Here is a 72,089-nt window from a genome sequence, read left to right as displayed (position 1 = left end):
CTAAGGCAGAGGAGGAGGAACTGATATGGACCTGTGACTTTTCAGGCAACATGTTCAGGAAGTGGGACACAGAAAAATGTTGTGCAAAATAGACTTGATTCAAAACTGGATTTCCGTGGGTCGCTGTGTTGTTTACAGACAATGTTACATTATCGCTGTCACAGGGCTTCTCAATCGGTCGGCTTCAATTTGGCGCAGAATTCGATCCAACAACTCTTCACTAACTTCCTTCTTCAAGTTCCTACAGACAACATGAAACATACTGCACTTATCATCAATCTTCATCATGACTACATCCAAGGACATGTTGCACAGTTTTCATGAATACTGAAGATAAAAGAATGTTATGCAAGAGTAAATTGAATTTCAGTCTAAATTGTAAAGTGATAAGAAGCCAGAGAAATATACTGAATTTCCCAAATTCATGTTTATTATCGTGGCCAGAACTCTAGCCAGGGAAAGGGGAAATCTGTCCCTGAATCCCCAATATCCACACTACCGTTTGCTTCATGTGCCCAGCTGGAAACCTGTGTGAAGGAGCATGCAGTCTGATAGAGCGCCTTGGAGAATCCTCCACTGTCTGATCTAAAGCTACAACAGGAGCTGTGTATTCCAGCTGTGAGAGCAGTGGGATAAAGGGGAGGTCCTTGGTATTCCGTGGTGTAGTTTCACATTGTCCTTATCATGTTCTTGTTTAAAACCCTCTATCAGAAACAGCACAGACAGAGAGGAATAGGAGGGGGCCATTTCTCTCGCCAGTGCTACCCCGCGCATTTGATGTCATCATGGCTAAGTCTTTTCCCAGCCCATCCACATCAACCTGTCGCCCAAAGGCAAAGAGACACTGAATAAACCGAAAAGCTCTGCAACTGTGGAAGGGAAATGCGATTAGAGACACTGGGCTTCTACAGTGCGTTTTGTGAATGAGAGGCCGATTTTGGGCTGATCAAGTTTAAAGTGATATGATTCCCTCAAAACTCACCACCCAGAAAGTGAGGAATCTTCTCTGGTCAGTTGCAGGGCGGAGAAGTCCAGACGGTGGGAACTGATGATGAATCAGCAGAACGATCCTTCATTCAGCTGAAATCCAAACTAAAGTTCTTTTGGGACTCAAAATCACAAACTTTGAATCGCAATCTTAACAATGCAGTAGAAGTCCAACACGTCTTTCATTGTGCCACAGCGCTGTACTAGCATCCATTTTACTGCACCCAAAGTTACTGTGTTCAAGTCTTTCATCAAACATCTGTCGATCCTTGCCCCAGTTTACAGTACTTGGTCCTCATCCGGGCATGCTCTAGCTCCTCAAGTGTTTGGCTAAGCACTCCTGAAGCATTTTAATGACTCTTAGCTTCACCACATGTTCAAATAGTGAGTTCCAGACAAACGACACTCTCAGGATGTAAACTTTCTTCCTAAACCTATATTGAACATTTTCTCTCTCGCGTTTTATCTATATCCCTGGTTCTTAATCCCTCCCATAAGAAGTTTATTCCTGTCACACATATCTATCCCCTTTCTGTGCACGTTAATCAATTCCTTTCTCAGCTTTCTCCGCTCTCAGATCAAGAGCCCACGTAGAGCTCATCTATCTTTGCAGTGGCGTGAGTGTAGTGCTTTCAAAGCACAGCAGGTCAGGAAGCATCCCAGCAGCAGGACAATTGATGTGTTGGGCATAATCCCTTCATCAGGAATGAGACTTTTGAGTCGGGGTTGAGGGAGGGGAATGGGAGTGGTGGTCAGGTAGCTGGGAAAGTGATAGGTGGATGAAGGTGAGGGAGATGGTGGTAGTTCAGAGGGGGGATTGTTGGCCGGGTCCAGAGAGCAATGCCTCGTTGGAGACTTTGCACTGGGGTAATGTGGTGGGAGGTGAAATGAGGAAGCTATTAAAATACACATTTGGCCCGTGTGGTTGCACGGTCCTAAGGTGGAATATGGGACGTTCTTCCTTCAGACATCGGCTGGGAATACAATGGCGGTGGCTTGTGCCAGAAGCAGCGATTTTCTTCTCCTCAGATGCTGTCTCACGTACTGTGCTTTTCCAACTCTACACTCTCGACACTGAGCTCCAACACCTGCAGCCCTCACTTTCGGTTAACTTTTCAGGGGAAATGGTCGAGCTCAGGCACCATCTTGGTAAATCTCCTTTGACCACGCTCCTGTGCAAACACACGCTTCCTGAAGGCTGGTGATCAGAACAGAATATAGTTATCCAAAGAAAAGCAGAAATATCAGAACCAAATCAGCAGGTCTTGTGCATCTGGGGAGAGATTTTCGAGCCAAACGATCCGCCTTTGGAACGAATGGTATGTGTAGGTGGGGCAGGAACGTGAAAGAAGGTGGACAGGGTCTAAAATGATTGAACTCGATACTAGGTATTGAAGATTGCACGGTGTCTCAGCAGGAAATGACTTACCGCTCTTCCCACTTGCTCTGTGATATGCGGGAGCTCTGCAGCAGACCAAACTGAAAGGGAGGCTTGGGGACACAGTGGGATGTTGCAGTGACAGGAACCTGGAAGCTCAGGGTCTTTTTTTTGCTTGCAGACAAAAATGTAGGTGTACTCACGTTTGTCACCCGTTCTGTTTTTCTCTCCCCAGTCTAGATGAGATCAGATTGTCACTCTGTCTCCCCGATAACAGCAGTACTCCCCCATGTTGATTCAGACAGAACAGCTCTTCGTCTGACATGTCCCTTCGAGAATGGAAGGACAGGTGTTAATAACCCGTCCTTGGAACGGAGTATCTGTATTGCTCAATAACAATCACTGAACTGTCCAAACTCCATTTCAAATAACTTTACCCATAGCCTTGAATGTCTTGGCATCACTAATTCCAATCTGAATATTTTGGAAGGTTATGGGGATTTCTGCCTCTCTGATCCTTACATACACTGGATTCCAGATTTCAACCACCCACTGTTTGAAAACGTTTTTCCACGTCACTCTAATCTTTCCGCCTCTGACATTAAATCGATGGCCAACCGTAGTCGAAGACTCCATCAAAGTGTAACACATACTTCAGTATATTCTATCCATAACCCTCAGTACTTTTTACATCTTAATCATGCCCCCATCAATTTCCTCTGCTCTAAGAAAAACAACTCTAGTTTGTCCAATCTCACTTCTTCAGCCCAGACAAGACCTTATCAAATCTCCCCTGCATCGATTCCAGTTCAATTACATCCCTGCTGTAATGTAAAATGCATAATTACACACATTGGACTCGCTTGAGCCGAATGAACAAGTGAAATAAACGATGCGCAATTCGACAAAAAACTGGTGTTTTTTTGCAAACACTTTCTTTTCCTCACTGCTGCCCTGTGCCCTTTTCCTGAGCCTGATGTTTCAATAATCGCTGGTCCATGTCAGTAACAGCTGCTACATGAGGATTGATCTGACAACCGCGGTATCCAAATGGATCAACTGGTTTGAAGGTGCCGATGGTGAGACTTGGGCATGGTCACACAGCAACAGTGAGCACAGCAACACCAACTGAACGGGGTCAATGTGAAAGTGATTGGAGGGAAATGGGCGGGGGAACTAAAAGGAGGTATGTGATTGCAGGAGGGAGGGAAGACTCCGAGAAGGGGTGAGTCTGAATCCTGATATATGACTCGCAGACATGTATGTGAGAGAGAGGGGTTTGGTGGCAAAGTAATCGTAATCTCTAAGAATGTTTTCATGTAAAATCAACTAATTTCTTTCTGTGTGTTCTCTGCATGAGTCTCAAGGAATAAAATGCACTGACGCGGATTCGTACGAGCTTACAGCGGCCACAATGCAGAATATTTTATCAATGAAACCATGACTGAGTTATGCAGAGACATGCGTTTAAAAACAACAATAATTACAGTGACAGAGGATATGTTGGGAAGAGTAGCAGATGCACAACAGGAATATTAGGCGAGGAATAGCAGACATGTGGGAATTCAGAATTGGCTGAATTTTAAATTGGATACCCTCAGATGGCTTTCGAGAAACAGAAAGTTTCAGGGGTGAGTGCTAGATATTAGTGCACTGTATGTTTCAATAACAATGAGTTTTAAAACTTTTACTTCACTAACTTACCCACACAAGGAGGTACCTATTGCTGCAGTCAGTAACATAAACCCTGTTCCGAGAACCAGAATCAGGCAAACTTTGTGGCACAGCCGCTAATATCAACACGGAAGTGGGGCGGAAATGAGCACGTGAAGCTATTCTGTGGCACCAGTGACATGATTGGTAAAGGTGTGGATATTGAGTCATAGAGATGTACAGCATGGAAACAAACTCTTTGGTCCAACCTGTTCATGCCGACCAAACATCCCAACCTAATATAGTCCCACCTGCCAACAGTCTGCCGATATCTCTCCAAACCCTTCCTATTCTTATACTCATCCAAATGCCTTCGAAATGTTGCAATTGTACCAGCTTCCACCACTTCCTCTGGCAGCTTATTCCATACACGCACCACCCTCTGTATGAAAAGGTTACCCCTTAGGTCTCTTTTATATCTTTCCCTTCTCAACGTAAATCTATGCCCTCTAGAACTGGACTCCCCGCCACCAGTGAAAAGACATTGTCTATCTATTCAAGCGTGTGAAATGCTGAGGATTGGAGTGTTTCTGGTCAAAGGCGAGGTGGAAGGGCATCTTGGTCTCAATTTATTATATTATTAAGATTCACCAGCAGCATTAACCAGCACTGACGATTAGCTCAGAGGAAGTTTACTGAAGCCTTAAGTGCGAGGTCTGTGTATTGAAAGCATTCTAAGAGATTTTCCTTAACAAAACGGTATTTTGTTACTTTGACGGTAAGAACTCATTTTACTAACATCGTCTCCACATCAGTCTCTTGCTCCAGGAATCACTCCAATCCAGCGTACATTGCTTCCATTCCAACACAGGAACGCGTAGTATTTGTTCTCCATCTGGGATAATCTAAACTGACAATGTCATTCTTTGAATGGAGAAATGCAGCAGGGAGTTGTCAGTATGGTGGCGATCTATTGAGCTAGTAATCTTTGAAGACTGGAACGTGGCAGCTGCTGTTATTTAAATTCGATGAATAAAATCTGGAAAATGAACCTAACCTCAGGAACAGAGACAATAACATTACATTGCTGAAAACTCATTCATTCATGTACCTTCGAAAGGGAAATCTGCCGACCATAACGAGTCCTGTCAACATGTGACTCCAGGCCCACAACAATGTGGTTCACCCATAAATACCCTCTGACTCAGTTCAAGGTGAATTACGAATGAAGAACTAATGGTCTTCAGACGAATGATAAAAACTTTTCGTGGGAGAATAACGAAGCAAAAAATATATGGACAACGGGGGAAATGGGAATCGTGTCTCTGTGGACTCGAATTCAACTGTTCATCAAGCTAAATAGACAAAAGGATACCCGCAAAGCCAAGAAGTCAGGGCCATGGGGAGACTGCAGGAAGGGATTCAATTACCCGCTGAGGTGTAAACTCACTTGCTCAGTAACAATGCGCACAGGTCACTCACCACAACCATATGTGAGAGGTGATCACTCTGGAGACTAACTGACAGAGTGAACAGCAAGTTTACAAATAACAGCAGGAGGTCGATCCTGCTGTTATCCCAGCTGTTAACCTCAACCAGCAATGAACCATGTTTGGATGTGTGTTTCCAGTGGAGTTCCACTGTTTTTTGATGTCGACCAATGATTTAGACTTAGTTGTAGGAACCATGATTCAGAGCTTTGCTGATGATTCAACAATTGGTCATGTAGTTGACTATGATGAAGAATGTCAGAGACTGCAGGGATGTTTCAATAAGATGGAAAGTAAAAATGGCGAATTACATTGAATTCAGACCAATGAGTGTTAACGAAATTGGGGAGAAGAAACAATAGCAATGAGTATTTTGTGTGGTGTAGACAGACAAAGCGATCTTGGAGTGGACATTCATGATCGCTGAAGATCAATGGACAGGGGAATCAGTTGAACGGAAGTGCGTACTGTCGATGCTGGAGATTCGAGTCAAGAGTTGAGTGGTGCTGAAGAAGCACAGCAGGGCAGGCAGCATCTGAGTTGCAGACAAAAAATGACGTTTTGGGCAAAAGGCCTTCATCAGGAATAAGGCTTGGAGCCTCGAGGTTGGGGAGATAAATGGGTTGGGTGAGGTTTGGGAGAATTTAGCTGAGACAGCAATAGGTGGATGGAGGTGGGGATAAGAGTGTTAGTTCGGAGAAGAGGTTGGAGTGGATAGGTGGGAAGGAAGATAAACAGATGGGACAGGTCAGTAGGACGGTGCCAAGCTGGAAGGTTGTAACTAGGGTAAGACGGGAAGTGAGGGGAAATGAGGAAACTGGTAAAATCCACACTGATGCCATGGGGTTAAATGTCATGAGGCAGAAGATGAGACGTTCTTCCTCGAGGCGTCGGGTGGTGAGGGAGTGGCGGTGGAGGAGGCCCAGGACCTGCATGTCCTCGGGAGAGTGGCGGGTGGAGTTGAAGTGTTCGGTCACGGGGCATTGGGGTTGATTGTTGCCGGTGTCCTGGAGATGTTCTCTGAAGCGCTCTCCGAGAACTTGTCCGGTGGCCCCACTGTAGAGGAAACTGCATCAGGAGCAACGGATGCAATAAATGGCATGTGTGGAACTGCAGGTGAATCTTTGATGGATGTGGAAGGCTTCTTTGGGACAGTGGGTGGAGGTGGGGGTGTGTGGGCGAAGGTGTTACAATTCCTGTGGTGGCAGAAGAAGGTACTGGGACGGGAGCATGGGTCATTTGAGGTCGTGGACTTGACTAGGGAGTCATGGAGGGAATGGTCTTTGCGGAAAGTGGGGAGGGGTAGGGAGTGAAAAATATCCCTGGAGGTCAGCGTTACTGATATTTTTTAGAAACCCACTGACTCCAACAGCTGTCTGGATTTCAACTTCTCCCACCGCACCACCTGCACCAATGTTATCCTGTGTTCCCAACTCCTCCTCCTCTGCCGCGTCTGCTCCAAGAGGACCAGTTCCACAACAGAACACAGCAGATCGCCTTCTTCTGAAAAGAACGGAACTTTCCCTCCCATGTGGTTTAAGATGCCCGCTAATGCATTTCATTCATGTCCTGCACGTCCATCCATGAACCCCATATCTCCAAACACAACATATCTCCAAACAAGGACAGATCAAGGACAGAGGAAGGTCCTCAACTTCCATTCCACCAATCTCTGCAAAAATCACATCATCCACCGATATTTTCGCTACCTCTAAATTGGGCCCACCACCAGGGATATATTTTCCTCCCCAAACCCATTTTCCTCAAAGACCTTTCACTCCGTGACTACCTAGTCACGTCAATGCCCTCAAATGACCCACTATTCCCTCCCAGCAACTTCCTCTGCCACTGCAGGCATTCCAAAACCTGCACCCACATTGTACCACTCACATCTATCCAAGGCTCCAGCGGAGCCTTCTATATCCATCAAAGGTTCACCTATATTTCCACAGATGTCATTTGTTGTATCTGCTGTTCCAGCTGCTGTCACCTCTAAATTGGGGAGACCGGATATCTTCTGACAGAGCACTTCAGATAACATCTCCAGGATACCTGTAAGAATCAACTCCACTGCCCTATGGCCAAACATTTCAACTTCGCCTCCCACTCTCCTGAGGATATGCAGGTCCTGAGCCAACTCCGTCGCCACTCCCTCACTACCCAACGCCTGGAGGAAGAACACCTCATCTTCTTCCTCGGGATCCTTGAAACCCATGGCATCAATGTGGATTTCATCAGTTTCCTTATTCCCATTCCCTCATCTTACCCCAGTTCTAACCTTCCAGCTCAGCACCGTCCTCCTGACCTGTCCTCCTGGGTATTTTCATTCTCACCTATCCATTACACCTTCCTCTCAGACATATCACCGTCAACCCCCACCTCTATCCACCTATTGCACTCTCAGCGACATTCTCCCCAGACCCACGACCTCCCATTTATCTCTCCACCCTATAGGCTGCCTGTCTCATTCCTGATGAAGGGCTTTTTCCCGAAACGTTGATTTTTCCTCAGATGCTGACGGACTTGCTGTGCTTCTCCAGCACCACTTTCATCTTGAAGGGAATGAGTTGATTGAGAGGGATTTTGGACTTTTCTGTTGTTGACCACAGACCGTTGCAGCTAGTAGAACTTTAGCAAACACCAGTTTAGGGAATAGCTAGAGGTCTGAGTACAAGGCTGGTCACTGCATTAATCAACATTTATAAAGTTTTTAGATTAAAGATGGAGGGCTGCAGTATGCAACTTTGACTATTAAAACTGATTCACTGCTCAATGAGTTTATCATTGATTCCTCTCAAAGTCAGGCTGCTATTGGCCATGGAGGGAACTTGCAAATGGTGGCTTTTCGTTGCATGTTCCAACCTTGTCCTGTTCGTCAGTACAGCTGTTCAGATTTTGAGGTTCGGTCAAAAATTCTCGGATGACTTACTCCAGTGCATCGTGTAGTTGGTGCACTCTGCTGCTATTGTACCTTAATGGTGAAGGGAATAAATATTCAGGTATTGAATCGGGTACAATCACGTGACTGCATTGTCGTGGATGGTGTCCAGTTCCTTAAGTGTTGTTGAAGTCACACCCATCTCAGCAAATGGCGAGAGTTCTGTTCCACATCTCATTTATACCTTGCAAATGTTGTAGGATTCACGGAGCAATAAGTTGAGTTTGCAATCCAAAACTGTCTACCAACGGACATGTTTTTGGTATGAAAGTGTTTATATAGCCGATCTCAATCCGTTTTTCCCAAATTCAAGCTCCGTGGACGATTACACCGGCTGACTGGGTTACAGTATAACCATTGAATGTCAATGGAATATGATTAGGTTCTCATTTGTCAGATTTATAATTACTCTATTTCGTTGTCGTGTGGACCAATCTGATTCCAACTGCTAACTGATTTTAAGTTCCAATTCTCGTTTGTGCTTGAAATTTCAACCGTTGCCTCAGACGGGCAGACGGTTTGCTCTCTGTATGAGGAGAGCATCAGAGGACATGAACTCAGAATTAGATACTGCCTATTTAATTCAGAAAAGAGGAGGAATTTCTTTGCTCAGGGCCCAGTGATTCTGTGGAACTCATTCCTAAAACTGTTGTTGAGGATGATTTGTTGTGTATTTTCAAACTGTGCAAGACAGATATTTAACCAGAAAGTCGATGATGCATTATCGAGGTTAGGCAGGAGAATGGAGGTAAAGATTATCAGATCAGCCATGAGTTCGTTGAATGGCGGAGAAGACTCGATGGGCTGAATCGCCGACCCCCAATCCTATATCATTTGATGTAACGCCTTATTTTAATGATAATTTTAATTTTAATTTTAATTTTCTGAGTGGATGGGATGAGTGATAGAAAAGATTTCTCAAACTGATCAGACACATCAGGAACTAGGCTCATAAACTGATGAACAAGAAATGCGCTGTGGCTTGGAATCATAAATGGCACTGGGTACACCGCAGATGGGTATGTGCAGACGTTGTGATTACTAAAGAAAATTGGTGGATCTTATATTGTTGCCAACTTGGTGAACACGCTGGATGATGGATCGTGGTATGATTCACACAGCAAAAGGTTGTGAAAGAATGAAAGATTCGTTTCATTGGAAAAGTTTTCTGCGGTTCCAATTCAATTGACTGTTTAAAATACTGATCAGAACTTTGTGTGGAGTATTACATTAAAATTCACAATCCCACTGGATAAACTATTGCACCCGATCTCTCCTTATTTGTTTCACTTTCATTCGATGTAATTTCACAGAAAGTCAAGATGGAATGAAAGGAGGAAAGAAACGTTACACTCCTTTTCATTATCCCAATGTAACTTACAACAGAATCAAATTGCTTTATTTCCACCTTGATGTGGTATCGATTTATCACAAATCTCCAGTTCAATGAAGGACAAGAGCAAGATTCTCAATCCAATGTATATTAAAGATGCGAGGCACAAAGGAAATCTACAGCTGTGTTTGACGGGAATAACAGCCCGAGGAGGATTCAAATCCACACATGCGAAATGGAAGAGCAACCCGTCGCCTTCACCTCTGGGCTACTTCAGCCCATGGCAATGGGGCTAACATGGGACCACATCAAGATTACATACGGGGCACCGAGGGGATAAGAAATTTCCTGAGCGGAATCGAATCCACACTCTTATGTTTCTGCTTTCAGCGGAATAATACCAGCAAAATCCAAGGACTTGACCACGTCCTTGGAAGGAATACCTTGCCCTTGATTTATTCCGAGTCGGAACTGTCTCAGAATGAATCAGCAAACATGAAATTCCCGTCACATTCACACGCACATTTAGTCTTGATGCACAATTTCTTCAGACAGTTTCTCTCTCACGTGAAGAAGTATATACGGAGAGAGAAGTGAAGGTAATTGTTTAGCTCGATGGGCTTTCTCATATGGTTGAATCTGAAGTGGATAAAATTCCCAGAAATGCAGTGTTGTTCGTTTCATTTTGTTAATTTTGCTGCAACTTCAATCTGTTCATTGCAATGATCGGAAGTGAATTGGATTTATGTGATTGGAACGTTTAATGTTGCATTCAATTTTGATCCGAATTTATTTCAGCTTAAAGAAAATACCGATGAGAAAAACAGAACACTGAACTACAAAACAAGATGACAGTTTTGATGCTCAGTTACTTTGGCAGATTTCATTGGGTGTCAAATGAACCCAACATCATGGCGATTGGCCTCCCATCTTTAAGGCATGGGATTAAAGCAGGAAATCGAACTCGAAGAGATGGGTCACTTCCTGTTCATTATGGAATAGCTTTTCTTGACAATATACAAAATCTGCTCAGTTCCATTTATTATGCTTCATGTGGAATATTAATAGAAATCTTTCAAAATTCTGAGGTTGATTTGCTGAATCTTACTCAGCTGTATAAGTTTCCGATCTTTCTTTGCATCTGAAGTCATCCAAATTAGACATTGTTTCCTCGAACCTTCTACCCCCCACACCCCACTTCTACACTTTTACCTGGCCACAGGCTATCTCTCTCCTGGTGAAATTCACTGCTTGTTTGTCTCTAAATGTGCCTTTCCAAATATTTTGGAAACGGATTCTCTGAGTGACAGAAATTCTGCTCCCATCATTTCTTTGTCCTACGTCGATGGTTTTGAAAGCCTGACGTTCAGAAATATGCGAACTTGAATGAGTAAAGTTACCACCTATTTACTCTTTCCAAACCTCAAATACTCTGGAAAACTTCCATTCGGTTTTACTTGGTTCAGTGTCAAATTTTCCAACACACAAATAAATAAAATCCCATCCCCACTCAACGCTGTCAGCATCGTCTCTAATGTCTTAGCAGCCCAGTAAACACTGGCAGTGGCCTCTCTGAGAGAATCACAAATTCCCTACAATGCAGAAAGTACAGTTCAGCCAATCGAGTCTGTAGGGACATTCTGAACAACGTCTAAACCAGACCTAGCTCCCTTCTCTATACCTGCAGGCCGCTGGCTTGTGATTTCAAATAAACCTTTTGGAATAAAACATGGCATCATGTGACTGCTGACCTTATCACTGCGTTACCCATGGCTAATTCACTTAACTTACTGAATTCACTCCCTGGACACATCAGCGCAATTTAACATGGCTCATCCACCTAACCTACAGACTTACCAGCAGTGCGAACCACTGAGCAAATGTACCATCACATTGAACACTATCTGTATCATTTACATACTGGTAACTGCGCCGAGTGAAAGCAAGCCGCGCCCACCAACCCGAATTCAATGCATCCAAACACGGTTCTACGCTGTACAACCTCATTAGTGCTGCTGGAAATGTTTCTGCACTCAGATCTGAATGGGTTTACTTTATTTTCTTCCTCAGATTCCTGCTTTAAATAAACATATCAGTCAGGAACAACTCTATATAATGGTTTTCATTGCAACACAAACACAATGTGCAGTTTGCAGAAGTGACATGTTTGCATTTTCACTGACACTCTGTCTCACTGGGAGCTGCAGTCCTTCGCAACGCGGATTGAGATCTCACTGTCCTTCCTGTGACATGTCCAATCGAGAATGGAAGGCCAGGCATTAATAACCTTCACTGGGTAACAGCGCGACAGGTTTAAAACCTTTACGATGCCCTCAACAGAGAATTGAGCCCTGTCACAGGCGGGACACGAACCACGATACTGTGGAGGACAACCACATCACAGGAGGCCCTTCAGCCTGTTATAGCTGCACTTGTCCAACACAACTGCTTAACGACCTGAATCAAGTTTCGCATTGTTTAGCCCATAGTCTTATTTGTTTTGGCATCACAATTTAACATCTCAATTTTTTAAGGTTAGAACGATTCCCGCCTCTGTGACCCATTCTGCACATCTACTCAAACCTTTCTGCCTTTTTCCAAAGTCTCTTGACCCCAGTGTTCGATCTCTCCATCAATAAGAAACGCGTCTTTCAGTCTATCCTATCCATATCCACAAACACATGATGAAAGAGCAGCGCTCCGAAAGCTAGTGCTTCAATTAAAGCTGTAAGACCATAACCTGGTGTTGGGTGATATTTAACTTTGTACTCCATAGTCCAACGCCGGCATCTCCAAGTTAATGAAATGGCGGTATGGGATGGAAAGTTCACTTAGTGATCGTAAAAGGGAAGAAATCTCTTAGAACGGTTGGATTTGAATTCTGACATATGAAACACAGAGATGTGAGCGAGCAGAGCTTGCAGGAAAAAAAGAACATCACCTTGGAGAAAATCACCACATTAAAGCAACTGATTCCTTTGTGTTTCACAAAAGACTGTAAACATTAGAGCAATTACTACCGTGATTCGGATTCAAACTGAGGTTACTACGGCCACAACGCAGAGTACTAACCACTACACAATCACGACACCCGACCGACCAACGCACTAGAGAGCAGCAATAAGTAACGTATCATTAGAAATGTTAGAAAGAGCACCAAGTGCACAATATCAGTGCTTAGCGAACGGTGGCAGATATGTGGGAACTCAGAATGGGCTGACCGTTTAACATCAGTGCCCTCAGAGGCTGTGGTGATTCCATCGTTACTGTGCTGGAGGCTGAGATAAATAGATTCCTCCGAAACATCAAACACTCCGAGGATAGTGCAGCTTTTGTTACCTGCACATCCACCAATATCATTTATGGTATCCATTGCTCCTGGTGCGGTCTCCTCTACATTGGGGAGACTGCACACCTTCTAGCAGAGCGCTTTAGGGAACACCTCCAGGACACCCGCACCAATCAACCACACCGCCCTGTGGCCCAACATTTCAACTCTCTTTCCAACTTTGCCGAAGACATGGAGGTCCTGGGCCTCCTTCACCGCTGCTCCCTCACCACCAGACGTCTGGAGGAAGAATGTCTCATCTTCCGCCTCGGAACACTTCAACCCCAGTGCATCAATTTGGACTTCAACAGTTTCCTCATCTCCCCTTCCCCCACCCCACCACCGTTCCAAACCTCCAGCTCAGCACTGTCCCCATGGCTTGAACTGACTTCTCCTACCTGACTATCTTCTTTTCCACCTATCCACTCCACAATCCCCCCGATCTATCACCTTCATCCCCTCCCGCACTCACCTATTGTACTCTATGCTACTTTCTCCCCACCCCCACCCTCCTCTCACTTATCTCTCCAGCCTTCAGGCTCTCTGCCTGTATTGCTGATGAAGGGCTTTAGCCCGAAACGTCGATTTTACTGCTCCTCGGATGCTGCCTGAACTGCTGTGCCCTTCCAGCACCACTAATCCAGAATCTGGTTTCCAGCATCTGCAGTCATTGTTTTTACCAAGCTTTTATTGAAATGTATACTTCAATAGCAATGCAGTTTAACATCGGCTGCTTCACGAGTTTTCCACTCAAGTCAGTAACCACTGCTGACACATAGTCCCAGTTCCCAGCCCCAGAATCAGAGGAACTGAGTGGCGCAGTCGCGAAGATGCAACTTGAAATCGGGATGGGAATGAGGTTGCAGAGATACTCGATGGCTCAAGTGACACAACCGGAGATTGCACGGTATTTCTATGATGGTTTAGAGGAGCAAGCCATTCCGAGGTTGGGAGTGCTTCTGGTCAAAGTCGGGGCAGAAGGGAATATGTGTTCCCGTTTATAATAACAGCAATCTAAAGTGCATCTTGCTGAGACAGCTGAGTGCCACTACTGGAGCGTGAGCAGCTGGTTTGAAGTTTAATTTTGCTTCACTATCACCCACTTCCCTGGAATGAATTGCTTTCACCATTTTCATTTCCAATTGTTTAATATCTCCCTGTAGTCTGCGGCTTTGTTTTTCATGGTTAATTGCATGACTAACTGTTGTGTGATTTGCACACTGCTAAATCACGGCCACTACAAGTAAATATGAATCATTGATCTATATGAGAAAACAGTGGAACTCACAGCAGGCATGCTGCGTAGGTTTGCAGGCGACACCAGAATTGTAGACAGTGAGAAAGATGATCTAAATTTCAAAAGAATCTTCATTCAATGAGTGGTTGGACTTAAAAATGTAACATGGAGTTCAATCTGGATAGATGGCAGGTATTGCATTTTGGTACAGCAAAAAGAGTATGGCTTTGCATATGTTGGAGAACAGGGAAGCTCGGTATGCAGGTACATAATTCCTTGTAGTTTGCATCACCTACAGACAAGATGGTTCAAAGGCATTTAACATACTTCCCTTCATTGCTCAGTCCTTTGTGTATAGTAGTTGGGACTTTATGTTGAAGCTTTGCAGGACATTGATGAGGCCTCTTCTGGAATATTATGTCCAGTTCTGGTCGCCCAGTTGTAGGAATGATATTATTCAGCTGGAGCAGGTTCAGAAAAGGTATACACGCATGTTGTTGTGTGTTGAAGGTTTGAGTTATAATGAAAGGCTGGATAGGCTGAGAGTATTTTCAGATTCGAGATTGGGGTGCTGGAAAACCACATCAGGTAACACAGAATCCGAGGAGCAGGAGAAACATTTTTTTTCGCGCAATTGTCGTTCATCAGGCTCTTCCCCAAAACGTCGATTCTCCTGCTCTTCAGATGCTTCCTGAATTGTTGTGCTTTCCCAGCACAACACTCTCGACTCTGATCTCTCATCTGCAGTTCTCACTTTCAACGAGTGGAGACTGTTTTCACTCTGGTTAGGGGTTTGAGCGGCGACCTGACAGAAGTTTATGAATTATTGAGAGGCAAGTTAGTTAACGATAGCTGGCTTTTCCCAGGATGGGGATTTCAAGGCGATAGGGCATATGTTTCAGATGAAAAGACAGAGTTTTTTTTTTAAAAAAGGTCATGTGAGGCATTTTTTTTAGGGAAGGTATTTTACGTGTGCAATTAATTGCTGAGGAAGTGATGGATGAGGGTACGTTTGCAACATTTAATGAAAAATTGATTCCAAACATGAATGGGAAAGAGGGACTTTTAAAATAAATGTATTCATGCCTAGTACATGAGTTATTTCCCAGAGGGCATTTAAGAGTCAGTCACGGTATTATCCATCTGGAGTCTCCTGTGGGACAGAGCAGATGAATTTGACAGTTTGCTTCCCGAACTGGTATGAGTGAATCAGATGGAGATTCCACACAACTGATTCAGGTCATCACGAGACTCTTCAACTCCAGGTGCTTATTGAATTCAAACTCCACCATCTGTCATGCCAGGACCTGAACTCTTTGTCCCCAAAATATTACCTGGGTTTTTGGATTAACAACACAGTAATAAAACTACAAAGGCATTATAACCACTCAACGGCTGCAGCAGGAGGCAGATGGGACGAGATTAGTTTGGCAGGACGTTCAACATGGATTGGTTGGACTGACGGGCTTGTTTTCATGCTGTATGAATCTATGATTGACGCTATGGAACAAATAGCTGGTTGGGATTAACAGCAGCATTGACAGCATAATCGAACACCTGATGGGATATGTAATCCTGCTGGAGTCTCCGGAGGTTGTTTTGCTCAGTGATCCCTTCCCACACACGGGACTGGTGAACGGTCTCTCCCCAGTGTTACTGCTTTAAAAAGTTTCAATTTCTGTGGTTAATTGAATCTCTTCCTGCAGTTCCCACATTGCCCTGCTTTCTCTGTCACATCGGTGTCGTTTTTACAACACAGGGTGAACGATCCTTTCAAATTGCGTCCACACAGATACAAATTCCGTTTTCCATGTTGTGAATGTGTTTTCATTGTTTCTCATTCACCCACAGGGTGTGAGTATGACTGGTCAGGACAACATTTATTCTTCCCCCCTCGTTCGTTGCTGCCTGGCTGCACTTCACACCCAGGTGCGATCCCAGCCTCGCGTGTCTGTCTGTGGGCAGTCTGCACATTGTCTGTGTGTTTGCATTTTTATTTCTCCCACTGACCAAAGATGTGCCAGTTACAGGGATCAACAATGGGAAATGCAGGCTTATGGGACAGGGAATACCGTGGGATCTGGTGGGATGCGCTTCGGATGGACTGTGTGGACTGGAAGGGGTGACAAGCCTGCTTCCCCACACGATGGGGATTCCTGAATTAAGGGTCATCTCATGTTTTCCTGGTCCTGGAGTCTCTCGTAGGCAGGAGTGGGTGAAGATTGTCGACTCCCCTGCATAAGGGATATGAATGAATGGGATTTCAGGAAATTAAAGTAATTATCTTTGTTCCTGAGGTCAGGCTTGCATTCCAGGTTTTATTCATCGAACTTAAACATCACCGTTTCTGTGTCCCAGTCTCCAAAGATGACAAGTTTAAAATATCACCCCAACACCATCTTTTCCAGGTTGACGTGTTGACTGTGTGGAAGAAACTGATACTGAGCTGATGCAAGCAAATGCAGCTGCCACCGCCAGTGTCAGAAACACAGCTCCAAACAGCAAAATCATCTTTGAAACCCACCATTGCAAAGTTAAGGGCTCAACACGCTCCAATTGTGACACTCAGCTGTCTTAGAAAGATGCACCAGAAATCGCTATGATAGTATAAACGGGGACAACCATTCCCTTGAACAGGATCACACACAACCTAGGAATTCCTTGCGTCTCTATACCATCATAAAAGGACTGCACGCTCAACTGTTGCATCACTGGAGACAGAGAGTAACTCCGGGACTCATTCCTATCCCTATTTCCGTTTGTATCTGGGCGGCTGTGCTGCAGTTTCTCTGATTCCGAAAATGGGAACTGGGATTATGTGTGATTACCTGCAACACTGGTTACAACTTGAGGAAGCTGGTGAAGTCGCCGATGTTAAGCGAAAATGCTATTGAAGCATACATTTCAACAATATGCTGTACTGTCCCCCGAATTTTGATGGTTTGTCAAAGTATATCAATCTCAGTTTTGAACATTCTTATTCAAGGGATCTCCACAGCTTCTAAGGACATCGAACTTAAAGATTCAGCTCATTCTCAGTTACCACATATCTGTCACTGTTCGCTGGGTACTGATATTATACATTTGCTGTTCTTCCAAACATTTCCTCTGCTAGTATATTTATTGCTGCTTGCAAGTATCCTGTTCTGTGGTTACTGTGATCGTGGTTGTCGGTATTTTGCATAGTGACCACAGCAACCTCGATTTGAAACCAAATCACAGCACTAAGTTTTCTCTCGGTTGTCCTTTTTGTGAGACAAGCTAAGAAATTAGTTGTTTTACCTTCAAATTCCGCTATCTCACATCTCTGAGGTTCATATATCAGGATTCAAACACAGCCGTTGTCGGAGATTTCTCTCCTTCCCACGATCATTAAACCTCCTTTCCGTCCCTCCCCCCATTTCTCTGAGGCAATGCCCAATCTATCACTCTCTTTCACATTCATACTGATCTATCTGTGCTGCTGCTTCGGTCACTGTTGTTGGGTGAACGTGCCCCAATCCCACCATCGGGACCTTCAAACAAATTGATCCATTTGGTTACCGCGGTTGTGAAATCAATCCCCATGTAGCAGCATTTACTCACATAGGCCAGAGGCAATTGGAGCGTCAGGCTCATGGAAAAGACCCAGGGCAGTATTGGTGAAAAGACATTTTATTAGAAAAGATCAGCTTTGTGGCTTTCTGCGTTGGTCTTGTGATAATTTCATAGGACTGATAATCCAGAGACTGAGGTAATAGTCTGGGTACTCGAGCTTGAATCCCACCATGCCATGATTGTCAAATTTGGATTCAAAAAATACCAGCAAGGAAGAAATCTAATGACTCCTATAGATCCATTGACAATTGTTGAAAATAAATCTGTTTCACTGATGTCATTTCGGGATGGAATCTGCTATCCTTACTTGGTCTGGGTTGCATGTGACTTCAGACTCATAGCAATATGGTTGAGTCTCAACTGCCCTCTGGGCAATTAGGAATGGGTAATAAATTCTGCTTAGCCAGGATCGCCCTCATACTAATCCAGAAATTTTAAAACAATTGCTCATAAGGCTCACACAAGAGTGTTGTTGTGCAGTTTTGCAAGTCACATTATCGCAGGGAAGTGATCACACTGAGAAATTTGCAGGAGATTTTTACCGGGATATTGCTTGGGCTGAGGAGTTTCAGTTAGGAAGAAAGACAGGACAGAGTGGAGTGTTTGTCGCATGGCAAAAGAGATGTAGAGAAGACATGAATGAGTTAGGGTATGGACAGGGTTGACTGAACGAGTTTCCCATTGATGGAGGGAGCGATCAGCAGAGGCCAGAGATTTAAGGAGAAAGGGTGAATAGTTTGAGAAGATGTGCGGAAAAGATTTATCATCCAGCGCGGGGGGAGGGGGGGGGCGGTTGGAATTTGGAATACGTTGTCTGTATTGTTCAGTAAGGCAGAAACCCTATTGACATGAATAAATATTCAGATGTGAATTTGTGACGCCAAAACATATAAGGCTGTGCGATAAACATAGTGAAATGGGATTCAGTTCATTAAGCAGTTCTTTTTGACAAGTGTGGCCACAATTAGCTGGAGGACCTACTTTGATACTCCTGTCCTCGGTAGTATAATGGTTAGTGTCCCCATCTGTCCCAGGGCTCAATTCTCCGCTGGGGACAGTGTAAATGTTTTAAAACTGTTGCTCCATTCCGAAGTGCGGCTATTGATACTTTTCCTTCCATTCTCGATGGGGCATGTCACAGGAAGGAGACTGCTGCCTGAATCAAGGTGGGAAAGGGCTGCAGCTCTCAGGGAGGAGGTGTGTCAGTGAGCGTGCAAACATGTGACTTCTGTAAGCTGAATTGTGTGACTGGGTTGGAATGATAAACATTTGACAGACTTGCTCCGGATTGAAGTGTTTACCGGAAGCACGAAGATGAGGAATAAACAGGGTAAAAGCATTCAAATATGAGTGCAGAAACACTTCCCTCAGCACGAATGAAATCGTAAAGTAGAGGGTAGTGTTTCAATACATTGAATTTGGGTTGATTTGCATTGATGAGGCTGAGTTGCCAGGGTAAAAAGCCATTAAAAAACTGATACAGCATTTGCTCACTATGACGGTAGATTGTTTCAGTAATTTGCACTGGATTTCAGTCGAAGGGTTAGGTTGATTGGCAAAGTAAAATTGCCCTCTCGTGTCCAGGGAGTGAATGAAGCATATTAAGAGTGAATTAACCATGGGTTACATGGGGACAAGGTCAGAAGTCACAGAACGCCAGGTTATAGTCTTTCAGGTTTATTTGAAATCGTAAGGGGGAGGGCTGCCCTTCTTCAGGTGAAATATGCGGGAATAGGGAGGAGAACAAGGTCTTGGTGAGATGCTCTTCAGAAAGTCGACACTGGCTCGATTGACTGAAATGCCCTTTCTGCACTTTAGGATTCTGTGATTCTATCGGAGAGGGCAATGGCGGTGATTACTGGGGGGTAAAGCCATTAGAGACAATGCTGACGGGGTGTACTGAGGATAACATTTTATTCACTTGTTGCCTTGGAAAATTTACAAGAGTTATCCCTGTAATAAGGAAGACTTAATGGGGCTTTTTCAGGTTATGAAATGTTTGGACAGAGTAGATAGGTGGAAAATTCCCTCTTTCAAGTAAGGAAGTATCTCGACGTCAGGCATTCAAAGCATTTGATAAACCCTTTGAAGGACAAGGAAATGATGAGAACAGAATCGCTGTCACTCCGATAATCGGTTTTTCCAAATATTTGGAAAGGCACATTTGGTGACATACAAGGAATAAATTTTATAAGGAGAGAGAAACAGCGTGTGGCTAGATAAAGGTGGTGGGGTGGGATGTAGACAGTCGGAAGTTGCAGGGAAACAACTCCTAAGTTGGTTGACTTTAAATGTAAAGACATTTCATGAACGCGTGCAGCTGAATACGATGTGGTTCCAAAAACTCTGGATTTGAAAGGTTTGGCATAATATTCCACCTAAACCATTGTAAATGGAACTGAGTGGATTTTTCTTATTGCGAAGGGGAGATATTACATAATGAATAGGAAATGATCAGTTGCTTGGAGATCGACTTCCTGCTTTAATTATAAGCGTTAAGGATGTGAGGGCAAACACCATGATGTTTGGTCCATTTAATACTCGGTGAAATCTGACAAAGCAACGAGCATCAAAACTGGTGGGTTTTCTTTTGCACTTTAACCCTCTGTTTTTCTGAGCAGTATTTTCCTTCAGCTGAAATAAAGTCAGAGCAAATTTGAATACAACATTTATCATTCCAATGAGATAAATCTAATTCACTTCCGATTATTACAATGAACATAGTGAGGTTGCAGCAAAATTAAAATTAAACGAACAAAACAGCGTTTCTTGCGATTTAATTTAATTCAGGTTCAGACATATCAGAAAGGCCATTGAGCCACAACATCACCTTTATTGCCCGCTCCATGGCTGCTTCTTCAAGTGAGAGAGAAAGTGACTGAAGAAATTATTAGTCAAATGTAGGTGTGAATATGACGGAAAATTCTTGTTCTACGTTTCACTCTGACACAGTTCTGACTCAGAATGTACCAATGACAGCTATTCCTACTGTGCACATGGCTATATATTGGTATTTGTTCTTATTATAATTCTGGTGAAACCGGAACACAATGACGGTGATGGAGTAGGTGTGAGTGGGTCAGGGTGAAGATGATGGAGTAAGTGTGAGTTGCTCAGGGTGAGAGTGATGGAGTGAATGTGAGGGGGTCAGGGTGACGGTGATGAAGTGAGTGTGAGGGGGTCAGTGTGATTGTGATGTATTGAGTGTGAGGGGTTGAGGGTGAGGGTGATGGAGTGAGTGTGAGGGTTCAGGAGGACGGTGATGGAGTGAGTCTGGGGGTTCAGGGTGAATGTGATTAAGCGAGTGTGAGGGGTTCAGGGTGATGGTAATGGAGTGAGTGTGAATGGGTAAGGGTGATGGTAATGGAGTGAGTGTGAGGGGATCAGGGTGACGGTGATGGAGTGAGTGAGAGGGGATCAGGGTGACGGTGATAGTGTGTGCGAGGGGTTCAGGGTGAATGTGATTGAGCGAGTGTGAGGGGTTCAGGGTGACAGTGATGGAGTGAGTGTGAATGGGTCAGGGTGACGGTAATGGAGTGAATGTGAGTGGATCAGTGTGACTGTGATGAAGTGAGTGAGAGGGAGTCACTGTGACGGTGATGGAGTGAGTGTGAATGGATCAGTGTGACTGTGAGGGAGTGAGTGTGAGGGGGTCATGGAGAGGGTGATGGAGTGAGTGAGGGGGTTAGGATAACGGTGATGGAGTGAGTGTGACGTGTTCAGGGTGATAGTGATTTAGCGAGAGTGAGGTTGTCAGGAAGAGGGTGAGGGAGGGAGTGGGTGGGTGTCAGGTTGACGGTGATGGAGTGCGTGTGAGTGGGTCAGTGTGACGGTGAAGGAGTGACCATGAGTGAGTCAGTGTGACGGTGATGGAGTGAGATTGAGGGGATCAGGGTGAAAGTGATGGAGTGAGTGTGAGGTTGTCAGGGTGACCGTGATGGAGTGAGTGTGAGGGAGCCAGGGTGACAGTGAAGGAGTGAATGTGAGGGGTTCAGGGTGATGGTGATGGAGTGAGTGTGAGGGGGTCAGGTTGATTGTGATGGAGTGAATGTGAGGGTGGTCAGTGTGTCTGTGATGGAGTGAATGTGAGGGGGGTCAGTGTGTCTGTGATGAAGTGAGTGTGAGTGGATCAGGGTGATTGTGATGGAGTGAGAGTGAGGGGGTCAGGGTGACGGTGATGGAGTGAGTGTGAAGTGTTCAGTGTGACTGTGATAGAGAGAGTGGGAGTGGATCAGGGTGATTGTGATGGAGTGAGTGTAAGCGGGTCAGGGCGACAGTGATGGTGTGAGTGGGAGGCGGTCAGTGTGAATGTGACGGTTTGAGTGTGAGGGGGTAAGAGTGATAGTGATGGAGTGAGTGTGACGGGGTCTGCGTGACAGTAATGAAGTGAGAGCGAGGGGGTCAGTGTGATGGTGATGTTGTGAGTTGAAGGGGTTAGGATGGCAGTGATGGAGTCAGTGTTAGGGGTCAGCGTGACAGTGATGGTATGATTGTGAGGGGGTCAGGGTGACAGTGTTGGAGTGAGTGTGAGGGGGTCAGGGTGACAGTGATGGAGTGAGTGCGAGGGGGTCAGTGTGATGGTCACGGAGTGAGTGTGAATGGGTCAGTGTGATGGTGATGGAGTGTTTGTGAGGTGTTCAGTGTGACGATAAATGTGTGCGTGTGAGGGGTCAGTGTGACAGTGATGGAGTGAGTGCGAGGGGAGTAGGTTGAGGGCGTTGGAGTGAGTGTGTGGGCGTCAGGGTGACAGTGATGGAGTGAATGCGAGGGGCGCATGGTGCAGTGATGGAATGAGTGTGAGGGGGTCAGGGTGAACGTGATGGAGTGAATGTGAGTGGGTCACTGTGACAGTGATGGAGTGAGTGTGAGGGGGTCAGGGTGCCGGTGATGGAGTGACTGTGAGGGGTTCAGGGTGACAGTGATGGAGTTAGTGTGAGGCGGACAAGGTAACTGATGGAGTGAGTGTGAGGGGGTCAGGGTGATGGTGATGTAGTGTGTGAGGGGGTCAGTTTGACAGAGTTGTAGTGAGTGTGAGGGGGTCATCGTGAGTGTGAAGGAGTGAGTGTGAGGCGGTTAGTGTGAGTGTGAAGGAGTAAGTGTGAGGGGGTCAGGGCGATGCTGATGGAGTGAATTTAAGTGTGTTAAGGTGACAGTGATGGAGTGAGCGAGAGGGGGTCTGTGTGATGGTGATGGAGTCCATGCGAGGGGATCAGGGTGACGGTGATGGAGTAAGTGTGAGGGGGTTAAGGTGATGATGAAGGAGTAAGTGCGAGGGGGTCAGTGTCAAGGTGATGGAGTGAGTATAAGGGTGTCAGTGTGACGTTGATGGAGTGAGTGTGAGAGGGTCATCGTGAGTGTGAAGGAGTGAGTGTGAGGGGGTTAGTGTGAGTGTGAATGAGTAAGTGTGAGGGGGTCAGGGCGACGCTGATGGAGTGAATTTAAGTGTGTTATGGTGACAGTGATGGAGTGAGTGTGAGGGGGTCAGTGTGACGGTGATGGAGTGAGTGTGAGGGTCAGCGTGATGGTGATGGTGTGAGTGTAAGTGTGTTCGGGTGACGTGGATTTCGTGAGTGTGAGGGGGTCAGGGTGACGTTGATGGAGTGAGTGTGAGGGGGGTCACTGTGATAGTGATGGAGTGAGTGACAGGGAGTCAGGGTGATGGTGATGGAGAGAGTGTGAGGGGGTCAGTGTGATGGTGATGGAGTGAGTGTGAGGGGTTGAGTGTGACGGTGATGGAGTCAGTGAGAGGGGGTCAGTGTGACGGTGATGGAGTGAGTGTGAGGGTGGTGAGTGTGACGGTGATGGAGTAAGTGTGAGGGGGTCAGCGTAACCGTGATGGAGTGGGTGTGAATGGGTCAGGGTGATGGTGATGGAGAGCACGTGAGGGGTCAGGTTGAGAGTGATGGATTGAGTGTGAGGGGTTCAGGGTGATGGTTATGGGGTGAGTGTGTGGGGGTCAGGGTGCAGTGATGCAGTGAGTGTGAGGGGGCAGTGTGACCGTGATGAACTGAGTGTGAGGGGGTCAGTGTGACAGTGATGGAGTGATTGTGAGGGGTTCAGGATGACAGTGATGGAGTGAGTGTGATGGGGTCAGCGTGACGCTGATGGAGTGAGGGTGAGGGGTTCAAGCTGACAGTGATGGAGTTATTGTGAGGGGGTTAGGGTGATGATTATGGAGTGAGCGAGATGGGGTCAGTGTGATGGTGATGGAGTCCATGCGAGGGGGTCAGGGTGACGCTGATGGAGTGACTGTGAGGGGGTCAGGGTGACGGAGATGGAGTGAGTGTGAGGGGTCAGTGTGACGCTGATGGAGCGAGTGTGAGGGTGTTCAGGTGAGAGTGATTGAGTGAGTGTGAGGGGGTCAGTGCGATGGTGATCGAGTGAGTGTGAGGGGGTCAGTGTGATGGTGATGGAGTGAGTGTGAGCGGGTCTGTGTGATGGTGATGGAGTCCCTGCGAGGGGATCAGGGTGATGGTGATGGAGTAAGTGTGAGGGGGTCAGTATGATGGTGATGGAGTCGGCGTGAGGGGGGGTGAGTGTGAGTGTGATGGAGTGAGTGTGAGGCAGTCAGGGTGAGGGTGATAGTGTGAATGTGAGTGGTTAAGGGTGACGGTAATGGAGTGTGTGTGAGGGAGTTAGGCTGATGGTGATGGACTGAGTGTGAAGGGGTTATGGTGACATTGATGGAGTCAGTGTGAGGGATCAGGGTGAGGGTGATGGATTGAGCGTGAGGGGGTCAAGGTGACGTTGATGGAGTGAGTGTGAGGGGGACAAGGTGACAGTGATGCAGTGAGTGTGAGAAGGTCAAGGTGATGATGATGGACTGAGTGTGAGGGGGTCAAAGTGACGGTGATGGAGTCAGTGTGAGTGGGTCAGGGTAATGGTGATGGAGTGTGTGAGAGGCGGTCAATGTGATGATGATGGACTGAGTGTGAGGTGGTCAGTGTGACGGTTATGGAGTGAGTGTGAGAGTGTGAGTGTGACGGTGATGGTGTCAGTGTGAGGGGGTCAGACTGACAATGATGGAATTAGTGTGAGGGGGTCAGGATGAGAGAGATGGAGTGTTTGTGAGGGGTTCAGTGTGACGATGGTGGGTCGACTGTGAGAGTGTTCAGGTGACGGTGATGGAGTGAGTGTGAGGGGTTCAGTGTAACAGTGATGGAGATAGTGTGAGGGCGTCAGGGTGATGGAGATGGAGTGAGTGTGAGGGGGTCAGTGTGATGGTGATGGAGTGAGTGTGAGGAGATCAGGGTGATGTTGATGGAGAGAGTGTGAGCGGGTCAGTGAAACGGTAATGAAGTCGGTGAGAGGGGGTCAGTGAGAGTGTGATGGAGTGAGTGTGAAGGGGTCAGTGTGATGGTGATAGAGTGGGTATGAGGGGATCAGTGTGACAGTCATGGAGTGAATGTGAGGGGTTCAAAGGTACAGTGAAGGAGTGAGTGTGAGGCGGTCAGTTTGATGGTAATGGAGTGAGTGTGAAGGGGTTATTTTGGCAGGGATGGAGTGAGTGTGAGGGGGTCAGGGTGAAAGTGATGGAGTTAGTGTGAGCGGGTCAATGAAACGGTAATGAAGTCAGTGAGAGGGGGTCAGTGTGTCATTCATGGAGTTAGTGTGAGGGGACAGTGTGACAGTGATGGAGTGAATGTGAGGGGTCAGGGTGATGATGAAGGAGTAAGTGTGAGGTGGTCAGTGTCACAGTAATGGAGTGAGTTTGGGGGGTCAGTGTGACAGTGATGGAGTGAGTGTGAGGGGGTCAATGTGATGGTCATGGAGTGAGTGTAAGGGGGTCAGTGTTAGAGTGATGGAGTGAGTGTGAGGAGGTCAGTGTGACGGTGATGGAGTGAGTGTGAGGGGGTCAGGGTGATGTTGATGGAGAGAGTGTGAGCGGGTCAGTGAAACGGTAATGAAGTCGGTGAGAGGGGGTCAGTGAGAGTGTGATGGAGTGAGTGTGAAGGGGTCAGTGTGATGGTGATAGAGTGGGTATGAGGGGATCAGTGTGACAGTCATGGAGTGAATGTGAGGGGTTCAAAGGTACAGTGAAGGAGTGAGTGTGAGGAGGTCAGTTTGATGGTAATGGAGTGAGTGTGAAGGGGTTATTTTGGCAGGGATGGAGTGAGTGTGAGGGGGTCAGGGTGACGGTGATGGAGTGAGTGTGAGGGGGTCAGGGTGAAAGTGATGGAGTTAGTGTGAGCGGGTCAATGAAACGGTAATGAAGTCGGTGAGAGGGGGTCAGTGTGTCATTCATGGAGTTAGTGTGAGGGGACAGTGTGACAGTGATGGAGTGAATGTGAGGGGTCAGGGTGATGATGAAGGAGTAAGTGTGAGGTGGTCAGTGTCACAGTAATGGAGTGAGTTTGGGGGGTCAGTGTGACAGTGATGGAGTGAGTGTGAGGGGGTCAATGTGATGGTCATGGAGTGAGTGTAAGGGGGTCAGTGTTAGAGTGATGGAGTGAGTGTGAGGAGGTCAGTGTGACGGTGATGGAGTGAGTGTGAGGGGGTCAGGGTGATGATGATGGACTGAGTGTGAGGGAGACAGACTGAAGATGATGGGGTGAGTGTGAGGGGGTCAGGGTGACGACGATAGAGTGAGTGTGATGGAGTCAGGCTGACAGTGATGGAGTGAGTATGAATGGGACAGCGTGACAGTGATGGAGTGAGTGTGAGTGGCCAGATTGACGTTGATGGCATGAGTGTGAGGGCAGCAGTGTGACCATGATTGAGGGAGTCTGAGTGGCTCTGTGTGACGGTGATTGGGGCGAGTGTGATGGTGTCAGGATGATATTGAAGGAGTGAGTGTGAGGATGTTCGGTTGACGGTGATGGAGTTAGTGTGAGGGGGTCAGTGTAATGGTAATAGAATGAGTGTGAGGGGGTGAGTGTGACGGTGACGGTGTCAGTGCGAGGAGACCAGCGTAATAGTGATGGATAGAGTGTGAGGGGGTCACTGTGATGGTGATGGAGTGGGTGTGAGGGGGTCAGTGTGAGTGTGATGGAGTGAGTGTGAGGCGGTCAGGGTGACAGTGATGGAGTGAGTGTGACGGATCAGTGTGACAGTGATGGAGTGAGTGTGCGGGGGTCAGTGTGATGGTGATGGAGTGAGTGTGAGTTGGTCAGGGTGATGGTGTTGGAGTGAGTATGAGTGGATAAGTGTGACTGTGATGGAGTGAGTGTGAGGGGGTCAGGGTGAGGGTGATGGAGTGAGTGTGAGGGTGTTTGGGTGACGGTGATATAGTGAGTATGAGGGTGGTTGGGTGATGGTGATGTAGTGAGTGTGAGGGTGGTTGGGTGACGGTGATGTAGTATGTGAGGGAGTCAGAGTGACGGTGATGGAGTGAGTGTGAATGGGACAGCATGACAGTGATGGAGTGAGCATGAGGGGGGCAGGGAGACGATGATGGAGTAAGTGTGAGTGGGTCAGTGTAACAGAGATGGAGTGAGTGCGAGGGAGTCAGTGTCACGGTGATGGAGTGAGTGTGAGGGGGTCAGCGTGACCGTGATTGAGGGAGTGTGAGGAATTCAGTGTGACGGTGATTGGGGTGAGTGTGATGGTGTCAGGGTGATGCTGATGGAGTGTGTGAGGGTGTGAGAGTGACGGTGACGGAGTGAGTATGAGGGGGTCAGGGTGACAGTGATGGAGTTAATGTGAGGGCGTCAGGGTGATGGTGATGGAGTGAGTGTGAGGGGGTGAGTGTGACGGTGACAGAGTCATTGCGAGGGGATCAGCGTGATGGTGATTGAGTGAGTGTGAGGGAGTCTGTGTGATGATGATTGAGTGGGATCAGTGTGAGTGTGATGGAATGAGTGTAAGGTGGTCAGGGTGACGGTGATGGGGAGTGAGTGTGAGGGGTCAGTGTGACAGTGATGGAGTGAGTGTGAGGGGGTCAGTATGCTGGTGATGGGGTGAGTGTGAGGTGGTCAGGGTGACGGTGTTGGAGTGAGTATGAGTGGATAAGTGTGACAGTGATGGAGTGAGTGTGGGGGGTCAGGGTGAGGGGGATGGAGTGAATGCGATGGGGTCAGTGTGATGGTGATGTAGTGAGTGTGAGGGAATCAGTGTAAGTGTGATGGAGTGAGTGTCAGCGGGTCAATGTGACGGAGATGGAGTGAATGTGAGGGGTTCAGTTTTACAGTGATGGAGTGAGAGTGAGGGTGTCAGTGTAACGGTAATTGAGAGAGTGTGAAGGTGTTTGGGTGGCAGTGTTGGAGTGAGTGTGAGGAGTCAGGGTGAGGGTTATGGAGTGAGTGTGAGCGTGTCAGGGTGGTGGTGATGGAGTGAGTGTGAGGGTCAGCGTAAACGTGATGGAGTGCGTGTGAGGGTTTAACTGTGACGGTGATGGTGTGAGTGTGAGGTAGTCAGGGTGGTAGTGATTAAGTGTGATTGTGGTGGAGGGAGTGTGAGGGTGTCAGGGTGACTGATGGAGTGAGTGTGAGGGGGTCATGATGACAGTGATGAATTGAGAGTGAGGGGGATAGGGTGACAGTGACAGAGTGAGTGTGAGGGGGACAGTGTCACAGTGATGGAGTGAGCGTGAGGGGGTCAGTGTGAACGTGATTGAGGGAGTGTGAGGGGTCATGGTAACAGTGATTGGGGTGAGTGTGATGTCAGGATGTTGCTGATGGAGTGAGTGTGAGGGTGTTCGGGGGATGGAGAAGGAGTGAGTGGGAGGGTTCAGTGTGATGGTGATGGAGTGAGTGTGAGGGGGTGTATGACGGTGACAGAGTCAGTGTGAGGGGATCAGTGTAATAGTGATGGAGTGAGTGTGAGGGGGCCTGTGTGATGTTGATGGAGTGGGTGTGAGGGAGTCAGTGTGAGTGTGATGGAGTGAGTGTGAGGCGGTCAGTGTGGCTGTAATACAGTGAGTATGAGGGGGTCGCTGTGATGTAGTTAGAGTAGTGTGAGGGGGCCAGTATGAAGGTGATGGAGTGTGTGAGAGGTGGTCAGTATGAAGGTGATGGAGTGAGTGTAAGTGGATCAGTGCGACTATGATGGAGTGAGTGTGAGGTGGTCAGGCTGAAGGTGATAGAGTGAATGGGAGTGGATCAGGGTGACGGTAATGGAGTGAGTGTGAAGAGATTAGTGTGATAGTGATGGAGTGAGTGTGAGGTGGTCAGTGTGACCGTGATTGAGGGAGTGTGAGGAATTCAGTGTGATGGTAATTGGGGTCAGGATGATGCTGTGGAGTGAGTGTGAGGGTGTTTGGGTGACGGTGATGGAGTGAGGGTGAGGGGGTCAGGGTGACGATGATGGAGTATGTGTGATGGAGTCAGAGTGACAGTGATGGAGTGAGTGTGAATGGGACAGCGTGACAGTGATGGATTGAGCGTGAGGGGGTCAGGGTGACGATGATGCAGTAAGTGCAAGGGGGTCAGGGTGACAGTGATGGAGTGAGTGTGAGGGGGTCAATGTGACCGTGAAGGAGTGAGTGTGAGTGGTGAAGGTGACGGCGATGGAGTGAGTGTGAGGGGTCAGGATGACAGTGATGGAGTGAGTGTGAGTGGGTCAGGGTGACGGTGATGGAGTGAGTGTGAGGGGGTCAGTGTGACGGTGATGGAGTGCGTGTGAGGGAGTGAGACTGACGGTGATGCAGTGATTGTGAGGTGCTGAGGGTGACGCTGATGGAATGAGTGCGATGGGGTCAGTGTGATGGTGATTGAGTGAGTCTGGGGTGGTCAGTGTGACGGTGGTGGAGTGAGTGTGAGGGGGTCAGGTTGGCGGCGATAGTGTGAGTGTAAGGGGGTGAGGGTGTTGGTGATGGAGTGTGTGTGAGTAGTCAGCGTGACAGTGATGGAGAGTGTGTGAGGGTGTCAGGCTGACGGTGATGGAGTGAGTGTGAGGTGGTCGGGGTGATGGTGTTGGAGTGTGTGTGTGGGGGTCAGTGTGAAAATGATGGAATGAGTGTGAAGGTGTCAGGCTGATGGTGATGGAGTGAATGTGAGGGGGTCAGGGTGACAGTGATGTAGTGAGTGTGAGGGGGTCAGTGTGACTGTGAAGGAGTGAGTGTGAGTGGTGAAGGTGACGGTGATGGAGTGAGTGTGAGGAGGTCAGGTTGACAGTGATGGAGTGAGTGTGAGCGGGTCAGGGTGACGGTGATGGAGTGAGTGTGAGGGGAGTCAGTGTGACAGTGATGGAGTGAGTCTGAGGAGGTGAGAGTAATGATGATGTAGTGATTGTGAGGTGGTGAGGGTGATGCTGATGGAGTGAGTTCGATGGGGTCAGGGTGACGGTGATGGAGTGAGTGTGAGGGGTTCAGTGTGACGATGATAGAGTGATTGTGAGGGGGGTCAGTGTGACAGTGATGGAGTGAGTGTGAGGGGGTGAGGGTGACGATGATAGAGTGATTGTGAGGGCGTCACGGAGACCGTGATGGAGTGATTGTGAAGGGGTCAGAGTGACGGTGATGGAGAGAGTGTGAGAGGGTGACGGTGACGGTGATGGAGTGAGTGTGAGGGTATCATCGTGAAATGAATGGAGTGCGTGTGAGGTGGTCAGGATGACAGTTATGGAGTGAGTGTGAGGGGATCAGTTTAACGTTGATGGAGTGAGTGTGAGTTGGTCAAGGTTGCGCTGATGGAGTGATTGAGAGAGGGTCTGTGTGACGACGGATGGAGTGAGTATGAGGGGGTCAGGTGACTGTGATGGAGTGAGTGTTATGTGGTCAGTGTGACCCGTGATAGAGTGATTGTGAGGGTGCCAGTGTGACGGTGATGGAGTGAGTGTGAGGGTTTCAGGGTGACGGCGATGGTGTGAGTCTGAGGGGGTCAGGGTTACAGTGATGGTGTGAGTGTGATGGGGTCAGTGTGACGGTGATGGTGTGAGTGTGAGGGTGTAAGAGTGATGGTGATGGTGTGAGTGTGAGGGGGTGAGGGTGAAGGTGATGGAGTGTGTGTGAGGGGGTCAGGGTGACAGGGATGGAGTGAATGTGAGGGGGCAGGTTGATGGTGATATAGTGAGTGTGAGGCGGTCAGGGTGTCGGTGATGGAGTGAGTGTGAGGGGGTCAGTGTGACGGTGATGGTGTGAGTGTGAGGGGGGTCTGTGTGACAGTGATGGAGTGAGTGTGAGGGGGTGAGGGTGACTGTGATAGTGTGAGTGTGAGGGGGGGCAGGTTGACGGTGATATCGTGAGTGTGAGGGGGTCAGGGTGTTAGTAATGGAGTGAGTGTGAGGGGGTCAGTGTGAAGATGATGGAATGTGTGTGAGTGTGTCAGGGTGACGGTGATGGAGTGAGTGTGAGGGGTTGACAGTGACGGTGATGGAGTGTATGTTACGTGGTCAAGGTGACGCTGATGGAGTGATTGTGAGGGGGTCAGTGTGATATTGATAGAGATAGTGTGAGGGTGTCAGGGTTACAGTGATGAGTGTGTGTGTGAGTGGGTCAGATTGATGGTAATGGGTTGAGTGTGAGGGGGTCAGGCTGACGGTGATGGAGTGAGTGTGAGGGGTTAGGGTGATGGTGATGGAGTGACAGTGAGGGGGTCAGATTGACGTTGAAGGAGTGTGTGAGGGGGTCAGGGTGACAGTGATGGAGTGAGTGTGAGGGGGTCAGGATGACAGTGAAGGAGTGAATGTGAGTGGGTCAGTGTGACCGTAATGGTTTGAGTGTGTGGAGGTCAATGTGATGGTGATGGAGTGAGTATGAGAGGGTGAGGGTGACAGTGATGTGGTGATTGTGAGGGTGTCAGGATGACAATCATGGTGTGTGAGTGAGAGGGTCAGGGTGACAGTGCTGGAGTGAGTGTGATGGGGTCAGTGTGATGGTGATGGAGTGAGTGTGAGGGGGTGAGAGTGACAGTGATGTAGTGAATGTGAGAGTGTCAGGGTGACAATCATGGAGTGTGTGTGAGGGGGTCAGGGTGACAGTGAAGGAGTGTGTGTGAGGGGGTCAGTGTGACTGTAATGGAGTGAGTGTGAGGGGGTCAGGGTGACAGTGATGGAATGAGTGTGAGGGGTTGAGGGTGACGATGATGGAGTGAGTGTGAGGGGTTGAGGGTGACAGTGATGTAGTGAATGTGAGAGTGTCAGGGTGACAATCATGGCGTGTGTGTGAGGGGGTCAGGGTGAAGTGAAGGAGTGTGTGTGAGGGGGTCAGTGTGACTGTAATGGAGTGAGTGTGAGGGGGTCAGGGTGACGGTGATGGAATGAGTGTGAGGGGTTGAGGGTGACGGTGATGGAGTGAGTGTGAGGGGTTCAGGGTGACTAGGATGGAGTGCGTGTGAGGGGGTCAGGATGACAGTGATGGAGTGTGTATGAGGGGGTCAAGAAAACTGTGATGGAATTAGTGTGAATGGGTCAGTGTGACGTTGATGGAGTGAGTGTGAGGGTGTCATGGTGATGGTGATGGAGTGATTGTGAGGGGGTGAGGGTGACGGTGATGGAGTGATTGTGAGGGGGTGAGGGTGACGGCGATTAAGTTATTGTGAGGGGTCAGAGTGATGGTGATGGAGTGATTGTGAGGGGGTCAGGGTGACACTGATGGAGTGAGTGTGAGGGTGTCAGGGTGAAGATGATGGAATGTGTGTGAGTGTGTCAGGGTGACGATGATGGAGTGATTGTGAGGGGTTCAGTTTGATGGTGATGGAATGATTGTTAGGAGGTCAATGTGACGGAGATTGTGTGTGTAAGGGGGTCAGTGTGACGGTGATAGAGTGACTGTGAAGGCAGCAGGGTGAGTGTGATGGAGTGTGTGTGAGTGTAACAGTGAGGGTGATGGCTTGAGTGTGAGAGGGCCAGGTTGACAGTGATGGAATGAGTGTGAGGTGTCACAGTGATGGCGACAGAGTGAATGTGATGGGGTCAGGAAGAGGGTGATGGAGTGAGTGTGAAGGGGTTAGAGTGACGGCGATGGAGTGACAGTGAGGAGGTCAGGGTCACGTTGTTTGAGTGTGTGAGGGGGTCAGGATGACAGTGATGGTGTGTGTGAGGGGGTCAGGTTGACGGTGATGGAGTGAGTGTGATGGGGGTCAGGGTGACGGAGGTGGAGTGATTGTGAGAGGGTGAGGGTGACAGTGATGGAGTGATTGTGAAGGGTCAGTGTGACTGTAATGGAGTGAGTGTGAGGGGATCAAGGTGACGTTGATGTAGTGAGTGTGAGGGGTCCAGGTGATGTAGATGGAATGAATGGGTCAGGGTGACAGTGATGGAGGGAGTGTGAGGGTAAGTGTGAGGGTGATGGAGTGAGTGTGAGGGAGTCAGCGTGATGATGACGGGGTGAGTGTGAGGTGATCAGTGTGATGGTGAAGGAGTGAAACTGAGGGTGTCAGGGTGTGGGTGAGGGAGTGAGTGTGAGGGGGTCAGGGTGAGGGTGATGGAGTGAGTGTGAGGGGCTCAGGGTGACAGTAATGGAGTGGTGTGAGTGGTTCAGGGTGACAGTGATGGTGTGAGAGTGAGAGTGTCAAGGTGATGGTGACAGAGTGAGTGTGAGGCAGTCAGGGTGAGGATGACGGAGTTAGTGGGTCAGTGTGACGGTGATGGAGTGAGTATGAGGGAGTCAGGGTGACGGTGACGGAGTGAGAGTGAGGGGTACAGGGTAACGGTGACGGAGTGTGCATGATGGAGTCAGGGTGATAGTGATGGTGTGAGTGTGAGGGGGTCAGGTTGACTGTGATGTTGTGAGGATAGGGTCAGGGTGACTGCGATGGAGTAATTGTGAGGGTGTCAGGGTGACAGTGATGGAGTGAGTGCGAGGGGTTCAGGGTGATGGTGATGGAGTGAGTGTGCAGGGGCTCAGGGTGACAGTGATGGAGTGAGTGTGAGGGGTTCAGGCTGACAGTGTTGGAGTGAGTCTGAGGGGCTCAGGATGACCGTGTTGTAGTGAGTGTGAGGGGCTCAGGATGACGGTGATGGAGTGCGTGCGTGGTGTTCAGGGTGAGTTTGATGGATTGATTGAGAGGGGATCCGAGTGAGGATGATGGAGTGATTGTGAGGGGTCAGGGTAATGGTGATGGAGTGAGTGTAATGTGTCATGGTGATGGTCACGGAATGATGTGAGGGGTCAGGGTGATGGTGACAGAGTGAGTGTAATGTGTCACAGTGATGGTCACGGAATGATGTGAGGGGTCAGGGTGATGGTGACAGAGTGAGTGTGAGGGAGTCGGGGTGAGTTTGATGGAGTGAGTGAGGGGGGTCAGGGTGACAGTGATGGAGTCAGTGTGAGGGGGTCTGGTTGACGATGATGGAGTGAGTGTGAGACAAACAGGGTGACGGTGATGGAGTGAATGTGAGGGGGTCAGGTTGACAGTGATGGACTGAGTGTCAGGGGGTCAGTGTGATGATGAAGGAGTGAGCGTAAGCGGGTCATTGTAATGGTGATGGCGTGAGTGTGAATGTGTCAGGGTGAGTTTGATGGAGTGTGACGGTTCAGGGTGACGGTGATGGAGTAAGTGTAAGGGTGTCAGGGTGATTGTGATGGAGTGAGTGTGAGGGTATCGGGGTGATGGAGATGGAGTGCGTGGGTCAGGGTGACAGTGACAGAGTGAGAGTGAGCGGTACAGGGTGACGGAGATGGAGGGAGAGTGAGGGGGTCAGGTTGATGTTGACGGGGTGAGTCTGACAGCATCAGGGTAAGGGTGATAGAGTGAGTGGGTGGGGATCAGTGTAACGGTGATGGAGTGAGTGTGAGGGGGTCAATGTGACAGGGATGCAGTAAGTGTGATGGGGTCAGGATGGCAGTGACGGAATGAGTGCGAGGGGGTGAGGGTGACGGTGATGGAGTGAGCGTGAGGGGGTCAGGGTAACAGAGACGGAGTGGGTGTGAGTGTGTCGGGGTGATGGGGATGGAGTGAGTGTGAGGGTAAGTGTGAGGGCGATGGAGTGAGTGTGAGGGAGTCAGCGTGATGGTGACGGGGTGAGTGTGAGGTGATCAGTTTGACAAGGAAGGAGTGAAACTGAGGGTGTCAGGGTGTGGGTGATGGAGTGAGTGTGAGGGGGTCATGGTGAGTGTGAGGGACTGAGTGTGAGGAGTCAGGGTGACAGTGATGGAGTGAGTGTGAGGTGATCAGGGTGATGGTGATGGAGTGATTATGAGGCAGTCAGGGTGAGAGTGATGGAGTGAGTGTGAGGGGGTCAGGGTGACAGTAATGGAGTGGTGTGAGTGGTTCAGGGTGACAATGATGGAGCGAGAGTGAGAGTGTCAAGGTGATGGTGATGGAGTGAGTGTGAGGCAGTCAGGGTGAGGGTGATGGAGGGAGTGGGTCGGTGTGACGGTGATGGAGTGAGTATGAGGGAGTCAGGGTGACGGTGATGGAGTGAGAGTGAGGGGTACAGGGTAACGGTGACGGAGTGTGCATGATGGGGTCAGGGTGATAGTGATGGTGTGAGTGTGAGGGGGTCAGGGTGACTGTGATGGTGTGAGTGAATGGGTCAGGGTGACTGCGATGGAGTAATTGTGAGGGTGTCAGGGTGACAGTGATGGAGTGAGTGCGAGGGGTTCAGGGTGATGGTGATGGAGTGAGTGTGAGGGGTTCAGGGTGATGGTGATGGAGTGATTGTGCAGGGGCTCAGGGTGACAGTGATTGAGTGAGTGTGAGGGGCTCAGGGTGACGGTGATTGAGTGTGAGGGGTTCAGAATGACGGTGATAAAGTGAGTGAGGGGGGTCAGGGTGAGGGTGATGTAGTGATTGTTAGGGGGTCAGGGTGACAGTGATGGAGTGACTGTGAGGGGTTCAGCGTGATGGCGATGTAGTGTGTATGAGGGGTTCAGGGTGATGGTAATGTAGTGAGTGTGAGGGGGTCAGCGTGACTGTGATGGAGTGAGTGTGAGTGGGCAGGGTGATGGTGACGGAGTGAGTGTGAGTGGGTCAGGGGACAGCGATGGAGTGAGTGTGAGTGGGCAGAGTGATGGTGATGGAGTGAGTGTGAGTAGGCGAAGGTGACAGTGACGGAGTGAGTGTGAGGGGGTCAGGGTGACTGCAATGGAGTGAGTGTGAGGTGGTCAGTGTGAGGATGATGGAGTGAGTGTAAGGCGGTCAGGGTGATGCTGATGGAGTGAGCGTGAGTGTGTCAGAGTTACTGTGATGGAGTGAGTGAGAGAGGATCAGGAGTGATGGAGTGAGTGTGAGGGTGTCAGGGTTACTGTGATGGAGTGAGTGTGAGGGGGTAAGTGTGACTGTGATTGAGTGAGTGGGTCAGTGTGACAGCAATGGAGTGATTGTGAGGGGCTCAGGGTGATGGTGATGGAGTGAGTGTGAGTGGGGAGATGGTGACGGAGTGAATGTGAGGGGATCAGGGTGATGGTGATGTAGTGAGTGTGACGGGGTCAGGGTGATGGTGATGGTGTGAGTGTGAGGGGGTCAGGATGACTGCGTTGGAGTGAACGTGAGGTGTCAGGGTGACAGTGATTTAATGAGTGTGAGGGGGTCAGCGTGACAGTGTTGGAGTGAGTGTGATGTGGTCAGGGTGACTGTGACGGGTTGAGTATGAGGGGGTCCGTGTGATGTTGATGGAGGAAGTGTGAGGGGGTCAGGGTGATGGTGTTGGAGTGAGTGTAAGGTGGTCAGGATGACTGTGATTGAGTGAGTGTGAGGGGGTCAGGGTGACAGAGATGGAGTGAGTGAGATGGGGTCAGCGTGACAGTGACAGAGTGAGTCTGAGACGGTCAGGGTGATGGTGATGTCGTGAGTGTGACAGAATCAGGGTGATGGTGATGGAGTGAGTGTGCGGGGTTCAGTGTAATAGTGATAGAGTGAGTGTGAGGAGGTCAGGGAGACTGAGATGGAGTGAGTGTGAGGGGATCATTGTGACTGTCATGGAGAGCGTGAGTGGGTCAGTGTGAAAACGACGGATTGATTGTGAGGGCTTCAGGGTGATGGTGATGGGGGGAGTTTGTGGGGGCAGGGTAATGGTTATGGAGTGATTGTGAGGGGGTCAGCGTGACGATGTTGGAGTACGTGTGAGGGGATCAGGGTATCTGTGATGGAGTGAGTGTGAGGTGGTCAGTGTGAGGATGATGGAGTGAGTGTGAGGGGGTCAGGGTGATGCTGATAGAGTGAGCATGAGTGTGTTAGAGTGACTGTGATGGAGTGAGTGAGAGAGGATCAGGAGTGATGGAGTGAGTGTGAGACGGTCAGGGTCAGGGTGATGGATTGAGTGTGATGGGTTCCAGGGTGACGGTGATGGAGTAAGTGTGAGGGGGTCAGTGTGATAGTTTTGGAGTGAGTGTGAGGTTGTCAGGGTGACTGTGATGGAGCAAGTGTGAGGTGGTCAGTGTGAGGATGATGGAGTGAGTGTGAGGGGGTCAGGGTGATGCTGATAGAGTGAGCGTGAGTGTGTTAGAGTGACTGTGATGGAGTGAGTGAGAGAGGATCAGGAGTGATGGAGTGAGTGTGTGGGGTCAGTTTGAGGGTGATGGAGTGAGTGTGAGACGGTCAGGGTCAGGGTGATGGAGTGAGTGTGATGGGTTCAGGGTGACGGTGATGGTGAGAGTGTGGTGGGCTCAGGGTGATGGTGATGAAGTGAATGTGGGCCACTCAGTGTGACAATAATGGAGTGAGTGTGAGGTGGTCTGGGTAACGGTGACGATGTGAGTGCAATGGGGTCAGTGTGACGGCAATGGTGTGTGTGGGGGGTTCGGGATGACGTTGATAGAGTGAGTGTGAGGGAGATGAGGTTGATGGTGATGGAGTGAGTGTGGGGGGTCAGGGTGACTGTGATGGAGTGAGTGTGAGGGGGTCAGGGTGACGGTGATGGAGTGAGTATGAGGGGGTCAGGATGACGGTGATGGAGTGTGTGTGAGGGGGTCAGGGTGATGGTGATGGAGTGAGTGTGAGGGGGTCAGGTTGACTGTGATGTTGTGAGTGAGTGGGTCAGGGTGACAGCGACGGAGTGAGTGTGAGGGTGTCTTGGTCAGAGTGACGCATCAATGTCAGGGGGTCAGTCTGATCGTGAAGGGGGAATCAAGGTGATAGTGACAGAATAATTGTGTGGGGGTCAGGGCGACAGTGATGCAGTAAGTGTGAGGGTGTTACAGTGACAGTGACGCAGTAAGTGTAAGAGGGAAAAGCTGGTGACACAGCAAGTACGATTATGTTCAGGGTTGCAGTGACGCAATAAGTGTGAGGGCATCAGGGTGGCAGTGATGCAGTAAGTGTGAGGGCGTCAGGGTGACAGTGACGCTGTAAGTGTGAGTGGGTCCAGATCATAGTGACATAATAAGTGTGAGTGGGTCAGGGTGGTACTGACGGAGTAATTGTGAGGGGTCAGGACAATGACCTGGTTATTGTGCGGGAGTCTGGCTCATAGTGACGCAGAAATATAAGGGGGTCAGTCTGATCGTGAAGGGGGATCAAGGTGAGAGTGACAGATTAATTGTGTCGGGTTCAGGCTGACAGTGACGCAGTTAATGTGAGGGGTTCAAGGTGACAGTGACACAGTAAGTGGAAGGTGGCCACGGTGACAGGGAAGCAGTTATGGTGTGAGTGTCAGGGTGACAATGACACAGTAACTGGGAGGGTGTCATGGTGTTTGTGATGCAGTACGTGTGAAGGGTCACAGTGACAGTAACACAGCAAGTGTGAGAGGGAGAGGCTGGTAGTGACACAGTAAGTACGCTGGGGTCAGGATGGCAGCGATGCAGTAAGTGTGAGGGTGTCAGGGTGATAGTGATGCAGTAAGTGTGATGGGGTCCGGCTGGCAGTGATGCAGTAAGTATGAGGGGGTCAGGGTGGCAGTGACGCAGTAAGTGTGAGGGGGTCAGGGTGATATTGATGCAGTAAGTGTGATGGGGTCAGGGTGATAATGACGCAGTAAGTGTGATGGTGTCAAGGTGATATTAACACAGTAAGTGTGAGAGGGTCAGGATGATAATGACGCAGTAATTGTGAGAAGGTCAGGGTGATAGTGATGCAGTAGATGTGAGGGAGTCAGGGTGATAGTGATGCAGTAAGTGTGAGGGGTTCAGGGTGAGAGTGATGCAGTAAGTGTGAGGGGTTCAGGGTGATAGTGATGCAGTAAGTGTGAAGGGGTTAGCGTGATAGTGATACAGTAAGTGTGCGTGGGTCAGGCTGATGTTGTCGGGATAATTGTGAGGGATCAGGTTGACAGTGATGCAGTAAGTGTGAGGGTGTCACGGTCACAGTGACGCAGTAAGTGTAAGAGAGAGAGGCTGGTAGTGACACAGCAAGTATGATTGGGTTCAGGGTGGCAGTGATGCAGTAAGTGTGAGGGAGTTAGGGTGACAGTGACGCTTTAAGTGTGAGGGGGTCAGGGTGACAGTGACGCAGTATGTGTGGGGGGGTCCGGCTCATAGTGACGTAATAAGTGAGCGGGTCAGGGTGATACTGACAGAATAATTGTGAGGGTTCAGGGTGACAATGACACGGTTATTGAGAGGGAGTCTGGCTCATAGTGACGCAGCAATATAAGGGGGTCAGGCTGATACTGAAGGGGGATAAATTTGATAGTGACAGATTAATTGTGTAGGGTTCAGGGTGACAGTGACGCAGTAACTGTGAAGGTGTCAGAGCTGGGCTGAGGAGTGGCAGATGGAGTTCAACCCTGCCAAGTGTGAAGTTGTCCATTTTGGAAGAACAAATAAGAATGCGGAATACAGGGTTAATGGTAGGGTTCTTGGTCAGGTGGAGGAACAGAGGGATCTTGGGGTCTATGTACATAGATCTTTGAAGGTTGCCACTCAGGTGGATAGAGTTTGTAAGAAGGCCTATGGAGTATTATCGTTCATTAGCAGAGGGATTGAATTCAAGAGTCATGAGGTGATGTTGCAGCTGTACAGGACTTTGGTTAGGCCACATTTGGAGTACTGTGTGCAGTTCTGGTCGCCTCACTTTAGGAAAGATGTGGAAGCTTTGGAGAGGGTGCAGAGAAGATTTACCAGGATGTTGCCTGGAATGGAGAGTAGGTCATACGAGGATAGGTTGAGAGTTCTCGGCCTTTTCTCGTTGGAACGGCGAAGGATGAGGGGTGACTTGATAGAGGTTTATAAGATGATCAGAGGAATAGATAGAGTAGACAGTCAGAAACTTTTTCCCCGGGTACAACAGAGTGTTACAAGGGGACATAAATTTAAGGTGAAGGGTGGAAGGTATAGGGGAGATGTCAGGGGTGGGTTCTTCACCCAGAGAGTGGTGGGGGCATGGAATGCGCTGCCCGTGGGAGTGGTAGAGTCAGATTCATTGGCGACCTTTAAGCGGCATTTGGATAGGTACATGGATGGGTGCTTAATCTAGGATAGAAGTTCGGCACAACATCGTGGGCCGAAGGGCCTGTTCTGTGCTGTATTGTTCTATGTTCTATGTTCTATGTTCTATGTTCTATGTGTCACAGTGCCAGTGACGCAGTAAGTGTAAGGGGGTCAGGGTGATAGTGACACAATAAGTGTGATGGGGTCAGGGTGATATTGACACAGTAAGTGTGAGGGGCTCAGTGTGGTAATGACACAGTAAGTGTAAGGGGGTCAGGGTGATAGTGACACAGTAAGTGTGAGTTGGTCAGGGTGACAGTGACGCAGTAACTGTGAGGGGGTCAGGGTGACAGTAACACAATAGGTGTGAGGGGTTGAGGATGATAGTGACGCAGGAAGTGTGAGGGGGTCAGGGTGATAGTGTGGCAGAACGTGTGAGGGGGTCAGGGTGATTGTGACGCATTAACTGGGGTCACGGTGATAGCGACGCACTAAGTGTGAGGAGGTCAGGGTGACAGTGACACATTAAGTCTAAGGGGTAAGGGTGACAGGGATAAAGTGAGTTTGAGGGAGTCAGGCTGGTAGTGATGCAGTCAGTGTGAATGTGCCAGGGTGATAGCATCGCACTGAATGTGAGGGGGCCAGTGTGACAGTGATGCAGTAAGCGTGAGGAGGTCAGGGTGATTGTGATTCAGTAAGTGTGAGGTGAAAAGGCTAGTGGTGACACAGTAAGTGTGATGGCGTCAGGGTGATAGTGATGCAGTAAGTGTGAGTGGTTCAGGCTGGTATTGACACAGTAATTGTGAGTGTGTCAGGGTGTGAGCGACGCAGTATGTGTGAGTGGGTCAGGGTGACAGTGTTATAGTAATGGTGAGGGGGTCAGGATGATAGTGACGTAGTAATTGTGAGGGAGTCAGGGTGATAGTGATGCAGTAAATGTGAGTGGGTCAAGGTGATAGTCAGCAGGAAGTGTGAGGGGTCGTGGTGACAGTGACGTAGTAATTGTGAGGGTTCAGGGTGACAGTGACGCAGTAAGTGTGAGTGGGTCAGAGTGACAGTGACGCAGTAAGTGCGAGTGGGTAAGGGTGACAGTGAATCAGTAAGTGCGAGGGGGTCAGGGTGACATTGACGCAGTAAATGTGATGGGGTCAGGTTGACAGTGAAACTGGAAGTGCAAGGGGGTCAGGGTGACAGTGACGCAGTCAGTGTGAGTGGGTCAGGGTTACAATGACACAGTAAGTGTGAAGGGCTCAGGGCACAGTGACGCAGTAAGTGTGGGGGTGTCAGGCTGGTATTGACACAGTAAGTCTGAGGGGTTTAGGGTGACAGTGACATAGTTAGTGTGAGGTGTTCAGGGTGACAGTGACGCAGTCAGTGTGATTGTGCCAGGTTGATATTGATGCAATATGTATGAGGCTGGTAGTGATGCAGTAAGTGTAATGGGCTCTATCTGATAGTGACGCAGTAGGTGTGAGTGTGTCCAGCTCATAGTGAAGCTGTAAGTGTGAGGAGGTCAGGGGATAATGACGCAGCAAGAGTGAGGGGGCCAGAATGACAGTGACGCAGTAAGTGTGAGGGGGTCAGGGTGAAAGGAGCACAGTGAGTTTGAGTGAGTCAGGGTGGTAGTGATGCAGTTAGTGTGAATGTGCCAGGGTGATAGCGTCGCACTGAATGTGAGGGGGTCAGTGTGACAGTGATGCAGTAAGCGTGAGGGGGTCAGGGTGACTGTGATTCAGTAAGTGTGAGTTGAAGAGGTTAGTAGTGACACAGTAAGTGTGATGGGGCCAGGGTGATAGTGATGCAGTAAGTGTGAGGGGGTCAGGCTGGTATTGTCACAGTAAGTGTGAGTGGGTCAGGGGGACAGTGACGCAGTAAGTGTCGGGATGTTAGGGCAACACTGACGCAGAAAGTGTGAGGGGGTTAAGGGGACAGTGACATAGTAAGTGTGATTTTGCCAGGGTGATAGTGACACAGTAAGCGAGAGGGGGTCAGGGTAATAGTGATTCAGTAATTGTGATGAGGTCAGGGTGATAGTGATGCAGTAAGTGTGAGGGATCGAGGTTAGTAGTGATGCAATAGTTGTAAGGAGCTCAGTCTTATAGTGATGCAGTAAGTGTGAGTGTGTCCAGCTCGTAGTGAAGCTGTAAGTGTGAATGGTCATTAAAGATAGTGACGCAGTAACTCTGAGGGATCAGGCTGACAATGATGCAATAATTGAGAGTCAGTCTGGATGATAGTGTCGCAGGAACTGTGAGGGGGTCAGGATGATAGTGACTCAGGAACAGTGAGGGGGTCAGGATGATAGTGATGCAGTAAGTGTGACTGGGTCAGGGTGACAGTGACAAAGTAATTGTGAGGGGGTCAGAGTGAAAGTGTCGCAGTAACTGTGAGGGTCTAAGTATGATAGTGACGCAGTAAGTGTGAGGGGCTCAGTGTGATAGTGACGCAGTAAATGTGATGGGGCGAGCGTGATAGTGATGCAGTAAGTGTGAGGAGGTCAGGCTGGTATTGACATAGTAAGTGTGAGTGTGTCAGGGTGTGAGCGACATAGTAAGAGTGAGTGGGTCATGGTGACAGTGACATAGTAATGGTGAGGGGATCAGGATAATAGTGATGGAGTAATTGTGAGGGAGTCAGGGTGATAGTGATGCAGTAAGTGTGATGGGGTCAGGGTGATAATGACGCAGTAAGTGTGATGGTGTCAAGGTGATATTAACACAGTAAGTGCGAGGGGGTCAGGATGATAATGACGCAGTAATTGTGAGAAGGTCAGGGTGATAGTGATGCAGTAGATGTGAGGGAGTCAGGGTGATAGTGATGCAGTAAGTGTGAGGGGTTCAGGGTGATAGTGATGCAGTAAGTGTGAGGGGGTTAGCGTGATAGTGATACAGTAAGTGTGCGTGGGTCAGGCTGATGTTGTCGGGATAATTGTGAGGGATCAGGTTGACAGTGATGCAGTAAGTGTGAGGGTGTCACGGTCACAGTGACGCAGTAAGTGTAAGAGAGAGAGGCTGGTAGTGACACAGCAAGTATGATTGGGTTCAGGGTGGCAGTGATGCAGTAAGTGTGAGGGAGTTAGGGTGACAGTGACGCTTTAAGTGTGAGGGGGTCAGGGTGACAGTGACGCAGTATGTGTGGGGGGGTCCGGCTCATAGTGACGTAATAAGTGAGCGGGTCAGGGTGATACTGACAGAATAATTGTGAGGGTTCAGGGTGACAATGACACGGTTATTGAGAGGGAGTCTGGCTCATAGTGACGCAGCAATATAAGGGGGTCAGGCTGATACTGAAGGGGGATAAATTTGATAGTGACAGATTAATTGTGTAGGGTTCAGGGTGACAGTGACGCAGTAACTGTGAAGGTGTCACAGTGCCAGTGACGCAGTAAGTGTAAGGGGGTCAGGGTGATAGTGACACAGTAAGTGTGATGGGGTCAGGGTGATATTGACACAGTAAGTGTGAGGGGCTCAGTGTGGTAATGACACAGTAAGTGTAAGGGGGTCAGGGTGATAGTGACACAGTAAGTGTGAGTTGGTCAGGGTGACAGTGACGCAGTAACTGTGAGGGGGTCAGGGTGACAGTAACACAATAGGTGTGAGGGGTTGAGGATGATAGTGACGCAGGAAGTGTGAGGGGGTCAGGGTGATAGTGAGGCAGAACATGTGAGGGGGTCAGGGTGATTGTGACGCATTAACTGGGGTCACGGTGATAGCGACGCACTAAGTGTGAGGAGGTCAGGGTGACAGTGACACATTAAGTCTAAGGGGTAAGGGTGACAGGGATAAAGTGAGTTTGAGGGAGTCAGGCTGGTAGTGATGCAGTCAGTGTGAATGTGCCAGGGTGATAGCATCGCACTGAATGTGAGGGGGCCAGTGTGACAGTGATGCAGTAAGCGTGAGGAGGTCAGGGTGATTGTGATTCAGTAAGTGTGAGGTGAAAAGGCTAGTGGTGACACAGTAAGTGTGATGGCGTCAGGGTGATAGTGATGTAGTAAGTGTGAGTGGTTCAGGCTGGTATTGACACAGTAATTGTGAGTGTGTCAGGGTGTGAGCGACGCAGTATGTGTGAGTGGGTCAGGGTGACAGTGTTATAGTAATGGTGAGGGGGTCAGGATGATAGTGACGTAGTAATTGTGAGGGAGTCAGGGTGATAGTGATGCAGTAAATGTGAGTGGGTCAAGGTGATAGTCAGCAGGAAGTGTGAGGGGTCGTGGTGACAGTGACGTAGTAATTGTGAGGGTTCAGGGTGACAGTGACGCAGTAAGTGTGAGTGGGTAAGGGTGACAGTGAATCAGTAAGTGCGAGGGGGTCAGGGTGACATTGACGCAGTAAATGTGATGGGGTCAGGTTGACAGTGAAACTGGAAGTGCAAGGGGGTCAGGGTGACAGTGACGCAGTCAGTGTGAGTGGGTCAGGGTTACAATGACACAGTAAGTGTGAAGGGCTCAGGGCACAGTGACGCAGTAAGTGTGGGGGTGTCAGGCTGGTATTGACACAGTAAGTCTGAGGGGTTTAGGGTGACAGTGACATAGTTAGTGTGAGGTGTTCAGGGTGACAGTGACGCAGTCAGTGTAATTGTGCCAGGTTGATATTGATGCAATATGTATGAGGCTGGTAGTGATGCAGTAAGTGTAATGGGCTCTATCTGATAGTGACGCAGTAGGTGTGAGTGTGTCCAGCTCATAGTGAAGCTGTAAGTGTGAGGAGGTCAGGGGATAATGACGCAGCAAGAGTGAGGGGGCCAGAATGACAGTGACGCAGTAAGTGTGAGGGGGTCAGGGTGAAAGGAGCACAGTGAGTTTGAGTGAGTCAGGGTGGTAGTGATGCAGTTAGTGTGAATGTGCCAGGGTGATAGCGTCGCACTGAATGTGAGGGGGTCAGTGTGACAGTGATGCAGTCAGCGTGAGGGGGTCAGGGTGACTGTGATTCAGTAAGTGTGAGTTGAAGAGGTTTGTAGTGACACAGTAAGTGTGATGGGGCCAGGGTGATAGTGATGCAGTAAGTGTGAGGGGGTCAGGCTGGTATTGTCACAGTAAGTGTGAGTGGGTCAGGGGGACAGTGACGCACTAAGTGTCGGGATGTTAGGGCAACACTGACGCAGAAAGTGTGAGGGGGTTAAGGGGACAGTGACATAGTAAGTGTGATTTTGCCAGGGTGATAGTGACACAGTAAGCGAGAGGGGGTCAGGGTAATCGTGATTCAGTAATTGTGATGAGGTCAGGGTGATAGTGATGCAGTAAGTGTGAGGGATCGAGGTTAGTAGTGATGCAATAGTTGTAAGGAGCTCAGTCTTATAGTGATGCAGTAAGTGTGAGTGTGTCCAGCTCGTAGTGAAGCTGTAAGTGTGAATGGTCATTAAAGATAGTGACGCAGTAACTCTGAGGGATCAGGCTGACAATGATGCAATAATTGAGAGTCAGTCTGGATGATAGTGTCGCAGGAACTGTGAGGGGGTCAGGATGATAGTGACTCAGGAACAGTGAGGGGGTCAGGATGATAGTGATGCAGTAAGTGTGACTGGGTCAGGGTGACAGTGACAAAGTAATTGTGAGGGGGTCAGAGTGAAAGTGTCGCAGTAACTGTGAGGGTCTAAGTATGATAGTGACGCAGTAAGTGTGAGGGGCTCAGTGTGATAGTGACGCAGTAAATGTGATGGGGCGAGCGTGATAGTGATGCAGTAAGTGTGAGGAGGTCAGGCTGGTATTGACATAGTAAGTGTGAGTGTGTCAGGGTGTGAGCGACATAGTAAGAGTGAGTGGGTCATGGTGACAGTGACATAGTAATGGTGAGGCGGTCAGGATAATAGTGATGGAGTAATTGTGAGGGAGTCAGGGTGATAGTGATGCAGTAAGTGTGATGGGGTCAGGGTGATAATGACGCAGTAAGTGTGATGGTGTCAAGGTGATATTAACACAGTAAGTGCGAGGGGGTCAGGATGATAATGACGCAGTAATTGTGAGAAGGTCAGGGTGATAGTGATGCAGTAGATGTGAGGGAGTCAGGGTGATAGTGATGCAGTAAGTGTGAGGGGTTCAGGGTGATAGTGATGCAGTAAGTGTGAGGGGGTTAGCGTGATAGTGATACAGTAAGTGTGCGTGGGTCAGGCTGATGTTGTCGGGATAATTGTGAGGGATCAGGTTGACAGTGATGCAGTAAGTGTGAGGGTGTCACGGTCACAGTGACGCAGTAAGTGTAAGAGAGAGAGGCTGGTAGTGACACAGCAAGTATGATTGGGTTCAGGGTGGCAGTGATGCAGTAAGTGTGAGGGAGTTAGGGTGACAGTGACGCTTTAAGTGTGAGGGGGTCAGGGTGACAGTGACGCAGTATGTGTGGGGGGGTCCGGCTCATAGTGACGTAATAAGTGAGCGGGTCAGGGTGATACTGACAGAATAATTGTGAGGGTTCAGGGTGACAATGACACGGTTATTGAGAGGGAGTCTGGCTCATAGTGACGCAGCAATATAAGGGGGTCAGGCTGATACTGAAGGGGGATAAATTTGATAGTGACAGATTAATTGTGTAGGGTTCAGGGTGACAGTGACGCAGTAACTGTGAAGGTGTCACAGTGCCAGTGACGCAGTAAGTGTAAGGGGGTCAGGGTGATAGTGACACAATAAGTGTGATGGGGTCAGGGTGATATTGACACAGTAAGTGTGAGGGGCTCAGTGTGGTAATGACACAGTAAGTGTAAGGGGGTCAGGGTGATAGTGACACAGTAAGTGTGAGTTGGTCAGGGTGACAGTGACGCAGTAACTGTGAGGGGGTCAGGGTGACAGTAACACAATAGGTGTGAGGGGTTGAGGATGATAGTGACACAGGAAGTGTGAGGGGGTCAGGGTGATAGTGAGGCAGAACGTGTGAGGGGGTCAGGGTGATTGTGACGCATTAACTGGGGTCACGGTGATAGCGACGCACTAAGTGTGAGGAGGTCAGGGTGACAGTGACACATTAAGTCTAAGGGGTAAGGGTGACAGGGATAAAGTGAGTTTGAGGGAGTCAGGCTGGTAGTGATGCAGTCAGTGTGAATGTGCCAGGGTGATAGCATCGCACTGAATGTGAGGGGGCCAGTGTGACAGTGATGCAGTAAGCGTGAGGAGGTCAGGGTGATTGTGATTCAGTAAGTGTGAGGTGAAAAGGCTAGTGGTGACACAGTAAGTGTGATGGCGTCAGGGTGATAGTGATGCAGTAAGTGTGAGTGGTTCAGGCTGGTATTGACACAGTAATTGTGAGTGTGTCAGGGTGTGAGCGACGCAGTATGTGTGAGTGGGTCAGGGTGACAGTGTTATAGTAATGGTGAGGGGGTCAGGATGATAGTGACGTAGTAATTGTGAGGGAGTCAGGGTGATAGTGATGCAGTAAATGTGAGTGGGTCAAGGTGATAGTCAGCAGGAAGTGTGAGGGGTCGTGGTGACAGTGACGTAGTAATTGTGAGGGTTCAGGGTGACAGTGACGCAGTAAGTGTGAGTGGGTCAGAGTGACAGTGACGCAGTAAGTGCGAGTGGGTAAGGGTGACAGTGAATCAGTAAGTGCGAGGGGGTCAGGGTGACATTGACGCAGTAAATGTGATGGGGTCAGGTTGACAGTGAAACTGGAAGTGCAAGGGGGTCAGGGTGACAGTGACGCAGTCAGTGTGAGTGGGTCAGGGTTACAATGACACAGTAAGTGTGAAGGGCTCAGGGCACAGTGACGCAGTAAGTGTGGGGGTGTCAGGCTGGTATTGACACAGTAAGTCTGAGGGGTTTAGGGTGACAGTGACATAGTTAGTGTGAGGTGTTCAGGGTGACAGTGACGCAGTCAGTGTGATTGTGCCAGGTTGATATTGATGCAATATGTATGAGGCTGGTAGTGATGCAGTAAGTGTAATGGGCTCTATCTGATAGTGACGCAGTAGGTGTGAGTGTGTCCAGCTCATAGTGAAGCTGTAAGTGTGAGGAGGTCAGGGGATAATGACGCAGCAAGAGTGAGGGGGCCAGAATGACAGTGACGCAGAAAGTGTGAGGGGGTCAGGGTGAAAGGAGCACAATGAGTTTGAGTGAGTCAGGGTGGTAGTGATGCAGTTAGTGTGAATGTGCCAGGGTGATAGCGTCGCACTGAATGTGAGGGGGTCAGTGTGACAGTGATGCAGTAAGCGTGAGGGGGTCAGGGTGACTGTGATTCAGTAAGTGTGAGTTGAAGAGGTTAGTAGTGACACAGTAAGTGTGATGGGGCCAGGGTGATAGTGATGCAGTAAGTGTGAGGGGGTCAGGCTGGTATTGTCACAGTAAGTGTGAGTGGGTCAGGGGGACAGTGACGCAGTAAGTGTCGGGATGTTAGGGCAACACTGACGCAGAAAGTGTGAGGGGGTTAAGGGGACAGTGACATAGTAAGTGTGATTTTGCCAGGGTGATAGTGACACAGTAAGCGAGAGGGGGTCAGGGTAATAGTGATTCAGTAATTGTGATGAGGTCAGGGTGATAGTGATGCAGTAAGTGTGAGGGATCGAGGTTAGTAGTGATGCAATAGTTGTAAGGAGCTCAGTCTTATAGTAATGCAGTAAGTGTGAGTGTGTCCAGCTCGTAGTGAAGCTGTAAGTGTGAATGGTCATTAAAGATAGTGACGCAGTAACTCTGAGGGATCAGGCTGACAATGATGCAATAATTGAGAGTCAGTCTGGATGATAGTGTCGCAGGAACTGTGAGGGGGTCAGGATGATAGTGACTCAGGAACAGTGAGGGGGTCAGGATGATAGTGATGCAGTAAGTGTGACTGGGTCAGGGTGACAGTGACAAAGTAATTGTGAGGGGGTCAGAGTGAAAGTGTCGCAGTAACTGTGAGGGTCTAAGTATGATAGTGACGCAGTAAGTGTGAGGGGCTCAGTGTGATAGTGACGCAGTAAATGTGATGGGGCGAGCGTGATAGTGATGCAGTAAGTGTGAGGAGGTCAGGCTGGTATTGACATAGTAAGTGTGAGTGTGTCAGGGTGTGAGCGACATAGTAAGAGTGAGTGGGTCATGGTGACAGTGACATAGTAATGGTGAGGGGGTCAGGATAATAGTGATGGAGTAATTGTGAGGGAGTCAGGGTGATAGTGATGCAGTAAGTGTGATGGGGTCAGGGTGATAATGACGCAGTAAGTGTGATGGTGTCAAGGTGATATTAACACAGTAAGTGCGAGGGGGTCAGGATGATAATGACGCAGTAATTGTGAGAAGGTCAGGGTGAAAGTGATGCAGTAGATGTGAGGGAGTCAGGGTGATAGTGAAGCAGTAAGTGTGAGGGGTTCAGGGTGATAGTGATGCAGTAAGTGTGAGGGGGTTAGCGTGATAGTGATACAGTAAGTGTGCGTGGGTCAGGCTGATGTTGTCGGGATAATTGTGAGGGATCAGGTTGACAGTGATGCAGTAAGTGTGAGGGTGTCACGGTCACAGTGACGCAGTAAGTGTAAGAGAGAGAGGCTGGTAGTGACACAGCAAGTATGATTGGGTTCAGGGTGGCAGTGATGCAGTAAGTGTGAGGGAGTTAGGGTGACAGTGACGCTTTAAGTGTGAGGGGGTCAGGGTGACAGTGACGCAGTATGTGTGGGGGGGTCCGGCTCATAGTGACGTAATAAGTGAGCGGGTCAGGGTGATACTGACAGAATAATTGTGAGGGTTCAGGGTGACAATGACACGGTTATTGAGAGGGAGTCTGGCTCATAGTGACGCAGCAATATAAGGGGGTCAGGCTGATACTGAAGGGGGATAAATTTGATAGTGACAGATTAATTGTGTAGGGTTCAGGGTGACAGTGACGCAGTAACTGTGAAGGTGTCACAGTGCCAGTGACGCAGTAAGTGTAAGGGGGTCAGGGTGATAGTGACACAGTAAGTGTGATGGGGTCAGGGTGATATTGACACAGTAAGTGTGAGGGGCTCAGTGTGGTAATGACACAGTAAGTGTAAGGGGGTCAGGGTGATAGTGACACAGTAAGTGTGAGTTGGTCAGGGTGACAGTGACGCAGTTACTGTGAGGGGGTCAGGGTGACAGTAACACAATAGGTGTGAGGGGTTGAGGATGATAGTGACGCAGGAAGTGTGAGGGGGTCAGGGTGATAGTGTGGCAGAAAGTGTGAGGGGGTCAGGGTGATTGTGACGCATTAACTGGGGTCACGGTGATAGCAACGCACTAAGTGTGAGGAGGTCAGGGTGACAGTGACACATTAAGTCTAAGGGGTAAGGGTGACAGGGATAAAGTGAGTTTGAGGGAGTCAGGCTGGTAGTGATGCAGTCAGTGTGAATGTGCCAGGGTGATAGCATCGCACTGAATGTGAGGGGGCCAGTGTGACAGTGATGCAGTAAGCGTGAGGAGGTCAGGGTGATTGTGATTCAGTAAGTGTGAGGTGAAAAGGCTAGTGGTGACACAGTAAGTGTGATGGCGTCAGGGTGATAGTGATGCAGTAGGTGTGAGGGGGTCAGGGTGATAGTGAGCAGAAAGTGTGAGGGGCCATGGTGACAGTGACGTAGTAATTGTGAGGGCTCAGGGTGATAGTGACGCAGTGAATGTGAGGGGGTCAGGGTGACATTGACGCAGTAAGTGTGAGGGGATCAGGGTGATATTGACGCAATAAGTGCGAGGGGGTCTGGGTGACAGTGACGCAGAAACTGTGAGGGGGTGAGGGTGACAGTGAAGCAGTAAGTGTGAGGGGGTCAGAGTAATTGTGATGCAGGAAGTGTGAGGGTGACAGTGACGCAGCAAGTGTGAGGTTGTCAGGGTGATTCGGCACAGTAAGTGTGAGGGGGTCAGGTTGCCAGGGACACAGTAAGTTTGAGGGAGTCAGGCTGGTAGTGACAAAATAAGTGTGATTGTGCCAGGATGATAGTGACACAGTGAATGTGAGGGGGTCGGGGTGACAGTGACGCAGTAAGTGTGAGTGGGTCAGAGGGATAGTGATGCAATAAGTGTGAGGGGTTCAGGGTGTCAGTGACACAGTAAGTGTGAGGGCGTCAGTTTGACAGTGATGCAGTCAGTGTGAGGGCGTCATTATGACAGTGACACAGTAGGTATGATTGGGTCAGGGTGACAGTGAAAAAGTAAATGTGAGGGGTCAGGATGATAGTGACGCAGGATCTGTGAGGGGGTCAGGTTGATAGTGATGCAGTAATTGTGACAAGGTCAGGGTAGCAGTGACACAGTAAGTGTGAGGGGCTCAGCGTGATAGTGATGCAGTAAGTGTGAGGTGGTCAGGGTGACAGTGACACAAGAAGTGTGAGGGGTTGAGGATGATAGCGACGCAGGAACTGTGAGGGGGTCAGAGTGATTGTGTGGCGGAAAGTGTGAGGGGTTCAGGTTGATTGTGACGCATTAACTGGAGTCAGGGTGATAGCGACGCACTAAGTTTGAGGGAGTCAGGCTGGTAGTGACAAAGTAAGTGTGATTGTGGCAGGATGATAGTGACACAGTGAATGTGAGGGGGTCGGGGTGACAGTGACGCAGTAAGTGTGAGTGGGTCAGAGGGATAGTGATGTAGTAAGTGTGAGGGGTTCAGGGTGTCAGTGACACAGTAAGTGTGAGGGCGTCAGTTTGACAGTGATGCAGTCAGTGTGAGGGCGTCAGTATGACAGTGACACAGTAGGTGTGATTGGGTCAGGGTGACAGTGAAACAGTAAGTGTGAGGGGTCAGGATGATAGTGACGCAGGATCTGTGAGGGGGTCAGGTTGATAGTGATGCAGTAATTGTGACAAGGTCAGGGTTGCAGTGACACAGTAAGTGTGAGGGGCTCAGCGTGATAGTGATGCAGTAAGTGTGATGTGGTCAGGGTGACAGTGACACAAGAAGTGTGAGGGGTTGAGGATGATAGTGACGCAGGAACTGTGAGGGGGTCAGAGTGATTGTGTGGCGGAAAGTGTGAGGGGTTCAGGGTGATTGTGACGCATTAACTGGAGTCAGGGTGATAGCGACGCACTAAATGTGAGGGGGTCAGGGTGACAGTGACACAGTAAGTGTGACGAGGTAAGGGTGACAGGGATACACTGAATTTGAAGGAGTCAGGCGGGTAGTGATGCAGTCAGTGTGAATGTGCCAGAGTGATAGCGTCGCACTGAATGTGAGGGGGTCAGTGTCACAGTGACGCAGTAAATGTGAGGGGGTCAGCGTGATTTTGATTCATCAAGTGTGAGGTGAAGAGGCTAGTAGTGACACAGTAAGTGAGAAAGGGCCAGGGTGATAGTGATGCAGTAAGTATGAGGGGATCAGGCTTGTATTGACACAGTAAATGTGAGTGGATCAGGATGATAGTGATGCAGTAAGTGTGAGCGGGTCAGTGTGACAGTGACGCAGTAAGTGTCGGGATGTTAAAGGGGACAGTGACGCAGAAAGTGTGAGGGGGTCAGGGGGACAGTGACACAGTAAGTGTGATTGTGCCAGAATGATAGTAACACAGTAAGCGTGAGGGTGTCAGGGTGATAGTGATGCAGTAATTGTGATGAGGTCCGGGTGATAGTGATGCAGTAACTGTGAGGGAACGAGGCTAGTAGTGATGCAGTAGGTGTAAGGGGCTCAGCCTGATAGTGATGCAGTAAGTGTGAGTGTGTCCATCTCGTAGTGAAGCTGTAAGTGTGAGTGGGTCAGTAATGATAGTGACGCAGTAACTCTGAGGGATCAGGCTGACAATGATGCAATAATTGAGAGTCATTCAGGATGATAGTGTTGTAGGAACTGTAAAGGGGTCAGGATGATAGTGTCGTAGGAACTGTGAAGGGGTCAGGATGATAGTGACGCAGTAAGTATGACAGGGTCAGGGTGACAGTGACATAGTAAGTGTGAGGGGCTCAGAGTGATATTGTCGCAATAGCTGTGAGGGGCTAAATGTGATAGTGATGCAGTAAGTGTGAGGGGGTCAGGCTGGGATTGACACAGTAAGTGTGAGTGTGTCAGGGTGTGAGCGACGCAGTAAGTGTGAGTGGGTCAGGTGACAGTGATATAGTAATGGTGAGGGGTTCAGGATGATAGTGACGTAGTAATTGTGAGGGAGTCAGGGTGAGAGTGATGCAGTAAGTGTGAAGGTGTCAATGCGATAGTGAGCAGTAAGTGTGAGGGGCCATGGTGACAGTGACATAGTAATTGTGAGGGTTCAGGTTGATAGTGACGCAGTGAATGTGGGGGTTTCAGGGTGACAATGACGCAGTAAGTGTGAGTGGGTCAGAGTGACAGTGACGCAGTAAGTGTGAGTGTGTCAGGGTGACAGTGAATCAGCAAGTGCGAGGGAGTCAGGGTGACATTGACGCAGTAAATGTGATGGGGTCAGGTTGACAGTGAAACTGGAAGTGCGAGGGGGTCAGGATGACAGTGACGCAGTCAGTATGAGTGTGTCAGGGTTGCAGTGATTTAGTAAGTGTGAAGGGCTCAGGGGGACAGTGATGCAGTAAGTGTCGGGGGGGTCCGGCTGGTATTGACACAGTAAGTCTGAGGGGTTTAGGGTGACAGTGACATAGTTTAGTGTGAGGTGTTCAGGGTGACAGTGACGCAGTCAGTGTGATTGTGCCAGGTTGATAGTGATGCAATATGTGAGAGGGGGAGGGGCTGATAGTGATGCAGTAAGTTTAATGGGCTCTATCTGATAGTGATGCAGTAGGTGTGAGTGTGTCCAGCTCATAGTGAAGCTGTAAGTGTGAGGCGGTCAGGGTGATAATGGCGCAGCACGTGTGAGGGGGCCAGAATGACAGTGATGCAGTAAGTGTGAGGGGGTCAGGGTGACAGTGACATGGTAAGTGTGAGGGGTTCAGACTGGTTTTGACACAATAAGTGTGAGGGGGTCAGGGTGACAGTGACGTAGTTTGTGTGAGGAGGTCAGAGTAACAGTGACGCGGTCAGTGTGATTGTGCCAGGGTGATAGTGACGCAGTAAGTGTGAGGGGTAGAGGCTGGTAGTTATACTGTAAGTGTAAGGGGCTCTATCTGATAGTGAAGCAGTAGGTGTGAATGTGTCCAGCATGTAGTGAAGCTCGAGGTATGAGGAGGTCAGTGTGACAGTCACGCAGTAAGTGTGATGGGGGCCAGGGTGACAGTGGCGCAGTAAGTGTGATGGGTTCGGGGTGACAGTGACGCAGTAAGTGTGAGGGGGTCAGGGTGACAGTGACACAGTACATGTTAGGGGTTCAGGGTAACAGTGACGTAGTTTGTGTGAGGGGATCAGGGTGACAGTGACATAATCAATGTAATTGTGCCAGCTTAATAGTGATGCAGTAAGTGAGAAGGGGAGAGGCTGGTAATGAAGCAGTAAGTGTAAGGGGCTCTATCTGATCTTGATGCAGTAGATGTGAGTGTGTCCAGCTTGTAGTGAAGTTCTAAATGTGAGGGGGTCAGGGTGATATTGATGCAGTCAGTGTGGGTGTATAAGGGGAGAGTGACGTAGTAATTGTGAGGAGGCAGGATGATGTTGATGCAGTAAGTGTGAGGGTGTCTGGGTGATAGTGATGCAGGAACTCAGGGATCAGGCTGAAAGTGACACAATAAGTGTGATAGGGTCAGTGTGATAGTGGCCCAATAAGTGAGAGGGGGTCCTGTTGATAGTAAAGCTGTAAGTCTTATGTTTCTCTCTGACTGAATCTCTCTCCCTCCTGTCCCTCCCTACCTCTCTGACACACTCTGTCTCCCTGGTCCTTCCATCTCCCTCTGACCCAGAGACTGGGGGTGGGGTTGATGGTGAGGCTGCATGTGGGGGGGGGGGGGGGGTTGGGGTGAGATGTGGGAGGAAGGGAAAATGGGGTAGAGACTGAATTGTGGGAGGGAGACAGCGATGGAAGGACAGTGAGAGTGAGAGTGAGCGGGGGGAGAGGAAAGAGTGGAGGCAGGTGGAAAAACCAGGGTTGGGGGTGTGTGTGAGAGGGGGAGCGAGGGAAAGTGAAAGGAAGAGATGGTGAGAAAGAGTGAGTCTGCAGAGAGAGGGAAAGAAACGTGGAGAAAGAGTGGGGGAGAGGAAATGGGGAGTCCAGGTTGGAGTGGGGGAACAGAGGGAGTTAAACCCAGCTCCTGAGTTCAGGGCGCGGTGCCCTCCGCTTCCCTGAAGACCAGGACTTGGGGCTGAGTCTGTCTCTCTCCAGCTCAGCTCCTCCAACACGAAGACACACAACAACATCAGTCACTCTGCTGCTTGGTACGCTTTAATGAACATTTTTATTGTTTGCAAATGGAAGTGATGGATGCAGTCAGTGGGATGGTGCCTTTTTTCACTGGCCCCTTAGTTGATTGAAACTTTGAAATGTGACCCTGTAATCTCCCCACCACACCCCCCCCCCCCCCCCCCCGTGGGATAAGATGGACAAACAAGCGGTACCCTCAGTCGGTTACCATAGCGACAGGCTGCTCCATCACTGAAACACTGAACTGAAATGAGAAAATCACGGATGGATAGATTAATGAGGGAATTTGATTGATGGATGTATTCGGGTGAAGGGATATTTCAGCACATTCTTCAGCTGCTGCCTGAACTTAGTCTGGGTCACGGCATAAATCACGGTGTTTGTGCAGCAACTGAGGAGCTGCAGCATGAAGGCCAATTCCCGCACAGAGCGATGGAGAAACACAGACTTATACCCAATATCATCCAACCGGGTCCATATAGAATACAGCATGAACGTTGACCATAACAGGATGAAATTGGCCGAGATCACAAACAGTAAAATGATTGATTTTTTTCGGTGTCTCATTTCAGTGTCAGACTGAGCGTCCCCATTGGTGTGAGCGCGGAGTCGCCTGCGGGCTCTGCTGGTCACTAAAATGTGTCTGATGGTGAGAACATTGAGCAGCAGAATCAGGAGAAATGGGACACACGAGGTTAGAATGTGGTTGAGGAGCTCGATTGTGACCCAGACAATGGAGAATCGAACAGCGAATGTTACATAACAGAACCAGGGGCGGTTCTCCATCCAATACTGAGCCTCGAGATTAAAATACCAGAAAATGTTCTTTAAACAGCTCAGCACAGTCACTGCTCCCAGAACCACAGCCGCCGTTTTCTCACTGCAATATTTACTTTTCAGCTTCTGGCAACAAATGGCCACAAACCGATCAAAGGTGAAAGTGACGGTGAACCAGACAGAGCAGTCAGTGGCTGCATAAACCAGGACGGCGTGGATATTACACACGGGGACGGAGTACCTCAGGAAATAAAACTGTTCCCAATAAACAATGGGAATGTGTCTCAGGATCAGGTCAAGGATAATGACCATGAGATCCGCCGCTGCCATGGCCCCCAGGTAACGTCTGACACATGGAGACAATCCACAATCTTTATAAAGCAGGACGTAGATGGTCACTACGTTAACTGTGCGGAAGGAAAACAAACCCATTATCCATCAGCCTGGAGGCAAAGGGACCCGTTTGATCGGGGACCCAGTGAGATTTCCAAATGTGTCCCTGTATTCAGGGATTTATTAAAATAGTTGGAGCTGGAATAAAAAATGGGAAGGTCGGAATTACTGACAAAAATGTGACATAAACCACAAGAAACCCTCCCTCCCCAAACTCACAGAGACACATCCATAAGGACAGATGGTTTTTAGAACTTTCCTATGCACTCGATCACTCGAGAGCAGACACAATTCACTCCTTCCCAGTTCCTAATACGGAGGGTGGGAATGTTGCCGTCCTGAAGGTTTCTCTCCCAGTTTCCTGAAGACAAACGGATTTTGGGAATTTCCGTATTTTGTTCTAAATTTTGGTCGATCCTGTGTCGTGGTGAAATGTAAACGCAGGGAAAACGCATTCAACCCTTTAACTGCCTCAGGGGCCTTCGGAACAGTGTCTCCTTCTCCCTGGAACGGGATCTCTTCCCTCGGGATCTTATCGTTTGTTCATTTCACTGACGTCCGGCCGTTCACAAACAATGTCAGGGATAGAACGTTCTGGGGAATGTCAGTTATAGAATGTCAGGGACAGAATATTCCGGGGAATGTCAGTTATAGAATTTCGGGGCCAGGACGTTCCGGGGAATGTCAGTTATAGAATGTCAGGGACAAAAGGTTCCGGGGAATGTCAGTTATAGAATGTTGGGGACAGAACGTTCCGGGGAACTCCTTGACCTGCCCATCACCTTCCCCCCCTACCCACCCACAAACATGATGTACTGTGCCTGGGCACACTGTAACATTAATGGGGTGAGAGACGGAGGGTCCAATCTCAGGAATGGGAACGAAAGGCATTTCCAGATCAGCTGAAATGGTTAGATGTAGCACATTCTCAATCCACCTCACAGAACCAGCCCAGACACCATACACCCAGAGGAGATATTTGTTTACCATGGAACACTGTGCAGACCAGGCCAGTGGACCGCTTAGTACAACCCAGCAATCTGTTCAGATTCATCCATTGCACTGGTCAATACAATCCAGCAATCTATCCAGAGTGAAACACTGCATAGATCATGTCACATCACTTATCTTCAAAGGCAATCTAGACAGCTGTCCAGTTTGGGAAGCTGTGATAGAGACAGAAAAGCTGCAGATGCTGGAGTCCCAAGTAGACAGTCAGGAAGCTGTGAGAACACAGCAATCCAGACACCATCAGGAGGTGGAGAAGTCGACATTTCGGGTGTTACCGTACTGTAAGAGTCCTGAAGGAGGGCTAAACCTGAAACATCAAATTCTACACCTCCTGATGCTGCCAGGATTGCGGTGTTCCTCCAGCAAGTATTCAGCTTGGGAAGCAACGCAGACCACAGCAGTGCATTGATCTATAAGCCCAGACTAGATATCTGTCCAGAGCTGAAATTGTGTTGCTGGAAAAGCGCAGCAGGTCAGGCAGCATGCAAGGAACAGGAGAATCGACGTTTCAGGCATCAGCCCTTCTTCAGCAACCGGCTATCGGTCCAGCACGGGGTGCTGTGCAGACCACAGCAGTGCATTGATCTATAAACCCGGATTAGATATCTGGCCAGGACGGGGAGCTGTGCAGACCACAACAGTGCATTGATCTATAAACCCGGATTAGATATCTGTCCAGCACTGAGAGCTGTGCAGAACACAACAGGACACTAATGTGGAAACCTGAAACAAATATCCATCCAGCATGGGGAGCTGCACAGACTACATCATTGTATTTTCTATAAACCTCAACTAGATACTCTGACCAGCACAGCGACCTGTGCAGTGATCACCCATGAATTCATCTGTAAACCAGGAGCTGCTACCCTCCAAGAATGTAGGATTATGTATACCTCCGCATTGCATTAATCTGTAACCCAGGAGCAGTTACCCTCCCAGCATGTAGGACTGTGTACACCACCCCAGTGCATTCCTCAGTAACACTGTGTGAGATCCCTGCCCAGTGTGGGGAAACTTGCAGCCCATGCTGAAAGTGATGGGATGTGCAGCTCCCACCCATTAACAGCTCCATCTCTCCATTGTGCCCTGACAAGGGGGTGCTGTGGGTGTGAGCATCACTGCCAGAGAGAGAAATGGCAGGGGAATCAGTTTAAATATCACCACACGGGAAGAGTTTGGGATATAGACAAAGATGGGGAGACTGAGAGACAGTGTCATTGAAGGATGTGTTCCCAGGTTGCAGAATGCTGAAATGTAGACACTTCGATAGCATCCTGTCACATGAGCCAGTCTTCCCAGTAAAGATGGGAAAAAGGGATTTTGGTGTGAGTTCAGATGAAACAACAGCTGCTGCATGGTTTTGAAATTACGTTTATGTAATTGCTGTAGAGTTGGAGTGGGGTAATAAGCAGTTAAGAGAAATGGGGTCTCAGATTTGTGAATAGTTGATGAAAAATGTTCACTTTCAGAGTTAAAAAATAAATTGATATTTTTGTTTAAACAGTGGAATTTGGGAGTTCTCTGTCACTCATATTTTAACAGTTTACAAGACAGATTGAGCATTTCTTTATGTTTAGTTTAAATTACCAGCTGAGCTCAATGTTGTGTCCTAACAATTGCTGTGTGTGGATCTGTGTGTCTCTGTGTGGGTCAGGTCTGGCAGTCTCTGTGGTGTTTAAAGTGATGCAATGCCACCATCTGCTGGCCTCCCTACGCCACTGCACAGGCATCGGCAGAGGGTGAAAACCAACAGGGATTCATTCAGAGAAGGGGAGGGGGAAGGCACCTGCTCACAGCAAAATCCAAACTGATGTCTTATCCAAGAACTGATCTAAATGTCCTTTAAACGTTGTAACTCTCCCTGCTTTCACAACTTCCTCTGCAACTTCATTCCACACCCAAGCCAGATTCTGTCTAACATAATTCCCTCTCATGACTTTTGTAAATCTTTTTCCTCGCACCTTAAAATATCCCTCAGTTTTGAATCCTCAACTCTAGGGAAAAGACATCAGCCCTTGTGTAAAGTTACCGCAGAATCTCATATTCTTCAGTGAAAACAGTCCCAGCCTACCCAGAGTCTCCTTGTAGCTCACTCCCGCCTTTCCCAGCAACATCCAGGTTAATCTCTTCTGAACTGTCTCCAGTTTAATAATATCAAGGTCAATAATATTAAAGTGAAGAGTCAAGGTATTTTCTTAGGGCACGGGGAGTCCAAAACTAGAGGACATAGACTCAAGGTGAGAGGGGAAACATTTAAAAGTGACCTATGGGGCAGCTTCTTCACCCAGGGGGTGGTGTGCCTATGGAATGAGCGAGCAGGATGACCAGACTGGACACAGTATTCCAGAAGAGGTATCACTAATGTCCTGTACAAGCACAAGATGACGTCCCAATTCCGATACTCAAAGTTCTGACCAATGAAGACAAGTGTGTTAAACATCTTCTTAACCACACTATCGATATGAGATGCAAATTTTAAAGAATTATACCTGTCAGCCTAGGTCTCCGTTCTACAATACTGCCAAAGACCCTACTTTTAATTGTATAGGTCCTGTTCTTGTTTGATTTACCAAATCCAATGCCTCGCATTAATCCAAACTAAACTCCATCTGCCACCCCTCAGCCTAGTGTGTGATATTACTGCCACCTCACCCTCCCCCTTCCATTTTAAAATGCTCATCCCTCTCCAGGATGCCTACACACTCCGGCCTTGATTTTCACAAAGACCCTGAGCTTGGGTTGCCTTGTGTGGTTAGGGGAAGGAGGGACAGATTACAGACACAGTCAGTGGGGAGGAGAGGCTGGACAGTAATCAGCGGCCAGGAATCATTTCATGGTTTTAGGAAGAGGGCAGTCGCACGTTAGAAGTGGGTAAGAGTGATCGGTGTTTTGGAGTCGGAAATTAAGGTCTTCCTTCATCTCTGGTGTTCAGTGATAAATATCTATTTGAGACTCTTCATTGGGCAGAGTGTGTCTGCAAGATTTCTTTCCTTCATATTGCAGACTACAGATAATAGCAATTAAAGATGTTTATAGTTAACTTTGATAGCATAGCAAGTACACTCAACATCCTACAGTTGAGGCAAATATCTTGCATTTGTTTAACAATACAAAGTGTTTTGTGTAGCTCAGTAATGGTAACCTGATTATAATAAATCCACACCGAGCTGAAAGTGGACACTAAAATAGACTCAAAATCTGGGTATGGTAGTGTGGTGGGTAGTTTCCCTGTCTCTGAGCCAGAGCTCTGGGTTTGATTCCAATTCCTGAACTTGTGTGGTAGTGTTCCTAGCTCTGGACTAGAAGGCCTGGATTCAAGTCCTACCTGTTGCAGAGGTATGTCTCATCATGTCAGGACAGGCTGATGAACAAACACACTACACAATACTATTACAGCTTTATGGGTATTGCTGAGCGATGCTCACTTCCCTTTCTCTGGGCACAAAGGTCTAGGTGGAAATCCCACAGAAGTGTCTCATGATACATCTGAACAAACTGTTTAAAACGGATTTAGAATTGTGACTTGTTGGAGAAGGGAGTGGTGTCAGTATTGCATTTCAGAATATAGGCACAGGAGGAGTGAAAGTACAGCCATTCGTGTTGATTGAAGTCACAATTCGCAGCAGTAATGGTTTATAAAATCAGAATGGTCATGGATAAGTTGAGTAGTCAGGGTTTTTCCCTAGATTAGGGGTGTCCAAAACTAGAGGGCATTGGTGGAAAGTGAGAGGGGAAAGGTTTTGATGAGGCCGAAAGGGCACTTTTTCACACAGAGGGTGGTGTGCATATGGAATGAGCTGCCAGAGGAAGTATTGGAGGCTGGTTCAACTACAGCATGTGAATGGCATCTGGATGCTGACAGACCTGCCGAGCTTTTCCAGCAATTTCTGTATTTCTTTTAAAAATGCATTCAGTTTAATACAGGTACTCTGAATAAATACAACAATTTTATTTTTTTAATGACGCAGGGACATATAAACATATCTTCAAATCGACCAAGACCAATTTCTACTACGGGTATGTCTCTGTACATGACAGCAGCAATGATGCACCTTCATGGAACAGGGAATGTGATGGAGACATAGTTTGGACAAAATACAAGGAGACCTCGCACGGTCTAATTTGGGACAGGATGACATTACTGTGTGATTCAGCACAGAGAGGGAGAAAATGTAATCTGCTTGAGAAGGAATGGCCTATTGCACTCTCTCTCCTTCATTGTTCCTCATCACAGCAATGTCTTCGAGCTAAAAAAAACTCTAAACTCATCGTTACCCTTCCTATTTTTATGGAATCCCTGCAGTGTTGAAACAGGTCCTTCGTCCCAACAAGTCCATACCAAACTTTCCAAAAAATTCCCCTATATTTACCCCGGACTAATGCACCGAACCTAGAAATCCTTGATCACTAAGGACAATTTAGCATGACCAATCAACCGAACCTACACACTTTGAGCTGTGGTAGGAAACTGGATCACCTACTAGAAGCTCACACAGACACGGGGAGAACGTACAAACTCCACACACCCAGGCTAGAGTCGAACCAAAGTCCCTGGTGTTGTGAGGCAGCAGTGCTACCCACCGTGTTACCCTTTGAATGGTCCCTGACCAGGATTCATTGGAATCTACTCACTGCCTAAAGCAAAGGGAATTCAGCCAAATCCAACTCTCCCAGGATGAAATCCCATTGCTAGCAGCTGTGTGAGTGCAATATCTTCAGAATCAGAATAACGTTTTGAACAATCTTGCAATTTTTCCTTTGTCATGAGTTCCAATAATATCTGGACAACGTTCTTTTAAGTTAAAATTGGAGAGTTTGTGTGTGTGTGTGTGTGTGTGTGTGTGTGTGTGTGTGTGTGTGTGTGTGCGTGTGTGTGTTTGTGTGTGTGTGTGTGTGTGTGTGTGTGTGTGTCAGTGTTTTTAGAAAGGGAAATATTGATTATATTATTGCAATACATAAACGGTTTACCATTCATCTTTCCAACATAGTTTGAGTAACATTGCTCTGGATCATAAACGTGCTTTTTGAGCAGATTAAAGAAACTAGTCTGACTTGTTCCTAAAACTGACCCTGACCCAGTCTGAGACCGATATCATCTGCCATATCACAAACCTGGTTACATTTAACATTTGTTATGAGCAGTGGAGGAGTGGGACTAGAAAGAAAACACTGACACCAAAAGTTGGGGAACTATAGACCCGTGAGCCTGATGCCAGTGGTGGGTAAGTTGTTGGAGGAGATTCTGAGGGATAGCATTTACATACATTTGGGAAAGCAAGCGCTGATCGGAGTAGACAACTTGGCTTTCTGCATGGGAAATCATGTCTCATTTATTTGGTTGAGTTTTTTGAAGAGGTGACAAAGAAGATTGATGAAGGCAGTTTGGTAGACATTGTCTATATGGACTTCAGCAAGGTGTTCATTTAAAGAACAAAGAGCAAAGAAAATTGACAGCCCAGGAACAGGCCCTTTGCCCTCCAAGCCTGAGCCGATCCAAATGTACTGTCTAAGTCTGTCGGTCAATTCCTAAGCATCTGTATCCCTCTGCGCCCCACCTACTCATGCATCTGTCCAAATGCATCTTAAATGAATCTGTCGTGCCTGCCTCTACCACCTCTGCTGGCAACACGTTCCAAGTGGCCACCATCCCTCTGTGTGAAGTAACTGCCACATGTATCCCGTTAAACGTTCCATCTCTCAGCTTGAAAGCATGATCTCTCGTTATTGAATGCTTCAACCTGGGAAAAAGCTTGTCTCTATCCACCCTGTCTATCTCTTCATGATTTTGTAAACCTCAATCACGTCCCCCCCTCAATCTCCTTTTTTTCAGGTGAAAATAAACCTAATCTACTCAGCCTCTCTTCATAGCTAGTATTTCCTTCTGATTGGTAGACTGATTAGTAAGTTTCAGTCACAGGGGATACAGAAGAAGCTAGTCACAATTGGCTCGAAGGAAGAGGGATATTTCTTCAGCCTGGAGGCTTGTGAGCAGCAGTGTTCTGCAAGCATCCGTACTGAGTTCACTGCATTTCATCATTTATGTAAAGGATTTAGATGAGAATATTGGGGCCATAGTTAGTAGGTTTACAGGTGACATCAGAAAGGTGGTGTAGTAGATTATCTCAGAGTACAACGAGACCGAAATTAAATGGGACAAAGAGGCAAAGAGTTACACATGAAGTGTAATTTAGATAAATATGAAGCTTTGCATTTTGGGAAGGCAACTCAGGCAGACATTATATACTTCCTGGTCAGGTCCTGGGGCATGGCAGGTCGACAGAGTCATGCAGAACACATTTGGCACATTTGCCTTAATCAGTCAGAGCATTGACTATAGGAGTTGTCGTGGTATGTTGCATCTATACAGGATGTTGGTGAGGCCACTTTAAGATTAATGTGTACAACTTGGTTTTCTGCAGAAATGACTTACACGGATGTTCCAGGACTGGAGGTTTGAGGTGTAGGGAGAGGTTGATTAGGTTGAGGTGTTCCCCCTGGAGTGTCAGAGGCAGAAGCGTGACATTATAGAGGTTTATAAAACCATCAGGGGCATGGATATTCTGAACAGCCACGTTCTGCTCTCCAGGATAGGGGAGTCCAAAACAAGAGGGCTTAGGTTGAAGGCGAGCTGGCAAATGATTTAGAAGTGACCTAAAGGTAAATGTTTCACACAGAGAGTGGTGCGTGGACAGAAAGTGCTGTCAGAGGAAGTGGTCAAGGCGGGTACAATCGCACATTTAAAAATTATCTGAAAGGGGAGGGATATTTGCCAAATGCTCGCAAATGGGACTGGATCAGATTTGATATCTGATCGGAGTGAACAGATTGCACTAACGGGTCTGTTTCCGTTCTGTTCGACTCTCTGATTCTATAAGAGGGATGATGAAAAATTCTGAAAGGTTCTTTCAAGTCGGAATTGTCCTCAGTGGAAGTTTATCGTGCCTCTAAGTTCACATTGATTGAAAACTGCGTGAGGTAAATATTTGACAGGGAAGTGAGTCATGCATAATAGGATGGAGACAGGAAAGTGTGGCCGAGTCCACAACCTGATCAGCCACAATCTTATTGCCTAGTGGAGAAGGCTCAAAGTATCTAATGATCCGCTCCTGTCCTCAGTCCCATGTTTCTGTGTTCCATTTAGAAACTTAAACCTGCTAGACAGGAACAGTTGGAGTCCACTTACTCCTATAACTTGGTGCACAGAAACAGAGGAGACCATTCAGCCTTTCAAGACTGTCGCACACGCTTTGAGGTGATTTGGGAAATGTAATTGGAAAATCCAGGCTGGGTATGAATGAGGCCCCTCATCTCGCTTTAGAAAGCATCCCCTATCTGCAGCTTGTGCTTCATTTGTTGGTCAGATTCACTGTGAATACAGCCCACATACCTCACCCAGAGATGGCTCACAAAATCATCTGGTCTCCATGATTGCAATATGCAATACCAGAACATTCATAAAAATAACACCCACTAACTTTCCAATAACAGAATGTGAGAACATCAGAAACAGGGGCATGTCATTCACTCCACAAACCTGCCTTGCCCTTCACTAAGATCATGGCTGATCTGCTCCTGGCCACAAATCCTCTTTCATACGCAATTTCTCACCCTCAACCTCCCAACCATAAGATCAGAAGTGGGGATGGTCTCTGAATATTCCACAATGTTCAGAACATTTTGTCCCCGTCAGATCCTGAACTGCTCTGTGTCCATGTGCAGCAAGACCCAGGCTCCATTGAGACTTGTGCTGTTAACGTGTCTGTAACATTCATGTAACAGCACTGCCTGACCCTGCACATTGCCACGGTAAAACAAGAGTTCATTCAGCACCTCATGCTGGTTTCACAGGAATATGAGGAAGTCGTTCAGCCCATTGACAGTATTAGAGTAGAACAGGGACAGCCCATTCAGTGACTCCAGCCTATTACTCAGGAAGAGAAGGAGTCTCGTGTGATGGACCACACCAGAGCGCCTCGAAAATATTTGACGGCAATAGCCTAGACTCGATTTTTTTCTTATTTTCAAGGAAATGTAAATTTTCAGTCCCAGGTGCAATGTGTCTGGTCAAACTACTCGGTGTGAAGCAAAATACCATCTATTTCAACACGAAAGAAGAAATAAAACCACAGAAAGAGGAATTTAGAATAACGTAATTCTATTGGCCAAGTTAACAGAATAATAGATCTTGGAGATATTACTAATGAACTATTCCAACATAGGAAACTCCCATAAACACAGCCCTTGGCAAAAAGGAAAATTCAGACACAGTTTGTCATAAATATTTCTCCAATCCAGGAATTAAAAACAGCATCAAGAGAAAATTCAGAGAGAGTAGCAACCAGGACACATTCACTGACGCTTCGAAATCTATAATTTTTGATGTTACTGAGAATCCAAAACCCAGTCATGCTAATCTGTGAGAGTTGGCCACACCCATTCAGGCTGCATTAATATTAACCTAAGGCCTCGTTAGCTGTTTACTCAAGTGGTCTTAACTAACCAGCTTGGTAACAATCGTTCAATCTCTCTCATAAAAGAAACCTGGACAAAATAACCTCTAAAAGCTGCAGCATTTTCACACTGGTCAGTACATCGAGCCGTCAAACAGGAACCAGGGGAAACCCAGTCAGGCCCTTGGCCCTGTCCAATTAAAAGAGGAAGAAGCCCGCCAGCTCATTGAGCCACTTACACAGAAACAGTAGGAGGCCATTCCCACCTCAATGCACTTACACGGGGGCAGAATGATGTAATTTATTCTGATTACTGATGAATGTTTTATGTCCAAAACGTCGATTCCCCTGCTTCAAGGATGCTGCCTGACCTGCTGTGCTTTTCCAGCAATCGACTCTCTACTCTGATCTCCAGCATCGATAGTCTTAAGTGTCTCCTATATGATGCTCTAACATGATGAACAAGAGGAGCAGAAGCTGCACAGACAGACTGCTCCACGTTGTTCCTCCTGGGTCCGTTGCTCATGATGCACACGTGGGAATTTAACATGGTTTTCTTGTGGTGAGGGGGGAAGCCATATGTCTTGTGTGAAGTCTCAAGAAGGCATCTTTATTCTCCGAGAAGAGAGCCTGGTGTTCTCTATGTAGGGCGGAAGCTGGTGGGAATGGCTACCTCTTTCAGATGGAAGGTATTGTGTCTGCTGTTGGGGATTGTGAACAACATGGCGTTCACTACGGGTTCACACACTGACTGCAAAATAACGTGGGGAAAGTTAATTTAGGTATATAAACTATTAGGAAACCCATGTTAGACTGATGAATTGACTCTCTAAGTTCAAATAATGGTGATCTTGTTCATGTTGACCTTGTCTCGTGCATGTCCTGTTCAGTGTAACCTGTATGCCTTACTCTGCCCCCAAGTCTACTTCCACCCTATGATCTGTCTGGCCATGCTTACTATGATCTTCCTCCACTGCTCATAAACAAAGTATTTCACTGTACTGAGGTACACGTGGCAATAAATCAATCCATTCAACCCTGGTTAAAGTATGAAATTTCTCACCCTATCAATGTCTCCTTTGGGAATAAGTGATCGCTGCCACTCGTCGTGTTTCAGCATCACCATTTCTTCGTCTCTCACAGCTCTACAGATTAAACACTCAGCTTATTCACTCTATCCTCATGTTACCATCACCCGTGTCTGTGATAAGGAGATTATTCCTTATAAAGGAGTTCAAATCTGTACAGTGTGCCCCAAATGCTCTCTCAGCAAGGCTCTACAACAGCAGGAAGATGGCTTTACTTATGTACTCGAATCATCTTACAATGAAGCACAGCATACCATTGACTGCAACCATTACTTACACAGGGTTTGATTCGGAGCAGTCAACATAGACTTGTGAGAGGGAGATCATGCTTCCCAAATTTCTTAGAGTCCTTTGATGAAGTTACCAGGACGTTTGATGAGGGCAGAGTGATAGACGTAGTCTCTATGGATTTCAGTAAGGCCTTTGATGATGTTCCACATGGCAGGCTGCTCTGGAACGTTCCATCACGGAGAATACTGGGGGAACTGGCCAATTGGATACACAGTTGGCTTGATGGTAGGAAGCAGAGGGTTTAGTGGAAGGATGCTTGTCAGACCGGAGGCTGGGTCCATTGCTGTTTGTTATCTATGATTTGGTTGAGAATGTACAAGGCATGATTTGTAAGTTTGCAGATGACACTAAAATAAGTGGGAGCATGATCAGTGAGGACGTTTATCAGAAATTGCAGCAGGACATTAATCAGGTGGGGAAGTGGGCTGAGAAATGGCAAATGGAATTTAATATAGATGTGTGAGGTCTTGCAGTTTGGAATCTCAAATCAAGGTCATAGTTTTACAGTGAATGGGCCGGGCTTAAGGGGTGTATTGGGCAGAGAGACCTTGGTGTTCAGGTGCACGGTTTCCTGAGAGTGGCGTCACAGGTAGGCAGGGCAGTGAAGAAGGCTTTTGGCACGCTGGCCTTCGTCAGGCAGGACATTGAGTATAGAAGTTGGGAATTTATGTTGCAGTTACACAGGACCTTGGTAAGGCCACACTTGGAGTATTGTGTTCAGTTTTGTCAACTTGTTATAGGGAGGATATAATGAAATTAGTAAGAGTGCAGAAGAAATTTACAAGGACATTGCCAGGACTCAATAGTCTGAGTTATAGGGAGAGGTTGGACAAGCTAGGACCTTTTCTTTAGAGTGTAGGAGACTGAGGGGTGACCTTATAGAGCTGTATAAGATCACGAGGGATATGGATAGGGTGAATGCTCTCAGTCTTTTCCAAAGTTTAGCGAATCGAGGACGAGAGGGGATCAGTTTAAGGTTAAAGGGAAAGGAATAAAAGGGAACCTGAGGGACGACTTATTTACATAAATGGCTGGTACGTGGATGAGCTGCCAGAAGATGTGGCTAAGGTGGGTACATTAACAACACTTCAAAAGCATTTGGATAAATATGTGGATAGGAAAGGACTGGAAGGTTTATGGACCAACAGCAGGGAAATGGGGTTAGTGTGAATGGACATTTACAATGTAGAGTCGAACCACTTTGTTAATTAAAACCAAACACCCAGAAAAGCTCGCCTCACGTCATAACCTGTTCACATATGAGCGACACAGATCTCCTACATTCCACTATTTAAACAAAAATTAGCAAGTGAACACTAAACAAAAACTATTCACAAATACAAGCCCCTCTTTTCTTAGCTACTTACTATCTGACTCCAACTCTGTTAAAATATGCTGTTCCAACAACCCACATATTAAACGTTACAATCTCAAGACCACACAGTCTCTATCTTCCCCGCTGTGTTCACTCTTTCAGCTGCTGATCTCCCTGGGTCATTTTTTTTTTTAACTGCAAGGAGGTTTACATGAACATGTGTCTTGATAGAGAGTGTTTGAGATGGTCAGTTAAAACCTCTGCTCTACAGCAGTTACTCTGCTGTTGGATGGCATTGGCTCTCCCTCTCGTGTTCAAAATGCTGGGATTATATACTTCCCATGATACAATAATTCTCATAATTTGATTGCTTTCCAGGTGTACGAACAATAATATTCAAATTACATTGGATTCTGATATTCTGAGCATTATTTAAAGTCTTTGATTGCATTTGAATTGCTGTCAAAACGGCAACCTAAACTCAGGCTTCCATTTCCCAGCTAAATTGTTACATTTGGAACTGTCTGACCTTTAGCTGGCATCTGTGGCTGTACTTTCGATCCAGCAAAACCCATCCTATCTTAAAGTGAACAGACAGTGATTAGATTCCAGGCACTAACACATCCCAGGCTATCTGTTATTCTGTATACTAAGCTCCTTGAATCCCTCGATTCGATTCCAGGCTGTAACTCACTCTGGGGCATCCGTTATTCTGTATATAAACAACCATGAACCCCACGAATACATTCCAGGCTGTAACTCAGTCCGGGGTATCTGTCATTCTGCACATAAACCACACTGAACCCCTCAATTAGATTCCAGGCTGTAACACACCCCAGACTATCTGTTATTCTGTATATAAACCATCCTGAACCCCTCGATTAGATAGCAGGATGTAACTCACTCTGGGGTGTCTGCTGTTTTCGATATAAAACACGCTGAATCCCACGATTCGATTCCAGGCTGTAACTCACTCCGGGCTATCGGTTATTCTGTATATAAACCACCATGAACCCCACGATTCGATACCAGGCTGTAACTCACTCCGGGCTATGTGTTATTCTGTGTGTAAACCACCCTGAACACGTCGATTCGATTCCAGTCTGTAACTCACTCCGGGCTATCTGTTATTCTGTATATAAACCACCCTGAACCCCACGATTAGATTCCAGACAGTAACTTCCTGTCAGGGTTGGAAGGGAAGGCTGGTAGTTATAGGGAATGTTGGCTGACTAAAGAAATTGAGGATTTCGTTCAGAAAAAGAAGGAAGCGTATGTCAAGTATAGAGAGGACAGATCGAGTGAATCCTTAGAAGAGTACAAAGGAAGTTGAAGTACACTTAAGAGGGAAATCAGGAAGACAAAATGCGGGCATGAGATAGCTTTGACAAATAGAATTAAGGAGAATCCAAATTGCTTTTACAAATATATGACGGACAAAGGGTAACTAGGGAGAGAATACTGGCCCCTCAAAGATCAGCAAGTCGGCCTTTGTGTGGAGCCACAGAAAATGGGGGAGATACTAAATGAATATTTTGCATCTGTATTTACTGTGGAAAAGGATGTGGAAGATATAGACTGCAGGGAAATCGATGGTGACATCTTGCAAAATGTTGCAGTTATACAGAGGAGGAAGTGCTGGATGTCTTGAAATGGTTAAAGGTAGATAAATCCCCAGGACCTGATCTGGTGTACCTGAGAACTCTGTGGGAAGTTCGAGAGTGATTGCTGGGCCTCTTGCTGAGATATTTGTATAATCGATAGTCGCAGGTGAGATGCTGGAAGACTGGAGGTTGGCAAACGTGGTGCCACTGTTTTAGAAGGTTTGGTAAAGACAAGCCAGGGAACTATAGACCGGTGAGCTTGACCTCGGCGGTGGGCAAGTTGTTGGATGGAAGCCTGAGGGACAGGATATACATGAAGTTGGAAATGCAAGGACTGATTCAGGATAGTCAACATGGCTTTGTGCATGGGAAACCATGTCTCACAAACTTGATTGAGTTTTTTGAAGAAGTAACAAAGAAGATTGTGGAGGGCAGAGCAGTAGATGTGATCCATATGGACTTCAGTAAGGCGTTCGACAAGTTTCTCCGTGGGAAACTGATTAGCAGGTTAGATCTCATGGAATACAGGGAGAAGTAGCCATTTAGATACAGAACTGGCTCAAAGGTAGAAGACAGAGGGTGGTGGTGAGAGTTGTTTTTCAGACTTGAGGCCTGTGACCATTGGAGTGCCACAAGGATCAGTGTTGGGCCCTCTCCTTTTTGTCATTTATATAACTGATTTGGATGCGAGCATAAGAGGTACAGTTAGTAAGTTTGCAGATGACAGCAAAATTGCAGGTGTAGTAGACAGCGAAGAGGGTTTCCTCAGATTACAACAGGATCTGGACCAGATGGGCCAATGGGCTGAGAAGTGGCAGATGAAGTTTAATTCAGATAAATGCGAGGTGCTGCATTTTGGGAAAGCAAATCTTCGCAGGACTTCTACATTTAATGGTAAGGTCCTAGGGTGTGTTGCTGAGCAAAGAGTCCTTGGAATGCTGGTTCATAGCTCCTTGAAAGTGGGGTCGCAGGTAGATAGGATAGTGAAGAAGGCATTTGGTATGCTTTCCTTTATTGGTCAGAGTATTGAGTACAGTAGTTGGGAGGTCATGTTGCGGCTGTACAGGACGTTGGTTAGGTCACTCTTGGAATATTGCGTGCAATTCTGCTCTCCTTCCTATCGGAAAGATGTTGTGCAACTTGAAAGGGTTCAGAAAAGATTTACAAGGAGGTTGCCAGGGTTGGAGCATTTGATCTACAGGGAGAGGCTGAACAGTCTGGGGCTGTTTTCCCTTGAGTGTCGGACGCTGAGGGGTGACCATATAGAGGTTTACCTTCAGGTAAGGGAGTCCAGAACAAGAGGGCATCGGTTTCGTTTGAAAGGGGGCAGATATGAAAGAGACCTAAGGGACAACATTTTCACGCAGAAGGTGGTACGTGTATGGAGTGAGCTGCCAGAGAAGTGGTGGAGGCTGGTATAATTGCAACATTTAAGAGGAATTTGGATGAGTATATGAATAGGAAGGGTTTGGAGGGATATGGGCGGGTGCTGGAAGGTGGGACTAGATTGGGTTGGGATATCTGGTCGGCATTGACAGGTTGGACTGAAGGGTCTGTTTCCATGCTGTACATCTCTATGAGTCTATGACTCTATAACTCACTCCGGGCTACCTGTTATTCTGCATATAAACCCTCGATTAGATTCCAGTCTGTCACACACTCAGGGGTATCTGTTATTGTACACATAATCATCCCGAATCCCCTTGATAAAATTCCAATCTGTAACTGACTTTCAATTTTAAGGGGCCCTGCACATTAGCCACCTCAATCCTTTGATTAGATTCCATTCTGTATCACATTCCTGGGTATCTGTTCGTCTGTATATTAACAATCCAATCCAAACTCTGTTAAAATTGTCCACAGTGTTCAGGGATGTGCATGTAAGGTGCATTAGTCAGGGGTAAATGTGGGGAAATGGGTCTGGATGGGTTATTCTTGTGAGGGTCAGTGTGGTCTTGTTGGGCTGAAGGGCTTGTTTCCCCACTGACGGGATTATA

The sequence above is a fragment of the Chiloscyllium punctatum genome, chromosome 27, assembly GCF_047496795.1.
Source record: "Chiloscyllium punctatum isolate Juve2018m chromosome 27, sChiPun1.3, whole genome shotgun sequence".
In the NCBI taxonomy this organism is placed as follows: Eukaryota; Metazoa; Chordata; class Chondrichthyes; order Orectolobiformes; family Hemiscylliidae; genus Chiloscyllium; species Chiloscyllium punctatum.
This window is presented reverse-complemented; position numbering follows the sequence as displayed.